Source organism: Malania oleifera, chromosome 2, assembly GCF_029873635.1.
Source record: "Malania oleifera isolate guangnan ecotype guangnan chromosome 2, ASM2987363v1, whole genome shotgun sequence".
Lineage (NCBI taxonomy): Eukaryota > Viridiplantae > Streptophyta > Magnoliopsida > Santalales > Ximeniaceae > Malania > Malania oleifera.
Genome location: NC_080418.1, coordinates 21,918,411 through 21,990,499, shown reverse-complemented (window position 1 = coordinate 21,990,499; position 72,089 = coordinate 21,918,411). Strand labels below are relative to the sequence as shown.

At 35.5% G+C, this 72,089-nt stretch overlaps 1 protein-coding gene across 1 annotated transcript; it reads right to left on the bottom strand.

Annotated features, from left to right (window-relative positions):
* Positions 1-42,034: 42,034 nt before the first annotated feature.
* On the bottom strand, positions 42,035-51,975 carry LOC131148127 (mitogen-activated protein kinase 3). The gene is made up of 6 exons (XM_058097868.1): positions 51,534-51,975; positions 51,251-51,380; positions 45,651-45,788; positions 45,198-45,530; positions 44,712-44,895; positions 42,035-42,493 (listed from the first exon to the last, which is right to left on the bottom strand). The coding sequence occupies exons 1-6, from the start codon at positions 51,704-51,706 to the stop codon at positions 42,324-42,326; spliced, it is 1,128 nt and encodes a 375-aa protein (XP_057953851.1). The 5' UTR covers positions 51,707-51,975; the 3' UTR covers positions 42,035-42,323.
* Between the last annotated feature and the right edge of the window lie 20,114 nt (positions 51,976-72,089).

Here is a 72,089-nt window from a genome sequence, read left to right as displayed (position 1 = left end):
AACTATAGTCCTCCTATCTATCTCTAACTTCCTTACTGACTTCCACGACCTTATTTATGATCCAATCCTTACTCCTTGTTTTTGTCCGCGATTAAATTAAATCCCAAAAATTTCACAATTTTGCCACAAATTTCAGTTGTTTGGAAGACTTATTTGTTTGATTGCAGGGTTTCTCATTGGTTTAAGAGGTGATGGAGCATGGTCTTTAGATTGGGAAGAGTTCTTGGTATTTTCTCTAATGTGGGAGGATGTTCTAATTTTGCCTTTATCAATAGTCTTGTTCAGAGAATCTAAGCATCTTATTTGAATTCTCATTTTTTTTAATGATATTACCTTTTTCAAAAAAAAAAAAAAAATAGTATTCTATATAAAAATATAGTAAAATAATTTATAACAATATCCTGTAATATTAAGACACTATAATATTTATAATACCATTGTAAGATATTATAATAAATATTTCTATGTAGAATTATATTATATTTTAGAATAATATATTAAAATATATGATAACATATATCATTATAATTGTACAAATGATTATATGATAACATATTTTTCAACTTACTAGTATATTATTAAATGTATATAATCAATTATTACTATGACCATAATTATAATTTTGAAAATTTTGTTGGTTAAATCACTTTTTATATATATATATATATATATATATATATATATAAATTCTTATATTCTAACATCGCAAATACTTTTTTTTTCCCAAGAAACTTTCATAGATAGTACTGTTTAAGTACCTTTTTCTGATTAAATGCTTTTTAATGAGTGGAAGACTTATTATAGACTACATTAGTTAATTAAGAATTTGACAGATGCAAACAGACAAATCAAAAGTGCAAATAGACTACGTTCTGATTTTGATTGTTTTTATGTTTTTATCTCTTTGTTAATTATGTTTAATTTTGTTTGTTATAATTTGGTTGGTTTGTTTTAACTTATAACTACGGTATTCCTCTGCTAAAAGTGAGAGTATATTAATAAATAAATGCAGGTGTCGTTCTCTTTTAGTTAAAAAAAAAAACCAAAAGTGCACTAATTATTTCAATCCCTTAATCAGCCATCACTTATTTATCACAGGCCTTCACAACCATTTCAATTTTGAACATTCTGGTACTCGTACAATTTGACACATACCAAGTAGTATCCAAAGTTCAGTTCTCCTACCGCGCTCAACATCCAATACACATTGTCTACTCTTCAGTCATTTATGTTTTCCGGCAGCCATTCTGTGACCCTTCTCACCAGATCAGTCACTGCTGTGCTCAGGTAGAAGGCAATCCCGATTAGCATGGCCACCATCACGGTCGATGTGCTTCCAAGAGAGCTCGGAAATTCTTGATAGTGCAGTGCAACTTGTCCTGGAAAATGGAACGCCTCTCCAATTCCAAGTAGGGCCAGTTGGGGCACCAGCCAAAGGGCCGACATGGCCACGGTTGAATTGGGCTGACTCCAGTGGTGGTTTGATTGGGCCGCTGCGAGCCTTTTGGACTCCACCAAGCCCGATGTGGTCATGCTGGCCACATTGAGCATGTGGCCCAAGCCCACTCGTTGTAGGGGCATGGGGAGGTGGCCAACCAGCTTCTGCCACGTGGGACAAAAGAATTGATCGATGAGGGTGAGAGAGATGGAAGTGGAGAGAAGTACAAAGACCAAAATAGAGCATGCAGGGATTTTGAAATGAGGCCCAATGTGACGGTCCATAGTGCCTGTAGGAATTAGGATTGTCAAGCTCCTTGGATCCCCATTGGGGTGCTTAATAATATGCTGGATGACCACTAAGGGAAGATTCTAATTCGGGTTTTGAGATCTTCTACTTGTTGCACTGTGCATACTCTCCTTGATTTTTGGGTCGACTCATCGGATCCCATGTCGCTTTGGGTGTTCAATGCTGCGCGGTTTAGGAACCTGCATTGGAAGAGTGCACATATATATATATATATATATATATATATATATATATATATATATATATGGATTTAATTTATAGATTGATTAGTTGAATTTTGAAAAATAAATAAATAAATAAATATATATATATATATATATATATTTATAGATACACACATTTGTACGTATTACTAATCAAACTAATGTCAGTTCTTCATGTATTAAACGTAGAAAAATAAGCCCATTTCAACAAGAAAAGAATATAAAAATCAAAAGGATTTGAATCCCCCACCACCCAAATTAAAGAAAGGGGATGGGCAAAGATGTATGATGAAGTGAGCATGCAACCACATTTGAGCGTGGCTTCCACAATTCCATGCCACCACAAGGCCCATAGGCCATAGTTTGTGGGTCTGCAAATCTTATCCTAAAGCTTCCTTTCAGGGAGATCGTTCAGGTCAGCCATGCCACAGTGTGCCAATTAATTATTATAGCCCATTGTCTTGCATTTATCCCTTTTTTTTTTTCTTTCTTTTTTCCCTATTAGCTAGTATGATCAAGCTCAAGAATTAGAGAATGGAGGTACCACTCATGGTGGCACTGCCCGACAATCCCTGGCCTCACTAATTCTAGGGCTTAGGAGAGGGGGGGGGGGTGGGGGCAGTTATTCCAATGATGATTTCATGTGACCAAATGATATTTAGCTCGTACACTATCTTTACTGAATCACTATAAATTGATCTTGGTGGAGCCTACGCACCAACCATTCCATATGAAGCTCCAATGATTAAAAGCAACTAAACAGTTCAATCTCACTGGCTAATTTTGTTGAATTGCCTCCCATCCTTGTGTGTGCTCTCTAGTGCAAATGCATATATGTGGTCGCTTTAGTAAAAAAGTTTGATATACATACCTGAAGCTTTTTGTGGGTGTTGCACCCGCCATCATTGCCACCACATCATGCTCAGTAAAGTAATCTTCACTACTAAATGATAACAAGTCCTTCCTCTTTTGAAAGGCTGCAAACACAACTCGGGCTAAACCAGTGAATGGGCTCCCTCGCACCTCAACACGACTATAGAATCGGTTTCCCATAAAGAAAGTGGCTAGGCCTACTGCATTAGCTGCAGCACACAAGCCAAAACTTAGTACCCAACTCACATTATCCTCCACATAGACGATAACCGTGGAGCTTATCACAGAGGAGGTGTACAAGATGAAGAAATACTAATTAAAGAAAATGCCTTGGTCCTCCGGCTTATCGAACTGATTCGCCTCGCCCCCATCGTTGCAAGAGTAAAGCGCGTGCCTCTGAGCCCTAATGATGCCAACGCTATGCCCGAATACAAAACTGCAAAATGGGTTTTTGAAGGGCTTTTGCATTGGTCTAGTGCCAATAAATTTCGATCACATGGTTCGGGCCTCAAAGATGGTAGCGCTACCTTTAGGATTAATAGGACTGTGCCCTATAAGCATAGAATTCCAATATTATATAAAAATATGTACTGTTTTCATGTCACATTTGGTTCACACAATGAAAAAGAGAAAAAACATTATATGAGAAACGAATCAATTATTCTATTGATTGTGAAAAATCTGTGGTGTAAGAGTCAGCAAAGGAGAAAATTAAACAAAAAATAATATAAATGAATAAAGGTAATTAATTAACATGAGAAGGAGGCTAATGATTAATAATTGCTTAGTGTTAAATTTGGAAAAAAAATAATTTTTTCCATTGATTCACACATATTACAAGGATTACAAGGGTATATATTTACATAAAAGAATTGAAAAAAAGGAAAGTGTATATTTCTCTAATACTCCCCCTCAAGTTGGAGCATGGAAATCCGTAATGCCCAACTTGCGTAATAAGTTTTGGAAATGTTCACGACCCAAAACTTTGATGAAGATAGACAAGCTGACTGTAAGTAGGAATATGCTTAGTGAAGAAAAGGTCAAGTCGTAACTTTTCACGAATAATATGACAATCGATTTCGATATGTTTGGTACGTTCGTGGAAAACAGGATTTTGGGCAATGTGAAGAGTCGTTTGGTTGTCACACTATAAGAGCATAGACTAGGAATGCGGAATGCGGTGTGCAGGACGAGCGCCAAGATGAACGCTATCAGTAAGGATGTCAAGAGTATATTCTGTTGATTAAAAAATATGCTTGTGGGAGAACGAGCAACTTCGAGGCCAAGAAAATATTTTAGTTTGTCAAGATCCTTGAGTTTGAATTTTTGAGCAAGCATGACCTTGAAAGTTATAATATCAGAGATATCATTGCCTACCATGAGAATGTCATCAACATAAATAAGTATGAGAGTAAAAGACGGACCCCGAGAGCGGGTGAAGAGAGAGTGATCGGCCTGAGGTTGGGTGAAATCCTCAGTAAGTAAAACAAAAGATAATTTAGAGAACCAATTGCGAGAGACTTGCTTAAAGTCATAAAGTGATTTATGAAGATGACAAACACGAGTCTCCCCCTGTTTGCAATAACCCGATGGAGGGGTCATATAAACCTCCTCATCGAGGTCACCCTAGAGAAAAGCTTTGTTAACGTCTAATTGAAGGAGATGCCAATTCTGAGCTATAGCCATTGTAAGAACATACCTAATAGTAACGAGTTTAGCAATAGGAGTAAAAGTGTCATGATAATCTAAACATTCTACCTAAGTATAACCCTTGGCCACAAAGCGAGCTTTATGTCGCTCCATGGATCCATCAGCCTAAATTTTTGTTTTGAACACCCATTTACAACTTTTTTTTTTTTTTTTTTTTCAGGTGAAAGGTGTTGAAGAACCCATGTATGATTGATTTCTAAAACTTGGATTTTAGAAGCCATAACATCGCACTAATGTGGGTGTAGCACAACTTGAGAATATGAGGTGGATTTTGGATGTTGGGACATAACAGAAAGAAAATCCAAATGTTGATGAGAAAAATGATGATAAAATAAAAAAGATGAGAGACAATGAACCATACTTGATGAAGATCTTGAAACTTATGAAGCCGTGGAGGACTTTGGTAAAATAGGGCAGATATAATCATCCAAGTAAGAGGGATGTGTGACAACTCGTTTGGGCCGCAAAGAGATGGATGGAGGGGGAGGTGGGAAGGGGGTGAGGGTGAGGGTGTTGGTGTGGAAACCAAGGGAGAAGGAGGGAGAGATGAGGGGCTAGGATTAGGTGTGGTTGGTTGGGTAGGTAAAGAGTAGGAAGGGTGTATATCAGGAATAGGAAGAGGAAGGATAGGAGAAGGTGGAGGGGTTGGAGATATGAGATGATAGGGAAAAACATTTTCTTCAAAAGCGACATCACGGGATATGAAATTTTTTTTGTTTTCAAGATCGGATACACAATAAGCTTTATGATGAGCAGGATAACCCAAGAAAATACATCGAAGAGCAAGGGGAGAGAATTTATTATGATGTTGGCAAGCAGTTTGGGCATTGTTAGCTTTACCGTGATCCCAAGAGGGCGGGGAGGGTGAATTGGTATTTTTAAAATCTATCCTCGAGGTATTCCTCCTAACAGCAATATGTTCACAAGCCTATAGTCAATCTAGTGCAAGTAATATAAATGTATTAGAAATTAAGTAAGGCAGTTTAATCAATTACACAAGCACCAGAAAACAGTAAAGAGAAGTGTGACACATAGATATGTTATCAAGGTTCGGCCAACTGCCTACGTCCCCGCCTTGGCTAAGCAGCACAAGGATTATCACAATAACTTGCTCACTTAAATGGGTGGAGCGACACCTATACAAATCAGGTCAAATTAACACAGGGCTGACCTCAAACTTTACACCAATCCTTACCGGGCTGAATTACCGCCCCCTCAGGCCATGCCTAGAATCTCTCAGATATACAATCAAAAGGAACAATATAAGGATGCTTTCACGTAAAGCAAATTTTTACCACAAATGGGCACAATCACAAACACCACAGATGATTTAAAATGTAAGCTCAATGTGGTATAAATAGTTCAACTCTCAAAGATATTTTCTATCAGTGTAGTGCATACGTGAGAGTGTCAACAAGCAATCTTTGTATTTCAATGTGTTCTCAATCAAAATGCTCAAACAATGATATTATGCAAGTTTCAAATATTTCAACTAGTGCATATGCTTTGTTTGCAAAGCTAAGCAATATTTGTGTTCAACAAATAATATAAACTTGAATAGATATTGCCACAAAGATTTGTATATCAAACACAAATATCTTTTCACAACAAAGTCAATATGAATACCACAAGATATTTGAGTAAGTTTGAAAGTGTTTTTGCAAGCCAAAACAAATACAAACTTCCAAAGATATTGCAATGAGAATGCAACACTCGGAAATTCACCCCAAGCCTTCTTAGGGTAGGCTTATTAGAAAAGCCCCCTAGAATGTTTAGGTTATGCTCTCGTGAAAATCGATTCAAGCACTCGAAATGAGAGAGCAAACCTCTAAATAAACACACTCAATACACTTACAAATGATCCAAAGGAATGAAGAAGGTAAGTTTGAGTGAATTTGGAAATAGTATAAGCAGTAGGAAGTATTTGGCTTAAGAGAGAAGTATGATTTTTGTTTTTTCTAATTAATGCTTAATTCTCCCAAATGAAAGAGTATATATAGACATACTAGAATTTTTGACCGTTGGGGACCTATTAGGGATTGTTAGAAAAGTTTAATGACGTTTAAAATATTTTAACCCTGTTTAAAAATTTTAACTACGGTAAAAAATTAGGTGCAACTCGAGAGGTCCGATCGACCAGAACCAGTTCGGTCGACCAGGTCTCATATGGTTCTGTTAACCAGAGGGATTTTGAACTAAGGGCTCGGTCAACTAGAAGAAGACGATTTTTCAAATTTCCGAGGTTCGGTCAATCAGGCCAATTTGAATTGGCTGGTTCGGTCAACCAGACCGTTGGGATTTTTGTCGAGGACCCTCGGTTGACTAGGTAATTGGAGTACAAAAGTGGCTTAGTCGACCAGATGGTCAAACATTTGACCTCAGGGGGTTTTGGTCGACCAGAGCTTTTTGAACTACCTAGTTCGGTTGACCAGGGTCTTGGTCAACTATTGACCCAGACCTGGTTCGGTCGACCAAGGTAGAATGAACCGTCTGGTTCGGTCGACCAGGGTAGAATGAACCGTCTGGTTCAGTCGATCGAAAGTGCACCAAGTGTGCATTTCGATCTCGTTTCGAATCATACAAACCCTATTCAGGTGCCCAACAAATATATGTGCAAATATGTATCCTAGGGTCACTTGGGGTCCAAAATTAAGACACCGAAAAAGTCTGGTGTCGGTCGATCGAAGGGGAACCCTAAGGTCTTTCTAAGGTCATTTCTCATTTACGGTTTGTTTAAGCTTACGTAATAAATCATACATGTGATGTGTGTGAGCTTATTACAAACCAAATGTCCTAATTACTATTACAGACCAAATAGATATGAAATGCATTACAAAAAGAGATTTGGTCTTCAACTTCACTTTCTATTTGTGCCGTCTATGTATCTGCTAATGTAGACTGCATAAGAACTACATATTCATTAAATACACGAGTATTTGTCATTATCAAAACCGAGCGTGACCTATAAGGTCAACAGGCATAGTACAAGCACATATGATGGTGGTTTTTGTAAAAGAATATCATAAGGGGACTTATTATTGAGGCTGGGTGAAGTAGTGCAATTAATTAAATAAGTGGCGGTGAGGATGCATTCACCCCAAAAAGAGATAGGAAGATTAGCTTGAAAACATAAACACCGAGCCACATTAAGAAGATGACAATGTTTACGCTCGGTAACACCATTTTGTTGAGATGTATTTACACATGTGCGCACATGAAAAATGCCATGATCATGGAAAAAAAGGTTTGAAGTGGTGTAAAGAGAAACTCTCTACCATTATCAGTGCACACATGCTTAATAGTGTAATTGAATTGATTTTTAACCATGGCGCAAAAATTCTTAAGGCAAGTGAAAGTATCAGATTTCATGCGCATAAAATAGACCCATGTAGCACGCGAGTAGTCATCCGCGAATATTTTAAAATAATGTGCACCAGAAAGTGAAGTTGTAGGATAACCACCCCATATATCACAATAAATTTGATTAAAACAAAATGTGCTCTTATGTGTATTCAAAGAAAAAGGTAAACGAGTGTGCTTTGCTTTAGCACAAACATCAAAAGGCAAATGAGAAGTAGAAATATTTAAAGTTTTCAGAATACATGAAATAGAAGGGTGACTAAGCCGTTGATGCCAAAGAGTAGTGTCAAAAACACGCTGAGAGTGGAAAATGGAGGCGGAGAGAGGTTTGTAGTGATACAGTCCATCCCGTACTTCACTCGTTCCAATCAGCCTCCTCGTTGATAGGTCCTGAAAAATACAAGAAGTAGGAAAAAAGATAGCAACACAATTGAGATCAATGGTGAGTTTGCGGATGGACAATAAATTAAATTTAAAATAAGGTACATAAAGAACATTAGAAAGAAAGAGATTAGGAGAAAAGCGCATAGTATCGGTATGAGTTATAGGAACAATGTCACAATTAGGAAGCTTAATGGGGCATGGTTGATTAAGAAGCTGAATATTGTCAAGAGAAGACAAATTGGAAGTCATATGATCTGAGGCAGTTGAATCAACAATCCATTTAGCATTAGAAAAAAAAAAAAAAAAAGCAGAATGACAAGATCCAATGTTACCAACAAAGTTGGCAGAGTTGGTGTTCGAGGGCGATAAGAGATCCAAGAGCTAATAGTATTGTTCGCTGGTGAGACCAGAGACAGTAATCTCAGAAGAAGTTAAAGGATCCGTGAGATTATTTGCAACTATTGGAGGAAGAGTTTTTTTGTCGGGTGTTCCACGAGACTGAGACTTGTTGTTGGGAAAATTGTGCAGCTTATAACATTGTGCTTTCCAATGACCATCATGACCATAGTGGTCACATTTTGGACGACTACGCCCTCGCCCCTTGCTATCAAAAGAATGAGAAAAAGTATAAGGAACTGCCATGACAGCAGATTCTATTGGAACACTAGAGATATGAAGAATGTGTTGCTTCTCTTCTTGATGCAAAATTGAATAAACTTTGGTGACGGAAGGTAAAGGATCTATGGCCAAAATGTGGCTGCGGATGGACGCATATGAGTCCTGTAGCCCCATCAAAAGCTGAAAAACTTGCTCAGTGTCTTGCATTTGAATTAATTTGGTTAAGACACCACAAAAGCACTGTGGTGTGGAGGCAAGCATGGCAAGTTCATCCCAATAACCTTTAAGTGTTGTAAAATACACTGAGATGGTCATGGAACCTTGGGTAAGATTAGCAACGTCACACTTCAATTTGAAAATACGAGGATTGTTGCTTTGAGAGAAATGATTTTCAAGATCTAGCCATACATTATGGGGACATTCATGATAGATCAGAATGTGAACAATGGATGGATCAATGGAGCTAAGGATCCATGATAAGACCATATCACTGCAACATTCCCACAATTGAGTTTTTGCTGAGGAGGACGTTGGTTTGAGAAGAGTATCATTAACAAAACCAAATTTATTTTTGGTATTCAAAGCCATTTTCATAGCTCTCTTCCAGGTAGGATAATTGTCATCATTGAGAAGAGTGGACACAAGGTTGGCACCTGAGTGATTAGAAGAATGGAGAAAATATGGAGAAGACACATACAAAATTGATGAGGATGTTGCTTTGGAGGAGGAGGCCTCCGCTGATGTGATGTTAGACATAGTTAAGAGGAACAAAAAAAAAATGTTAAATCTGTTGCGTATGTGCTTGCATGCGAGGCGCCGAAAAAAAATGAAGAGGTTGAGACAGTTGCTGTCGGTAAATCAAGAAGGCCGCCGGGGAACCAACTGTAGATGTATTGGTGGAAAGATGTTGTAAACACAGAGCACGACAGAGAGCAGAGAAAGTAGGGTGCGACGCCGAAACAGAATGAACCAGCGAGCACCGGAGACGAGAAATCGGAGAGGGTGACGGCAGGAAAAAGAGGGCAACGACAAGAGACCAGCAACAACAAGAGACCAGCAACAACAGTGGGGGCGGGGCAGCCTGATACCATGTTGAATTTAGAGAAAAAATAATTTTTCTCTATTGATTCACACATATTACAAGGATTACAAGGGTATATATATACATGAGAAAATGGAAAAAAAGGAAAGTATATATTATTTTAAATGGAAAGTGTATATTTCTCTAATTCTTAGATATATACCAGTAAAGAGAGAAGAGAGTAAATGGAGATGATGGAGAAACAGCCAAAGAAAGAGTCGGGATGATAGCACCGATGACCGGAAAAAATCTGGTGCAGCCATTAACAACATTGGACATCTGAGTGGCGTCAATTCTTTTCACCTTGAATTCTCCAATCAGGTACACTATCAGGTTTGCCATTCATCCTCCAGCTCCCATCGTCAACCCCGTTAATGTCACTGCGTATTGCATGCATGCTTGCTTTCATTGATTTATTATTTAAAATTGTGCAAATTAATTACTAAGAGAGAGAGATGGACCTGCGATGAAGGGGAAGGTGATCCAACCTCCTGGTCTTTTGCTACCGGATACTGACACGTGTGCTTCAGGTTCACCGGAAAGTGAGCCGTCGGCGGAGCCATCCAAGTGACCATCCTGTTGCAACTCGGAACCATTGTCGGCCATTTCGATATGGCTCTAAATTAATTAATGTTGAAGGAGATCGATAGAAGAGGGCCTAATATATATATATATATATAAAAGTAGGTGCGTCATGGGAGCTAGCAGATGAAGGTCCATTTTTTTAGGCAAATCTCTGTCGACATATCTCAAATATTAGATGCGAGGTCACTATAATTTCACTAATGCTCATATAATTATTTAGGATATTGTTTTTTCTACTAAAATCTCTTTATTAGACTCTTATGACTCACTTTATGGCTATCTCATATGTTAAATCAATCTGTCTAATAAAGTCATTATTAGCACTCTCCAAATTCATCTTAAAGTCATCATTTGGAATCTTATTCTACCCACTAAAATCTTTATTTTTATGGCTTAACTTAAGGAACAACATTTTAATAATGGACAACTTACAAAATAGATTGATGATGAATTTTAATCTGAATCTATCCTGCAAGGATAGTAATGAATCAACAAATGATCTCTTTCTCCATTATAGTTTTAGCTATACCATCTAGACCTCCACACTCTAACTTCTCAATTCACATTGAGTTATACCACGATCTTAGAATCTTCTTATCATTTGGGGTTCCTCTAATCTCAATCATTGTTACTTGTAGTAATTGTTTGAGAGATTTTGAAGGAAGTAGAGAATCTTTCATGACAAAGCTTCTTTAGTTTCTCTCATTTTTAGTAGGATTTTGAATAATCTTTTCCAATGGAGACATTTGATTTCTGATTATAATTTGCTAACCTGGGTGGTATTTTAATTTTTTTCTTTTATGCCTCCTTAGGCTCATATTTTGGATTTTTCTTTTTCCACTCACTCGCTCATGACTCATGAGATTGGTTGTTTGCAATTTTTCTTTGCTTCCCTGGCACTCTAAGCCCCTTGTTTGGTTCAACCTTTTTTTAGTATATATTGATTTATTGTTTGGGCAATCTGGTTTGGACTTGGTTTCGGTTCAATGGACTTAGATAAGATTAGGTTAAGGGTTGGCCTAGACCTAAGTCAAGTTGACCCCGGTCCTTGAGTCAAATATGAGGTAATCAGACTTGTGTTATTGATATAGGTATATGGATTTTCAAATTTGGTCAGATTTGGGAAAAAACCTGAGCTTGTTTGGAATATTCTGGAGGAATATTTAGGTTTATTGGGTTAAAATTGAATTATTGATCAAAGGTTCTCTCCAACTTTAAACTTAAATTACAGAATTTAAAATTTATCAATTTTCAAACATGTTAGATATTTAAACAAGAATTAATTAATGCAAAATTTAAAGAACCACCCTCTATTTTCTTGAATACTCCAATCTGCAAGCTTGTTTTTTTTCCTTTGTTGTCTTCCCAAAATATCCCTCTTCTACTCTCACCTTTATTAGAGCCTAGCAAGCTTCCAATATGCCACCTTTCTACTTCTCTCCAAACCTTAAACTCTCAAACTCTCAACTTTCTTTCACTCGCAATATCCAATTTTTTCATGAATTTTTTCCCACAACCTTCTAAAAACCACTATTTATAGGCCCGAAGGAGAACAACTCAATTAATCTTGATTAATCAATCAGAATTTGATTGATCAATCAAATTGACATTGGATTGATTGATTTTTTTTTTCTTTTCTTTAATTCTACTTTGCGATTACCCCATTTCTAATTGAAAATTTTCTTCAACGTGTGCAAGTGCAAACATGAAGATGCTAGCCCACCAGATTTTATTTTCTTGCATTTTTTTTTGTTTTTTTTATTTTCCACATTTTCATTTTTTTATTTCCATGTATTCAATTTTTTTTTTATTTTCCATGTATTTTCCCATTTTCATTGTATTGATGAATATTTACAAAAATATATACAAATTTAAAATTTGAATGAGAAATTATAGCTAGGAAAAGACCCAAGAGGGCACTAAAATTAATATTTAAAAACCAAATTTTGCTACATAAAGCCCTTGGGCAAAATAGGGTGTCTACAGTTACCCCTCTTTATAGGTTTGTTATTTAGGATGATAGGAAAACTTGTTTCTTGTCATCCTACAGTAATAAATCAATAAATACAGGAGACACAAATTTTAGATTGTGTGCTATATAGCAAAAACTTGGCAAAAGATAATATCTGGATTTACAAAAGGTGCTCTAGGTCAATTCAACAAACTAACAGAGTAAGGTGTAAATTTTCCCAGTTTATAAAGATCGAGATTACTACCCTGGATTTGGGAATTATTCCATGTGCCTCCAAGGTAGACAAACCATTAAATTTTGAGAACAACTACCCGGATTTGGGAACTAATGTTACATATCTCCGAGGTAGACAAATGGGATTTGAGAAAATGTCTACTTGGATTTGGAAACTAATGTCACATGCCTCTGAAGCACATGCCTCTGAAGTATACAAATAAGATTTAAGAAAATGATTACTCAGATTTGGGAACAAAAGCCATATGCCTCCAAAGTAGACAAATAAGATTTGGGAAATGACTACCAGATTTGGGTACTAATGTAGATGTCATAACTTGAAAGCGATCACAAGAATTTGAGAACTAATGCCACATGCCTCCAAGGTAGACAAAATATCACAACTTGAAAGCGACTACTCGGATTTGGTAATCAATGCCACATGCTCCCAAGGTAGATAAAATATCACAACTTGAAAGTGATTACTTGGATTTGGGAACTATGCCATGTGCCTCCAAAGTAGACATCACTGCTTGAAAGCAATTACCGGGATTTGGGAACTAATGTCATATGTCTCTAAGGTAGACAAAATATCACAACTTGAAAGTGACTACTCGAGATTAGGAACTATACCACGTGCCTCCGAAGTAATCATTGCAACTTGAAAAGTGACTATCCAAATTTTTAAGGTAGAAAAATAAGATTTGAGAAAATGAATACTTGGATTATCATGAATCGATCCCTAAACCCTAAGTAAAACACGGACCATTCCAATCTACAGAAAATAATGAAAAAATTTGTATGATATGAACATTATGATGCATGACATGAGGACACCTACTAACTCAGCGCATGCAAGCAATGCATGAAGACGCACACATCTCCTCTTCAGGTATGCACATGAACCAACATGAATCCAACCAACAGACAAGATTCTGAGACTAATCCCTTGCCATATCTTAGTTCTGCCTCAATAGTCTTTGAATTTCAATCCATGGAGAGGAAGGTTCATGTTTTTCCAATGATTCCCTTATTAGCAACTTTTAGGGGAACTATGCTCTTGGGTGGAAAATATCACCAGTGTTGTTTGATTCACTATCTTTGTCTCTTAGCCTCTCAAAACTTTGCATGACATCTACCCCAGGCCACTTGGGATCAAATTAATCAAGTTTATAGCTTGATCTACAACATCCCTTTATGGACTATACTCGAAATGTTTAAATTATTTTGATGCTAAATAAATAAGTATGCAATCAAATAACACAATCTTATTAGGGATATGAATGAAATGTTCAAACCCATCTATTTGCATGATTTATGTGCTTGGGTTTCTTTTTGCAGACCTAGGTTTCATTAAATACATAGTTTTAATAGAATCAACTTTTTGAGGGCAATTAGTAGCACCGATTAAGTTTTTGGCCCTCATGGTGTAATGACAAGTTGTCTTGAGAAGCAGCAGCACTAAGAAGCGGGGAATAAAATATAAGTTGATAAAGGATAAGAACAAATGATTCTAGGAGGGATTATTTGTTTTCCTAGTTTTCGACACAAAAAGGGAATTTTCTTCACCTAAGCGTTCAAGTATGAAGGGAACTTGGCTGGAGTTTGCCAAATACCATGACTTGCATGTGGGCGATTTCTTGGTGTTCAAGTATGAAGGAAACTTGGTGTTTCATATTATGATTTTTGACCCAACTGCTTGCGAGAGGAAATACCCACCATTTGATCAGCATTATGTGAAATTAGAAGATGATGATCAAAGCCAATAGAAGGATCAAAGTTTCAAACTAGACCCTGTGAAGGATTTCAAAGGTAAGTAATAATTTGTATAATAGTTTCTTCCTTAAACGGTCAGTGCTTCTTGGTGCTACTGCTTCTCAAGATAGCTTGTCATTATACCATGGTGACGACTTTGGAGTACTCCTTCATGCGTTTGGGTCATAACAACTGCTTTCACCATTTTCGGGTGGAACCATTGGTGCCACTTTGATTTGACATTAGTTTCACTTGCATAACTGAGTTGACCCTACATATCCAGAGGGAAATCTTCCTCCACATTGTTCCATTCACTTACTATCTCTACCTTGATCTTGGAACCTCCTTCACTACAATTGCTAGGATTCCTCGATGTAGAGGAATCACAACCTACCTAGTGCATTCTTGCTTGATCAGATGGTGAAGTCTTTGGATTACTCATCTTCATAACCACATATTTCATTACAATTTACTTGAGTCAACATATGGCTCTTCCACCAGTTGTAGTACCTAATGGAAACCCCAACTTGGAATGATCTTAGAGGGACCGGCAAAAAGTCAACCTTGCCCAGAAGTTATTGATCCATTCCAAATTGCATAGCCAACCGATGTGGTAGATACTTCGTTACACAACCTATTCCAACTAGCTCACAAGCACACAAGCACCTAACGGAAGACCATAGCTCGTCGTCAAAACTTAACCGATCAAACACAAATTGTTCTTTCATTAACATGCATTATTAGAGATGGTTTAAAAACCCGTCACTAATACTTAGGTTGTGTTCAACTTCAGTTGGTCTTCATGTCTGAAGACATATTTTGAGCACATCAATTATTCGTGATACTTGTTGAGGAGGCGTCTCTATCTCCAAGTGGGAGATTATTGTGCTGGAGCTGAAGACGTGAGAAACGCTAAGCTGGAGTCGCGGTTTACTAGCTGTGCCATTTATCTCCATTTATCTTGATGAATGTAACCTTCTATTTTTTATTTATTGTAATAAGCTTTAATTAATTATCAGCCCTATAAATAGAGGAGCTCTGGAGAGTTGAAAGATGCACAGAGAAGAAACAGAGAAGAAAGGAGAGGAAGAAGAGAGTGTGAGGAGAGAGTTGTATTTCTTTCTAGCAATTTTTAGTGAATTGTGGTGTGCACCGTGGACGTAGGTCGATCTTGACCGAACCACGTAAATTTCTGGTGTTCTAAATTTTTCTGGTTGCTCACAAGGTCCCAACATTACTTACTTAGCCCGCATCTCATACATTTAATATATATTTGCACAGAACTTACATTTACTCATGCCACACAATTTAGCTATAAAATTCATATATTTCCTGTAAAATAAGCGAACCAACATTTAACATTTATATACTGAAAATACCTTTCATTTCTTACATACTTATCCTGAAAATGTTTTTCACTTTCATCAGTTCATTTTCACATATACGTATCTAATAAACAACCTTAAACTCATAAAAACATAATTTAAATGGTTGACATTTTAAACCCATACAGAGACATATACATGTATATATAACACAATTAATTTTTCATTAAATTCATACAAATTTTGGTTTAATATATATTTTTCCCTTACCTAGTTTCTTGAACTATGCCAATAAGGACACCGAAAAGATGTCTGCAGCGCTCACCCGGACCCTAAATAAAAAATTCTAGTTCTATTAAATCAACTCTAAATAAAATACTATTTTAACATTTCCTAAGCCCATAAATTCCAAATAAACAATTATACCCTCAAATATAACAAATTTACCTAATTCCCCAAATCTCACTCTCGCTTTGGAGTGGGGCATAGAAAACTCAAATTGAAAATTTACTCATGCCAAATTGACAACGATTGCGACTAGGACCCCATGGTGGTGTCCGATCGTCGATTTAACGGTAGATTTAAGGAGAAATTAAGGATTTAGAAGAAATATACCGTTCCTCAAGAGTGGTGCCTACGCCACTCCCACGATAAATCTGCTCTAATAGAAATGTCAGTGGCGGAGTTAAGAACCCAACAGTACTTTCTATTTTCCGATCGGGTGAATATCCGCCAAGAAATTGAGAAGAGAGAGAGACGGAGACGGAGGAGTGGACGGACACGTAGAGAGAACCAGAGAGATGAATGCCTGGGGGGGTTGCCTTTGAAATTTGATTTCAATCTTCCCGAAGTAGAAGCTTCAGGAAGTAATCTTATATATATATATATATAATCTTATATTATAATATAATATATTATATTATATCATTTAATTAATTATAATAATAATTTAATTAATTTAATTAGTTTTGTATTTTATTTTTTAATTTTTAATTTTATTAAATTAATTAATTTAATAATGTTTAATTAATAAATTAATTACACTTAACTTTTTTTTTTTCATACTATTTGTTTTTACTTGTTTATTTAATACATTAATTAATAATGTTTAACTAATTAATTGATTAATAATTTTAGTTAGTTAATTTTTTTTTTAATTTTTTTCCGGGTTATTACAAAATACATTTCATTCAAGTGGAGTTAGACTTGATAAATAATGATATCATGATTCATGGAAATTATTATGCATGTTGAATGCGAAAATTCTATTTTGAGCCTTCACTAGATCTATACTTTTTGTTTATGGTTGCTCATTGCTTAAGTATTAATACGTTTTTCTTGATATCTTTTTTTGATTGGTATCAAAAGGGGGAGAAATTTTGGGTATAAATTGAGCATGATTTTGCATACTTAAGCATATACATTGGCTAAACTATGAAAGTATTTGATCTTGAATGATGTGATCTTGATCTTGAATGATGTGATCTTGATCTTAAATGATGTAATTTTGATATATGAGCATGACATTGAAATTAATATTGAAATTGATCTTGATATTGCAAATATTGTTAAGTTGATGCTTATTGTAAGGGGGAGTCTTTTTAAGGCTTACTCAATTTTTTGCTCCTTATTTGTCATCATAAAAAAGGAGGAGATTGTTGGCCTTACAAGGCTTAAAATCTTATTTTGATGATAACAAATCAAAGGAACTTAACATATTTGGTTAAGTGATGATATTTGAGGACTCAAGTATGTGAATACAAGGTCAAGTGCTCACAAAAATCATTGAAAGCTTATATTCCAAATAAAGATGATCAAATGAAGCTTAAAGAATATTGAGACATGAATTCAAAGAGATCCGAAGATACTCAAGCAACATCAACATGAGTAAAGTGTGTAGAAATCTGAAGCTGACTCAAGCTCAAGTCAAAAGGAACACAAAGCAAAATTACCTTGGAAGACTTCAAACTTAGAGTTTTAGGCTTTAAGAATAATATTGTAATTACTTCATGTTTAAATATCTCATGAAATATTTTGAAGCTCTTTAGAGGTAATTATGGACTTAGAGACCTTATTTCAAACCCCGGAAAATGTTTTATAAGTAATCAAAGCAAGAGAGCAAATAATTTTTGAAAACTAAAATGAAAAACCAGAAAAGTGACTGCCTAGAAGACTGAACTGATATTCCAGAAGACTGAAGTATTACTTCAGAAGACTAAAGTTTAACTTCAGTCTATTGAAGAATTTCTTCAGAAAACTGAAGAATAAGTTCAGTCTGCTGAAGTTTTTCTTGAAGGAATACAAAAGGGGAAGTACACCCTCATAATACTGAACCCTCAGTTCAGTCGTCTGACCCTGTATCCAAACTAAATTTTTCAGTATTTTAAGGTACTTCAGAAGATTGAACCTGACACTTCAGTCTATTGAACACTGTTAATGAATAATTTTTTAAAATGTTTTAAAATACAAATAAGGTTTCTTGTGCCCCAAAATTTATGAAAACTTGGGAAATACTCCAAGAAATTGAAAAATCTATTTATAAGCTGAAAGTCATCTTGGTCTCTAAAAGTTCTCTCTTGCTCAACTCTTTGCAAATCTGAATTGCTGAGAAAAACTGAAGTGTTGATCATCTTACACTGAGTTCTATTGCTGATTCTCACCAAGAGAAGAAAATTGGTGAATTCATTATTGAGCTTCAATCTATTTCAATTTGATATTTGAATATTGAAGTATATAGTGTTTAAAATTGTACTGATCTGCTCTTATGAGAGTATTATTGTACACAAGGATTGTTTCTTGTTTCCTTGTAGTGAATTGATGGTCCAGGTTATTGGATCGTTGTATTGAGCGTGGGGTATCATTTGGAGAGGTATTGCTCTAACCTAGTGAAGGAGTGACCGAGCGTGGGGTATCACTTGGAAAGGCGTTGTTCTAGCCTATGGAAGAAGTGATTGAACGTGGGGTATCACTTGTAACAATTTGCTCCACCCGGATTGGAGTGTTCTAGTGGAATCCTTAGGTGGCATTAGCCTAAGGCAAGGACGTAGGCTGGGGATTAGCTGAACCTCGTAAAAAACATGGTGTCACTCTCTTTCCTTGGTCTCTTTACTTTTCAGCATATATAAATTGTGTGGTGTATGCAAAGTGCAGGTTGATGAAAGTTGAAAACTAAGATTAAAGAAGACTCTTAAACTGAGATTAAAGAAGACTTTTAGTATAAGAAAGTATGTTTTGATTAAACTTTTATAGAAACCCAAAAGACAGTACGTTGTTTAATCATTTATAGAAATCTTAATTAAGAGAGTGCAAACAAATTTCATTAACTATAGGGCTTGCATATATTCACAGAGCTACATACAACTACGTATCTTGAGTTCTTGCAAAAAGCTAAGAATTGCCATAGAGCTAAATATTACATTTTGATTGGGTGGTTGATTACTTTAGTTGCTTAATTAGTTGTTTGATTGTTTAAGTATTACTTGTGTTGTGTTGAAGTGTTGGTTTGTGGATTGAATAAATAACTAAGCTTTTGTTGTGTGTTTGATAAATCAACAAGTGGTTTAAGAATTTGTTAAAAGAATTAAAAGAAAATTTTAATAACCCAATTCACCCCCCCCCCTCTTGGGACTACACCTTAACTTTCAACACATACACACACACACACACACACACACACACACACAGAGGCACGCACATGCACATAGCCATTTGCAGAAGAAGAAGACGAAGAAGAAGAAATAAGAAGAACCTAGGAGCAGGGAAGCTCGGCGGCAGCAGCAGTGATGGCCAGAGCAACTTATGCAAATGGTGGTGGCAGGAGGAGGAATGAATGGCGGAAGGTGGCCGAAGACGACACGCGCAGGGAGGAGGAAAGGAGTCTTCGGCTCCAGTAGCCAGAGGTGGGGAGGAAGGAATGTTGGCATGTAGGGAGGAGGAGAGAAGGAGAGAATGGGGGAAAATGGGGGAAATCTGCGCGGGTTCGGGTTTTAACATTTTAGAGTATTAGTGACAGTTTTCATAACTGTCACTAATAATGGACTATCAGTGACGGTTTTGACAATAATGGACTATTGGTGACAGTTTGTCCAAATTGTCACTAATAATGGATTATTAGTGACGGTTGTGAAAACCATCACTAATAGTTAAATAAATTGTTCATGTGTTTTTTTTTTTATAAAGAAAATACTATTAGCCATGGTAAAACACCATCAAACTTCTAAAAAAATATCAACAAACTTGCCACAAGTAAATTCACTTATAGAATATTAATATTCTGATAGGTTTGTGCTCAGTTGATCTCGTAAATGCTATCAATAATTCCCTGGAAAAAAAAATTGAAGTACAATGGAGGCAAAGAATCGAGGGATATGAACAATACTAAGCAATTGAATTGATAATGTAATGACCCAAAAAATTTTAAATATTTAAATAATAAGAAAGATGATAAAAGGAAAAGGGGAAAAAGACGAAAGCGAAAAGAAATTTTTAAAGGGGAATAAGTAGGCGCTCGTTGACGAATTTGATTTTCTCGTCGAAGAGCGATCTTCTGAGCCTCGTCGCCGAGTATGCATGTCTCGTCGACAAGGAGTTAGTGAGAGGGTTTGAGGTATTTTGAAACTCATCGACGAACTCACGGTCCTGTCGACGAGTGTTCTTCATGGGATCGTCGAAAAATCCACTTGTCTCGTCGACGAGTCCCTACCCATAAATAGCAACTCCTTTCATTTTCAGCGAGAAAATTATGCATGTTGTCTCTCTCTCTCTCTCTTTAGAAAAGCGGCCCTCTCACCTTTTTTCTAGGTTTTTGGTCTTATTTCTCCTCGGTTCAACAATCAGATTCTTCCACAAGTCTTCTGAGAAGATTCTTTGCAACATAGGCAAAGCAGATTTTTAATTTGGTAAGTTTGGGAAACATCCCAAAACTAGGGTAAGTGAGATATTTTAAGGTTTTATTATCATTTTGAGATATACGGAACCTAGGAAGTATTAAATGAGCGTTTTTCTAAGATTTGAGAAAGTTGAGATTTTTGGAATACAAGGTCTTGTGTTTGTGCGATTTTAGGCTGAATCCCAAGGAGCAGGTAAGGGGAAATAATTTATAACAAAATTTTTATTAATTTTAAACCGGCTAATTTTGGATATAAATTCTAGTATATTCAAGTATAATTTTCTAAACAATGCAACTATTGAAAATACTATTTTTGTTTATATATTATATTGGAAAAAACCGTGTGGCATGGATACAACCTTGAAAATTAAATGGTTGCGAGTATTGTGGAATGATGATTTATTGTGATTATGAATACTGTTTGGGCTGTGAACTCTATTTGGTTGAAAATACTAGTTGGTTGTGGATATTGTCTAATTGTGTGTATTGTGGTAGATGCGTGCTGTGCTTGAGTGGTTGGTGTTGTTATTGATTTGTGTTGTGGTTCATGTAAATTACGATATAGCGTTGGCAGTGGTATGAGGAGGTCATTATATCGTACCTGATATAACCGTCATATAACGTTGGTAGTGGTATGAGGAGGTCATTATATGGGCATTTATATTGGGGGGTGTAAGACATTGGCGGTGGTATGACGAGTTTGTTTTACCTATTTACTATGAACAAGGTGGTTTGCGTTTTAATCTGTGTGATGATTAGTCTTGCGTGGACCATGTAATCTGTGTGGTTGATAGTCCTGTGTGGACCGAGTAACTTGTGTGTGTGTGATAGTCCTGTGTGGACCAGTCCTGTGTGGACGTTGCATTCTGTGTGAATATGAACCTTGTGTAGGTATAATTGAAGACTATGTGAATTATCATGTGTGGATTTATTGTGATATGTGTGTACGTGTGGAACTTTGTGAAATGGTTATTATTAGTTTCGCGTGACTTTAATTACTTAAGTATTTATGGTAAAGTAGAATACTCCACTCGAGGGCTTGCTGAGGAAGGCAAGTACTCTGGTAATTATTTTTGGATACAAGAGTTAGGGGGAAGCCACTTATATGGGCGGGTGACATTTCCTATTCTCAGAGACTTTACCTGGATACATAACCCGAGGGTTCACTGAGAAAGGTGAGTGCCCTGGTGTTAGCACTAGAGCAGAGGGAATCTACTTGTATGGGCGGGTAGACTTCCCTATTCTCAGGAATTATCAGTAAAAATAATGATGTATGTGTGCATGTGATTGGGTGACAGAGAAATCGACAATGATATGATTTAAGGGTGCATTTTCTCTCAGCTGCTATTGATAGTGAAATATGATTATTTGTGTATTTTGTAATTATATTAAACACTTCAGCCATACACTGTTGTAACTTATTTCTTCCTTACTAAGAGGTGTCTCACCCCATCGATTATTTAATCTTTTCAGGTATTCTAGGTGATCGAGCTTAGATAGCTCCAAGGTGGGGTTAGTTTTTGTGAGTGGTTACCGGAATGGTTATGTGTATAGTATTATATTTAATATATATATTTTGTCTTGGTTATATAATATGGTATATGGATGTACCTTTTATGGATTTGCGTATGTATATATATAGAATTTTGGTATTTTGTATGAGGTTATTTAATTTAATTACGCTGCGTGAATGGTATCAAAGACGCATGTTTGGTCTCATAACACTCTGGGCCCTATGTGGCGGGTCTGGGGCATTACAGTTGGAATTAGAGCAGAACGGTCTTGCGGACTTTAGGAGGATTAATACCAGAGTATGAGTTTGAGTTGGACAAGGGTAGGAATGGGTAGGTTAAGGTACTAACAGGAGTTTGAGTTTGTTTCATAGTATGGAGGCAGAAATCCCTTGTCAGACTTCTGTGATTTTCTAAATCAGTACGGTTTCAGAAAACCACGGTAAATCCAACAATGGTGATGTTTCTAAGCAGAGACGCTGAATTTTGGAATTTGAATTTGAAGGTTAAGATGATTGCGGATAATTGGATGTTGGATATTTAATTAAGGATTTGGATATTAAATTGGTTTTATGTTTTATGATTATGTCCGAGAAATATTAAGATGTGGAAATTCTAAATTGCCTCTGTTGTATATTTGTTGACCTTATAGGTCACGCTCGGTTTTGATAATGATAAATATTCATGTATTTAATGAATATTTAGTTCATGTGTAGGTTTATATTAGCAGATACATTGATGGCACGTGAAAGCTCAAGGCTTGAAGACCAGTTCGTGTTTTTCAGTTGTAATATACATTTAGTGGTGAAAATTGGTCTGTAATAGTAATTAGGATATGTGGTTTGTAATAAGCACACACACATCACATGCATGATTTATTTTGTAAGCTTAAACCAGATACGAACTAAAAAGTGACCGTAGAAAGACCTTAGGGTTCGGTCGACCGACATCGGACTTTTTCGGTGTCTTAATTTTGGACATAAATGACCTTAGGACACATACATTTGCACATATGTTTGTTAGGAACTTGAATAGTATTTGTATGTTTAAAAAAGGGACCAAAATGCACACTTGGTGCACTTTCAGTCAACCGGCCAACATAGTTTATTTTGGCCTGGTCGACCGAATCGGACCTGGGTCAACAGTTAACCAAGGTCTTGGTCGACTGAACTAAGTAGTTCAAAAAGCCTCGATTGATTGAAACCTCCCTAGGTCAACATTTTGACCATCTGGTCGACCGAACCAGTTTTGTACTCCAATTACCTGGTCTACTGAGGGTCCTCAGGAGAAGTCCCAATGGTCTGGTCGACCGAACCAGTCAGTTCAAAATGGTCCGGTCGTCCGAACCTTGTAGATTTGAAAAATCGCCTTCTCCTAGTCGACCGAGCCTTTAGTTCAAAATCCCCCTAGTCGGTCGAACCATATGAGACCTGGTTGACCGAAACATTTCTGGTCGACCGGACCTCTCGGGTTGCCCTGATTTTTATCGTGGTTAAATATTTTTAAAAACAGGGTTAAAATGTCTTAAACATCATTAAAATTTTCTAACAATCCCTAATAGGTCCCCAACGGTCAAAAATTCTGGTATGTCTATATATACCCTTTCATTTGGGAAAATTAGGCATCAATCAACAAAACTGGGTAGCAGGAATCGTAGATCCGACATTACCAAGAGGATCAGGGAAGGATTTTCTACAAGTTCTACGGATTGAATTTTTGTTTAGGGCATTCTCAGGTTTTGGCCCAAAATAGAGGTAAGGCTCGATTTTCAATTCTGATTCAAAATACTTGTAGGTAACAGAGTTGTGAGCGAGTTTTGTACTGTGTGTTGTAGGTTTTGGAACTCGGTTTGCGGGTTAGGGGCCTTGGAGTTCGAAATTTGTCATTTGGGAAAAGGTATGGGGATTTAGTTTATGTCGGTTATTTTTGAAAATCAGACTCGGTAGAACTGTGGTTCGCGGTCCTGTGTGTGTTTTGGTTACTCATTTGGGGAAGTATAATGGGTTAAATTGTGGGTTTTTCATGTAATGGTTTTTGGGAAAAAGGAGGTACTGGGCTGCATTCCTTGGTTTTGTTAGAAAACCTTTGGTATATTATGTTATGTATTGTGTTAAGGATGACCGTGCCTTGACTTTATTAAAATATGTACGTTTGAAAAATCATGATTTATGGATTACCAAATGGGTGTGGTTTGTTTGGTTATATGAGCATGCATTGCTGTGTTTTAAAATAAAATGCAATAGGAACTGGGTTCCAAGTTATTCCAAGTACTAAATAGTATCCGACTCTATATCCGAGGGGGTGTGTTTATCGCCTGCCATGTTTGGCAAGAGTGACTGACTCTATATCCGAGGGCGTGAGCCCTACCTGTTGATCACCGAAGGGTGTGGTTCCACCAGTTTGTACCGGTACGATGCCATGGGAGCCTGGGATTGGCCATGTGCTGGGGACGCTGTGTATCGAGGGCCGATGCCAGGTATTGTGGGCCGGCTTCGGGCCGAAGGGTGTGATGACACCAGGTTACTTAATCATGTGTGTGTGTATGCATATGCACTATTTTGAAACTGTTTGTGGAAGTACTGGAAATTGCATTTAACTGTGTATGTTTTTCTATCATGAAAACTTTCAAATGCCACACACCGATATAACCTATATCTGCCCTTACTAGGTGTCTTACCCCTGCTGTACGTACATATTTTTCAGGTCCTTCAAGTAACCGAAACTAGCGTCCTGGTGTTGGGAGCATAGTGGTCGGTGTACTGCAAAAGGTACTTAGGTAAGTACTAGGACTGTATCGGGTTAACTTTTGTAGTTATGGTTGTCACCCGGGTTGTGTTGTATTTTTTTGAAGTTTGACTCCTTTGTATAGACTCTGATATGGTACAGATTATGTATAAAAAGACTTATCTTCCGCTGTGTTTCTATTGTGTATATGAATGTGTATAGGGTGCTTAGGAATCCCACAGGGTCGGACCCTCATTCATTGTACTGTTTCTTGATTTTGTTGATATAGGGACAAGTTAGGTTACTTTTTCACCCCGGGTCCAATTATTGGGTTAAGAGCATGATAGTTTTTTTTTTTTTTAGTATTCAGTAATTTGTTAAATTTTAATTTTGTTTGATCTCCATTAAATATAGTATGTTTTAGTATGGTTTGTTTACTTCTTTATATTGGTCTTGGGTCTGGTAGTTATTTAGTTATTTTTATGCGTGTTTAATCTTTGCTTTGTTTAAAATTCTCTTACAAAATCTCAAAAATCCAAAGAACCCGAACCTAAACTGTGTTCAGTAAACCTTTCGTTGTTATTTTCTTTTGGATTTACACAAAATTTGAAATTAATTTGCATTTCTTGAGGAGACGATCTAGCCCTTGGCTGCACATGCCCCACATACACTTCAAGATTTTCTGCAGCCTACACACACTTCTACACCTTCTTGCATTGCTTTATCACAAGATGCACCAAACTTCACAATTAAGCATGGTATGTTGTTTGTGATACCCTAGTTTCATGGGGTGGATTCTGAGAGTCCATATCAGCATTTGACATTTTTTGAGTTGGTCTGTACCGCTTTCATTAATAGGACTGGAACTAATGAGTATGTCAAGCTTGACTTATTTCCTTTTTCTTTGAAGGATAAGGTGAAAATCTGGTTTAACTCTCTGAGACCTAATTCTATTACTAGTTGGGTTGAAATGCAGCATGAGTTCTTACACAAATTCTTTCCTTTTTAGAGAACTCAGTACCTGCAGGAGTTGATAAGTCAATTCATGTAGAAAAGTGATGAGACCTTCCAGGCTTGTTAGGAGAGGTTCAAGGATTTGATGAATATTTATCCACATCACGGGTTCAAATCTTGGAGGTTAGTAAACTATTTCTATACTACTCTTACCCTAAATTTAAATAATATGTCCTGATTATATGCAACAGGGAGTTCCTCAGCAAGGAACTGGATCAAGCTTTATCATTCTTTGATTACTTAGTTGAAAGTGTCCAACAATGGAACACACGATATAATCGGGCACCAATAGCAATACAACCTCTCAAAGCAATCGGTGGTGGAGGTAAATACGATGTCAAAGAGGAGACTAATTTCTAGGATCTTGTTGCTACTTTGTATAAGAAAATAGAGGTTATGGAGTTAGAGAAAGTGAAAGTTGTGAAATCGGTGGAGGATTGTCCGCTTCTACCAGTAATGCAAGAGAGTAGATCTGATCAGATGCAATCAGAAAATTAGGTCAACAAATCTCAAAATTAGCCATTCTAGAACACTTATAATCTGGGATGGAGGAATCACCCAAACGTCTCATGGAGGAATGATTAGTTTGGTCCATCTTCCTCACAGTTTTAGCAACTTCCTCAGTCTTATGTACCACCTCCGCAGTCGCTATATCATCCAGTTGCAGCTCCTTAACGGTAGTATCAGCTACAACGGATCTCTCAGAGCTATGCACCTCCAAGATTTCAACCTAATTTAGCTCCTATTCCATCAAATAAATTTTTTTATGATTGCATAATGCAGATGGCGAATATGTTTCAGCAATTCATGTAGATTCACGTCACAACCAATAGTCAGAATACTCAAGCCTTCAATGAATTGAGAGACACTATTAATAAGATAAGTACACAACTGAATACCTTGGAAAAAGGAAAATTTCTAGCACAACCTCAGTCTAATCCTCAGATATACCGACAACAACAACAACCAGTGCATACTGTTTCAGGGGATTCTATATAAACGGCAAAGGCTGTTATTACCTTGGGGAGTGGAAAAGAAGTTTCCCATCTTGAGATACCTATTGATCAACAAATAATTGCCCCAACAACTGACGTTGCAACTGAGACAGATGAAGCAAAAGAAAAATCAGATGAAGCAAGCTCATATTCAAGGAAGTCAGTTAATGTGGAGGGTGAGACTAGTAAGGAGTACCGACCTATGGTACCCTATCCTCAAAGGTTGGCAACTGGTCAGAAGAACAAATATCACAATGAAATTCTAGAAATCTTCAAGCAAGAGAAGATCAACATTCCATTTTTGGAAGTCATACAACAAGTTCCTGCGTATGCAAAATTCCTGAAGGATCTGTGCATAGTGGAAAGGAAATTGAACGTAAAGAAGAAAGTTTTCTTGACCAAGCAAGTTAGTGCGTTGATATTGAGTCAGACTCCTCAGAAGCTTAGAGATCCTGGTTCTCCCACTATTTCTAATGTGATTGGCAAATCTTGTATTGGGAGAGCTTTACCCTATCCTTAGTGATTGTCTTAAGATTTGTTTGGGGAATTACTCAACTTAAATTGCATCTCTCATATTTAAATTTTTTTTCAAGGCTCAATTAATTTTCTTAGTGCTTCATTAGAAAAGATAGTTTTTTTTTTTTTTTAGTATTTAGTAATTTGTCAAATTTTAATTTTGTCTTATCTGCATTAAATATGGTATGTTTTAGTTGGATTTTCATTATTGTTTAGCATAACTGGTTTTATGTAGTTGAATGTTTGCAGGGTTTATTTACTTCTTTATATTGGTCTTGGGTTTGGTAGTTATTTTGTTATTTTTATGCGTATTTAATCTTTGTTTTGTTTAAAATTCTATTACAAAATCTCAAAAATCTTAAAAACCCGAATCTGAACTGTGTTCAGTAACTCTTCGTTCTTATTTTCTTTTGGATTTATGCAAAATTTGGAATTAAACTGCATTCCCTGATGAGACAATTTGGTCATTGGGCTAATTATTACACTACTAAACTCCTATACTTGGGATAGCTTCCAAGCTGCTCATTTTTAGAGCGAATCATCAGTTTCCGAGTATTTTACCAAAGCAAGGTCATTTTTATGTTTGCATTCGCTAATTGCACTTGATGGCCATTTTCCTTGCTCCACTAGTTAATATAAGACTATTAGTGACGATCTTTCTCTTTGAGCATTCTATGAAAGGACATGCTTTTCTAATCATTGCATTTTATCTTCAACTCATCCAGATTCTCATTTGTGGTGTCAAGTTGCCTACTGGACAATATAAGTAACTGCTTTTATCTGTCCATTGCTACGAAGCCAGTCTCCGATTTGTAATCATCTTCATGAGCAACCCGCCCATAGATATCGATATTTGAACCAAGCGCACTATTTTTTTCGTGCAAATGTATTAGTGTCTTTCATCACACATAGGCAAAGTATATTAGAACTTTGATGGAAACTATCATATTTATGCTATATATATAGATATCATTTTTATGCATGGCGACAAACAGAAAACAAAAAATTCATTCAAGCCAACAATGAAAAATTCAAATCAAGCTTAGAAAAAATAATCAGAATTAATACTTCACAATGTATGGCATTCAAAGAAGGCAAGAGGCAACTACGGCAAGCGGCAAAAAAGGCAAGTGGCAGCAAAGGCAAGCAGTAGTAAGGGCTCACGGCTACAATAGCAAGCAGGAGAGACAGCAAGCGGCAATGAGCAGCACGGAGAGGAAGCAGCAGTGCAAAATGAAAAGGATTTGGGGTGCAGAATTTTTGGGCGAGGGGAAGATGGGGATTGTTGGCCTTACAAGACTTGAAATCTTGTTTTGATGACAACAAATCAGACGAACTTAACATATTTGGTTAGGTAATGATATTTCAGGACTCAAGTATGTGAATACAAGGTCAAGTGCACACAAGGATTATTCAAAGCTTATACTCCAAAGAAAGAAGATCTCATAAAGCTTATACTATTAAAGCATGGATTCAAAGATGATTTGATGAAACTTAAAGTGAATTGAATTTGGAAATCAAGATAGACTCAAGAGATGGAAAAGCATGAAGACTTAAGTGCTTAGAATGTCAAAGTCTTAAGAAGTCTTTATGTAAGTACTTCAAAAAATTTCAATATGGATACATGAAACTCTTAGGTTAATTACTTGGACTTAGACACCTTTTAAAATACTTGGAAAATATTTTTATAAGGTCAAAATTTATTTCAAAATGGTTAAAATTATTTTTGGAATGAAAAGCACCAAAACAAGATTTTCCAAATTTTGTTATTTTTTCTATATCCGCATTGATGTATATTTTTCTCTATCAAAAACTCCTTATCTTAAAAAGTGCTCCATGTGAAATTTGTGAGATTTTCTCTTAGATTTATATTGATACCAAGAATTTCTAATTTTGAGTTGTATAGAGAAAGTTATGACCAAAATAATGAAAGTTGATTGAAGCTGTCAGGCAACTGACCTTATCTGTTCAAGCAACTAAACAATAGACAAAACCACTTCAAGTGACTGACCCTGTGAGTTCAGTTGCCTGACCCTATACTGACTTCCAAATTTTGTTGAAATTTAAAGTCTAGGTGGTTGACCCCTTGAGTTTAGACGCTTGACCCTTCAAAATTCAGAATTTTAAAACCAACGAGAAGTTTCAAAAAATGAGTTTTCGAATTCCAAACTTTGAGAAAACTTCGGGAATACTCCAAGCAACTTGGGCAATACGAAAAACACTATTTAAACTCTATAAATACATTATTAAACCCAAGGATCAAATACACCAACAACCTACAAGCAGCAAATCAATCAAATTCTTTCTACTCTTCAAAGCTACCTTGTCTATACTCTTGTTGAATTACTTGTTGCAATTTTGTTAAGAAAAGCTCATGGGTCTTTGCACTTTTTATTGAGTTATTCAACCTAGGAAAGAACCCTAGTGATATATATACTTGAGCTTCATCTTTCTATATTGTGATTTTGATTGAAGTATATAGATTTCAATTGTACTAATATACTCTTTTAAGAGTGTCATTGTACACCAAATTGTTTGTTATTTCTCTTGTAGTTTTTGACTGTTCAAGGTTGGTTGAATTGTTGTACCAAGCATGGGGTATCGCTTGGAGAGGGGGCTCCACCCTAAATGAGGGATTGTAACAGTTTGTTCCACCCGTAAAGGAACACTATAGTGCAATCCTTATGTGGTCTTGCCTAAGGCAAGGACATAGGCTGGGTATAAATCGAACCTCGTAAAAAACTCGGTCTCACTCTCTTTCCCAAAACTCTCTTTAATTTTCTGCACATATATAACTGCATGGTTGTTAATTTCAAATCTATAAATTGTGTGGATTGGATATTAAATAAACCAAAAATTAATTTGACTTTGGGATTGTGGAAACCAAATGGGAGTAAGTTGGTTGATCAGTACTTTTTGCAGAAACGATAAGGGAGTACGTTGATTGATTAACACCCAAGACTCATTAATTGAAAGTTTATTTAAAATCTGAGTTTTGGAAGAGTGTTGGAATTTTTAATTGTGCTTCATTAAAATAGGGCTTTTATCAAACTTTACTTTAAGTTACTCAATCGTCGAATCTTGGAAGCTTTGCTGAATTCATTCTTTAGTGTGAATCTTGTTTTGGTTATCTTGTTGAGAGGATTGAATTATTGAAAAATAGAAAGCATTACATTGTGAATCATTGGTTTGTTTTGATTGAATCAATTTATTGGTTGGGTGTTAATTGACATTACTGCTAGATCAAGCTGATTTACTCATTCTTAAAGTTTTAAAAGTGAACATTGATTTCTAGTTGATATTGTAATTCAATTTATCCTTGTTTGAGTACTAAACTTACAATAAGTTGAGAATCTATAAAAGGAGTTAAAAGAAACTTTTAAAGCCCAATTCACCCCTCCTCCTCTTGGGACAACACCTTACTTTTCAATTGGTATCAGAGCGAGGTTGTAGCAAATCTTAACCTAAAAGCTACACAAAGATCTTTATAGTACACCTAGGCGTAGCTCCCTTTGCTGAGGGTCAATCCTCATATAGACCTCCTCGCTTTTGTGGAGTCAACTATACTTTTTGGAAACAACGAATGAGGATATACCTACAAACCATGGATTGGAAAGTTTGGAAAGTTGTCACACGTGGTGACCTTGTCCCTACCAAAAATATAGATAACAAAGAAATACCTAAAGAGGAAAAAGAGATAACCGACAATGACCATAAGATGTTGCCAGTAAATTCAAGTGCTATGAATGCTTTATATTGTGCTCTTGATGTAAATGAATTCAATAGGGTCATGACACGTAAATCAACTAAAGAAATATGGGATAAACTAAAGGTAACCTATGAAGGAATGATTGATGTTAAAGATAATATAATCAACATGCTCACAAGAAAGTATGAGGCTTTTAAGATGAACCTGAATGAAACCATCACTAGTATGTACACTAGGTTCACCCAGATAATAAACTCCCTCAATGCCTTAGGAAAGAATTACTTAACTTATGAAATGATCCAAAAAATTCTTAGAGGACTTCCACCGATTTGGAAACCTAAGGCCACTATAATAACTGAAGGAAGAAATTTGAAAAACACCTCCTTAGATAAATTAATAGGTTCTCTACTCACTTATGAGATGGAAATAAACGAAATAAGTGGAAAATCTAAAAACAAGGAATCCATTGCATTCAAAGCCTCAAGTGAAAGCTCCAGTGATGAAGATGAAGAAGAGATGGATGTAAATGAAATAGATTTCATAACCAAGAAACTTGCAAAAATCCTTAGAAAGAAGAATAAATTTACAAGAAAAATTCGAAACTCAAAATCAGATGAAGACGAAAAAAAGGAAATCAGTAAGAAGAAAACAAAGGCTGAACTTCCAACATGTTATTATTGTAAGAAAGTTAGATACATAAAACCAGATTGTCCACAACTTAAGAAAGATTCCAAAAAGAAAAAGAAAAGGGCAATGAAAGCCACTACATGGGATAATATTAGATAAGTAGTTCAGATAGTGAATCAAGTGACCAAGAGGTTGCTTGGTTTATGGCATGGGACGATGATGAAGAACAAAGCTCCTCATCCAAATCATTTAATGATTATAGTGATGATTCATCTAATGAATACAATGATGAAAGTATGCCATCTCATGAAGGACTACATTTCAAAGCTCATAAGATTTTAGTTAAAGTAACAAAACGATATACTTCATTGAAAAATAAGAATGAAGTTATGATAAAAGAATTAGAATCTAAAAATCTTGCTGAAAAAGAAAAGGATCTAAAAATCAAGAGATTAGAAAGTAAGAATGAAAATGTTGACCTTATAGGTCGCGCTTGGTTTTGATTATGACAAATACTCATTGTATCTAATGAGTGTTTGAGGCTTTGTGTAGGAACTTAAATTGTCAAGATCATGATGCACATGCACATGGAGCAAATGAAGCTTGAAGACCAATTCATGTTTATAATTGTAATATATATATATATATATATATATATATATATATATATATATATATTCAGTTGTATAATTGGCCTGTAATAGTAATTAGGGTTGTTTGTATGTAATAATCACACACATCACATGCATGGTTAAATACGTAAGCTCATGATGCAAATGACCTTAAAAAGACCTTAGGGGTTACCCTTCGGTTGACCAACACCAGATTTTTTCGGTGTCTTCAAAAGGACCTAGAAATGACCCTAGGACACTCACTCATGCTCATATATGTTAGGCACAATGAATAGGATGTTTGTGAATCAAAACATGACCGAAATACACACTTTGTGCACTTTCGGTGGACCGACCTTCGCAGTTCATTCTGCCCTGATTAATTGAATCCGGCCTGCGTCAACAATTTGACCTCAGCACGGTTGACCGAACCATATAGTTCATTTGTACCCCAGTCGACCAAACCTAGGTCCAGGTCAACGGTTGACCATGTCCCGGTTGACCGAACCATTATAGTTCAAATCCTCCGATCGACCGAAACCTCCTGTAGTCAACATTTTGACCACCTGGTCGACCTAGCCCAAATTACATTACAATTTTTTAGTCGACCAAGGGTCCTCAGGAGAAATCCCAACAACCTGGTCGACTGAATCACCCAGTTCAAAATAGCCTAGTCAACCAAACCTCGGTAAAATGGAAAAATCGCCTCGGACATGTACGTCCGGTCGACCGAGTCCCCAATTCAAAAATGTCCCGGTCGACCGAGCCATATTAACTTTAGTCGATAGAAAGGATTCTGGTCGACTGGGCCTCTCGGGTTGCCCTGCATTTTTACCATGGTTAACTTATTTTTATCAGGGTTAAAATACTTAAAACATCATTAATCTTTTCTAATAATCCTGTCTATGTCCCCAACGGTTATATTTCATGGGGTGTCTATATATACCCCCTCATTGATTATTTAAAGGATATTAGCATATTTGATTAGGAAAAATTCTTTGAAAATCCAAAAACCTATAATACTCATTTTCATACTAAAACCACTCATACTTACCTTCTCCTATTGTCAAAAGTCTTTTGTAAGTTGATTGAGTGATTATTCTCAAAGGTTTGCTCTCCTTGTCTATTTGATTGAAACGATTTTCTTGAAAGCTAAACCTAAGTGTTCTTAGGGGACTTTGTTCATAAGTCTATGCTAAGAAGACTTGCTTAAGCTTCTGAGTATTGCATTTGTGTTGCAATATCTTAGGAAGCTTATATTTGTCTTTGGGTTGCAAAATCATTTTCGAAACATACTCAAATATCTTGTGTGATTTATATCTGATCTCAAATATCTTGTGTAATTTATATTTGATATACTTGTGAGGAGATATTTGTGTTTGTGATATTAATCTTTGTGCAATAGTTATTCACTCACATATTACTTGATGAATACAAAGATTACACATCTTTTTCAAACCAAGCATATACATTATCTAATATTCACATGATTGAGATATCCTGCTAATTGATATCCCTGAGGCTTGCTTGACCTCTTTGTGTGAACACGATTTATTGAATATCTTAAGAAACAAAGGTTGCTTGTTGACACTCTCACGCACTCATTACATTGATAGCAATTATTTTGAGAGTTGAAATATTTGACCATACTGAGCTTACATATTAAATCATATTGTGGTGTATGTGACTGAGCGTATCTGAGTACATATCTGCTTTATACGAAAGTATAATCACTGTACCATTAGATTGTATTTCAATACTGTTGTATTTCCAAGCACGAGCCTGAAGAGGGAGACTAGCCCTTTGAAATAGTCTCGGATTGGCTTAGACCCAGTTAGGAAAGTTAGGTGCGTTATCTTATTAAGGCGTGTAGGTTGAGGTCAGCCCCGCTAATTGACCTGGTTGTTAAGGTTAAGGTCAACCCTGTGCTAATTGACCTAGTTGTAATCGGTGTCATTCCACCCTTAAGTGAGCCTTTAGTGGAATCCTTGGGCTTGCGAGCTAGAGGCGGGGATGTAGGTTCAGTTGGCCGAACTCCGATAACATATCGTGTGTCTGTTTACATTTTCGCTCTTTATATTTACCGCACGTATATGTTATGGTATGAATGATGTGCATGATTTAAATTCTGCTTATTTTATCGGCACATTTGGAATTGTGAAGAAAGACCCTAGGTTACCAAATCATATTGACTTCTGACTTAACCTAGGAGAAAAGTTTAAATTTCTAATTCACCCCCCCTCCCCTCCTCCTCTTGGGAATACACCAATTCTAACAGAAAAGATGATGAAAGAGCTAGAAGATTTAAGATCTCAAGCTTTGATAGAAAAAGAAAAAGACCTAGTCATTGATGAACTTGAAAGAAAAATAAATCAGATGACTAAAGAATTAGTAAGGTTGCAAGCAAACTACAAAGGAGTTAAAAATTCAAAATTACTTTGCCTTGAAAAGAAAATTAAGGATCAAAATAAAATAATTTACAACTTCACTAGAGGAAAAGAAAATCTTGATAAAATGATTGGCGCACAAAGAATGTCCTTGAATAAAGAAGGTATGGGATTCAATGGAATTGAGAATATAAGAAAAAAGAACCTCTACATGGGATACTTTGTAAAAGCCTCCAAAGACTATGCTAGCACTTCCTCAAATGCTTACACTAACACCACATGTTTTCGATGTAAGGGGAAAGGATACATTAAGTTTGAATGTCCATTAAAAGGAAAGGGTGTAAAAATTAGACAAGTTTGGAGAATAAAAGAATCAACTCTTGTTAAACCATCCGGACCCAAGAAAGTATGGGTGCCTAGATAAAAAGCCTAGTTCACAAACTAAGGACTCCAAAGATATTAGGATTGGTCATTCCCTTTTTAGAAATTAAAAAAGTTAAATCTATACTAAAGTGAAAAGGGATGCCTCCATAGCCTATAAGATTCAAGATAGCCAATTCAAATATAAGAAGAAAATATCTCCTTGTTCAATATAATGAAAGCTACTTAATCCAATTTAGTACAAGGATTTTTGTTGATTCTATGAGTCTGATCCCGTTTTGATTATGATAAAACCAATGTTTCTCACCTGTACACTGAGCTTCTTGAACAGGTTAATCCTTAGTGTGCACTATTGGTAGGAACTTAAGAAAGCCATATGGATTATGAAGATCAAGCTTTATTTATAGCGTTTGAAGAATCGAAAGAATGAAGACCTATTTTTCTATTGTATTTGCATTGATTTTTAATTGGGCTGTAATAGTAAATATAGGAAAAGGTTGTAATAATCTCTGTATGTCATGCATGTAGGTAATTGTAAGCTCAATATATTGGTTGGGTGTTAATTGAAATTACTGCAAGATCAAGTTGATTTACTCATTCTTAAAGTTTTAAAAGTGAATATTGATTTCTAACTGATATTGTAATTCAAACTATCCTTGTTTGAGTACTAAACTTACAATAAGTTGAGAATCTATAAAAAAGAGTTAGAAGAAACTTTTAAAACCCAATTCACCCCCGCTCTTGGGACTACACCTTACTTTTTAGGGATATTTGGGAAGCTTTTTTACTAACGGTTTAGAAACCATCACTAATGCGTTTTTTTTATAAATTTTTTATTTTAAAAAAATGTTAAATAATCATGATGGAACAGATCCGTCACTACAAATAAACCGTAGTGACGAAACTAATCTATCACTACTATATAATAACTAAAACTTTTAGTGACGGTCTTAAACTATCACTAAAAGTAGACTATTAGTGACTAATTATTTTCATCACTAATAACTGAAAAATCATGACTAATATATTGGCACCATGGTTAAGGCAGGAAAACGAAAGAACTTATTAGTGACACACCAAAAACCCTCACTAATAGTGCATTATTAGTGAAAGATGTAAAATTCATCACTAATAGCTTGTGTATTAGTGACAAACTTTTGTTTCGTCACTAGTTATGCACTATTAGTGATGATTTTTGGTGTGCCACAAATAAGTTCGTCACTAAAAAGAATATTTTTTGTAGTGTGTAAGGCTTTAGGGCTAAGGTAATGGGCTTAAATGGGATTAGGTTGAAGTTTATATGGGCTTGTTAGGACTTGGGCAATCTGGACTAGGCTTGGTTTAGTTTTAGTGGACTTAGATGGGATTGGGGTCAAGGGTTGACTTAGGTCTAAAGTATTCGGGTCAATTGACCTAGACCCAAGTCAAGTTGACCCAGGTCCCCAAGTCGGATTTGAGGTAATCAAACTCGGGTTATTGGATATGGGTATTTAGGTTTTCGAATCTAGTTGGATCTAAGTCAAAAACCTAAGATTGTTTGGGCACTTGTGTTAATATTCTACATAGGGAAGTAATTACATTTTGGATGTTTGATTTAGTATTTGAACTTTTTTTTCTTTTTTTATGTTGATTGCATATTTAAATGGAATATTGAATGCATTTTTGGCCTTTTGAATAGGAGGTGTTGAATGTTTGAGATATTTTATTATTGAAATTGTATGGAAACTACATTTGATTTGAAAACAAAAGAAAATAAAAAGGGGGCGGGGGGGGGGGGGGACTAATTTTGGCGATGAGAGATTATTGTCACTAAAAGTAGCATGATTATTCCCACCAAATTTTAGAGATAACTTTTTATTGTCCCTAAAGAACTTTGGGGACGAAAATATTTTGTCACTAATTGATGCATAGTGATAATTGTCACTAATTAATGCACAATGATAACCTTATTTTAGAGACTAAATTTTTTTGTTATAAAAAATAGAGAAAATAGTTGTCAAAAGCTTTATTAATGACATTATTTCATTGCTAAAAACTAATTTTATGAGACAAGTTCTAATATTCATCTTGAAAAATATTGAGCGACACCCTTTTAGGGATGAAGGTGAAATGAAATTTTTTTTGTCCCTAAAAGTTTTTAGCAACAAATTTATTGCTTTTAGGGACAGATTGAGTCCTCCCCAAAAGCCATTTTTCTTTGAATGAAAGTAGATTGTTCTGGATATTTTTCGCTTGAGTGTCAACTAGGTCCAAGGGGTGGTTAGTTGGTTTTGGCAACGTGCCTAGATGGTTGATTGGCCCCAAGAGGCGGTCAACTGCGGGCTTAGGTAAAATGTGTGTAACAACTCTATAATGACTAGTTGCCAAGTCGAATCCTTTAAGTGCCAAATCAGCCAAATGCGGCGCTGACACATTCTAATAAGCAAAAACATACACATTTGACCTAAACTCTATATACATATGCACTCATATTCCCTAATCATCTTACTCTCAATTTATCTCAAATATCTTCTTCCTTCAAAAATTAAAAAATATATATACCAAAAACTTTTGTGTCATTGCTTTGAGAGTTTTGTTTTCTTAGTTAATCTTTTAATTGTAAATCAATCCTCATAAGGATTATCTTTAATTATATTCAAAGTATTCAGTATATTCTTACCTTCACAAAAGAAAGGGGTTTAATTGGTATCCTTTCCTTCCTGAAAGCAAGAGGTGTAAGTTTCACTTGGTGATGGTGGAACCTTAAGATGGTTGAGACCTTAGGAGAGTGTTTGTAAGCTTGTTATAGTCGAACTACTATAAAAGAGTTTGCATCCATCTCCTCTCATTTTTCATTACTTTTATTTGTTTGATTTTATTTGAGTGTTTCGCGTTTATTTTAAATTCCTAATTAAATATCATATTTTTAACTATACCCAATTCACCAATTGTTGCAAATTGCCACTAAATGATTAGGTTATATTCAATTATCATGAAACGAATATTTAAAAGGAGAAAAAGGCTATGATAAACCACCCTTGATATGTATACCAGAAAAATCATTTGTATGAATAAGGGCTCAATTAGACTTTCGTGTGCATGGATTCAATCTGATTTGCCCTTATGGGAGTGGCTAAGGAGAAGAAGGGACTACTACCCTTTGTAATTGGGATTGTGTTCTCCATCCTTACCTACATTGTCTTAGGGCCACTTTTCTCAAGTAACTTCTCTTTTATTTTTTAGGCATCATGGGTCTAAGCTACTACAACTTAATGGACTGCCTCTTGGTTAGAGGCTAGCTCTTTCTCTTATTCCGTAGCCTCCTCCTTTGCACGATAAGGACTTTAAACGTCAAGGAGAGCACAAAATAGAGACTCTGAGTTAGGGTCCAAGGTTATAATGGTAACCAACCTTCTATCCTGGTCAAATAATGACCAACTAATGCCAACCTCCACTTTGCTAATAGTAAGGGAAAAGGACTATGTGCCCTCTACTTTTGTCCTTTACTCTTTTTTTTTTTTTGGATATCGCCTGGTGTCCACATCCGTTTTACGGTTTGTGACTAATCCCACGCCCCGTAATTCTGGCCCCACATCACCACAAGGATATAAATTCAAGAGTCCAGTGGAAGACTCGAACCTGGGAGGCGCAAAGGCTAACCTCGTGAGAGGCACTCCCAATGAACGAGCTTATCATCTGAACCACGCCCTGGGGGCTACTTTTGCCCTTTACTCTTGCTGATATTACAATGGGTTCAATAATGACTTTAGAAGAGAGGGGAAGGGCCTTTGTGCCTCCTTGAATACCTCTCGTTGTTCCTCCTGCTCTAGGAAACTCCCCAAGTAGCAATCCTTACACCTATATCCCACCATGAGTAAAAGGAGCCTCAAGATTTAAGAAAATGTGGAAGAAAAAATTCTTCGACCATGGTCAAGAAAATCAAGATAAGAAAAATTAAACTAACTCTTGGCTAAAGGCTTGAATACCTAATGGACAAAGAATGCCCTTGATGCAATTGTTGTAGAAGAAACAAAGGAAGGGGATTAAGAAAGGCTACCACAATGGAAACTATTCAGAAACAAGTAAAAAAAAAAAAAACAATGATAGACTATATTCGTCGAGGAAAAGAAAATTTCTAGAAAGACAGATAAAATGTGAACCTTTTAAATCAAATCTTTAAATACCCATTTCCAGTGGAATGGAATGGCCAAAGAAGGAATATCTCAACACACTCCACTAATTTGAACCCCTCACTGCACAACTAATTTAGAGTAATCAACCCTAATCTCAACACCCAACTCCACTTAAAAACTAGTCTCACTACAAGGGGATAAAACCTAATATCCACACTACCTCCTTACTTTCTTCATTCTTTTCCCATTAAATATTATGGTACCAATGTTTCTTTCAAGTACCACAATCATTTAATTGTCGTGTTTTCTTCTTATAAGATAGTCCCTACATTGACATTCTACTTGAATCAAGCATGTCATCAACAAACTGTAATTTGCAATTTTTCCTTTGATTTACACTACCCTGTGCTTGTCAACTTGACTTCATATTCAAATTTTGTGGATTAAATTAAAAGGAATATAATAGTTTACTAAATTTTATTTAAATTTACATAAAATTTTAATTTGGAGGGTTAAAACCGATGCTTCCAAATACAACCTACTTATTAAAAATCAATGACTACGGTTCCAATTTTGCACCCCCTGTTCATTATATCCTCATATTGGTTCTGCAAGAGACAAGGCTGCACAGGACTCTAGGAACCTACATCCACACAGTCATATTGTTATTGCAAAGGCTTTTACTTAATCAAAATTTCATTTTCGCAAAGAAAACAAATCAAATCAAAAGGGTTGTTCACATAATTAAGATTGCCTGTGAAAGAAGCACTTGGGTCTGAACTTACTCATATTGTTCACCAACATTCATAATTCTCAAGACCATTCTGTAAGTAATGCATGCAGTGGGAAACCACCCCATGTCCTGCAAGTGGATTCAGACGTTGCTGGTTGTCTCCCATTAAAAGAGAAAGATAAAGAGATCGAGTGCATTTCAATGGCTGATCAGATGCCTCAGCACTCACCTATACATGCACGTTTACGGGTGGAAAATTAAAGTGCCAACAGCAAAAAATGTCTACCACTTTTGAACCCTGCTTGGGTCATTGAGGAGGTTGCTTATGTTGAACCAATGTCCACCCAAATTTGCATGCCCCTGCTTCAGCAGTACTGCTGGACATTGTGATATTCTGACAAGCGTGGGTAGATCTTCTGCCACAAATGCATTCGGCATGCTTCACTTTTTTCAGTTCATGCCTGTGTAGGGCCAAAATCAGCATGGCCCAGGCCCAGGCCCAAGAAAATCATTTGCTGTATTGGACCTACCATGGGAAAGCTCCCTATAGGCAGTAAGTGCAGTAGTGACAACCTTTGCCTTTTGTGATCATAGAACCAAATGGGTTAGACGATATTTCATGGGAATTAATAATCAGAGCACTGCAGCCTGCAGCTACATCTAGTTTCAAAAAATCAACTTAGGCTGGCTGCCTTTGACTGTATAAGTTTAGATCTTTGAGCGTATTTGAATAAAATTTAATATAATTATATATTATATCTTATTCAAATCTATATAAATTTAAATTTAAGATTCCTTCCAAACATAAAATTAGTTGAGTTAACTCATATTCTAAAGGTTATTTACTCCACGGTTGTTACAAATAGGAGAGTGCGTGAGACCTCCCCTATCTACTTAAACTAAGTTAAGTGGGGATGTTGGGAGGGGAGGGGGGAGTATTTCAATATAATAGGTCTAAATCAGGGCACACTATATTATCTTATGAAAGTATTTTAGGATTTTTGTATGAAGCTATATATAGATATTGTTGCTGAGAATTGAAACCTGTTTCATTTGATAATGAAAATTGCGCATGGATTGGCCAAGTAAGTTTTAATCTCACCAGCAGTCTTTTAGGAGACCCAATAAGTTAAAATAGACAATATGCTCTCTTAGGTGGCCACTGCCTATTGAACAACATCTAGGAATAATAAATAGAGAAATACTGCATATTAGAAAATGCTTGAAGGTACGTTATAATATTATTTTCCTTAAAACGTTATTTACTCCTACCAAATCGATATATATTGAGTCAATAAATACATTTCCAGGATACAATGAAGTTCAGAATATAATATGAAATCAGTTTGCGTTATACACAAACGAAAACTGATCACAAATACCCTTAGAATAATCTGAATAAATTTTCTGGAATTCTATTCTTGTAAAATAATGGAATTTAGATTTGAAAAAGAAATAATTTGTGAAAGCTTTATGTAAGAAAGAAAAGGAGAGAATGATAAATTGTTTTTTGTATATTTCGTGGATTTAATTATGTTTATTTATAGACAGAAGTATGCCTTTTATGAAAGGTTGCATCTGATCAAATCGCGTAGCAGATTCAACCTACTCACACCTGGCGTCAACATGGTCGAGCTCCTGGTCAAGACTCAGGAATTTATGTTCAATCGATGATACCATCGACTAGGTTGCCTGATTTGATAACCAATAGCAAACTAATTATCCATTTGCTCAGATGGTAATCACCTATAGTCGAACAATCTGTCACATAAAAAATGAACAGAGAGGAAGCCAATCCATCTAATAAACAGCAAAAATAAGACTTCTAGGCTCAGGAATTGTGTGTGTAACATGGGTATTATACGTTCTTCACTATTCTACTAGAAGAATGTCCGACTCTATAGCTACTCCAGATTTTAAGAACAAAGCAATATGTGATTCTAACTAATGTAAAATTTTTAATTATCATACAAGCCAAACCAACCTATTTTACATCAGTGTACACAACGTATATTGTATTAAAAAAAAATCAAAGCAAATTACAGATTTGGGAAAGGGGCAGGGGAGGAGGAGCACAATCAACAGGGAACTTGAGATTGCACGTTATAATTAACAGCACAGGAATCACAAATCACTGATATGCAAATTATACGATGTTTTAAACATTTATGTGCTCCTTGGTTGCAATATTTCGATCACGATCACCTATTAATCAAACAATGCTACTCAAAACTTCATAGATTATCGAATAATTATATGGAGGACTGGGCATGGACGTTGATTTTTGTATTATGCATATGCAGGATTGAACGACAATGCCTCCTGGTAAATCATATCCTTCATCTGTTCTTCTCCCAAGACTGGTTGCTCAAAGTCAAAACAGAATGGCTTTGGGCAGACCGGCTCATCTGCTACGTCATGTAATCTTGAAAGATAAGGATGGGACAATGCTTCTTCAACTGCGCAAACACAAATTAATACTTAGCGGAAATGCAATTAAGGAAATACTCAAGACTTAAATATTAAGACAGCATTTTAACTATTATGTTTTTTCACTTCAGGGGAAGCAATTTGTGAGTCCATATTCAGGACTCTTTGTCACCTCTAAGCTGTCTATGTTAAGGCTTCAGAACAACTGCATCTATCATGATTAGTCCATTACGCCCAGAAAAATGATAAACTCCACAAATGCTTCTTTTTAATTATAGAGTCCACATTTAAGCATCGTTTTTTTTTGTATTTTAACCTTGCTAGGTTAACCACCATTTCCATCACCATATTCGAAAACTTAATTCTCAAGTACCATGGCAAAGAAGATATTTTCTTCACCTACCTCAAATCCAGCACCTTCTGTGTCTGATCAAACAGACTTCACATAACCCAAACTCATAAATAAAGCAATTTGTAATCTAATTTTCAAAATTCCCAGGCATCCCATTCCAACATCATCATTTAACCCTCTTAAGAAAAACTAAATAACCTTTCTTCTATAGTTTGGCAATCAAAGATGCTATCGGTTACTGTCATCAAGCATTTAGTTTTAAGCAAAAAACTAATATTTTCCTGGATCCAGATAAATAAAAATGAGAACATGAACAAAGTTTACCCTTTCACTCGGTTGAAATACAACATAACACTGAGTGTGTGATTGCCATTTAAAATGTTTGAATCCAATCATTGGCTAGATTAGTATAAATAATTCACACTTATCCGTGTCTTGGCTTCAATATCCTAATATAGGTTATCTTGTAAGACTCTAAATAGGTCAGATTCAAATGACTTATTCAAATTTTATCCAATTGATTTTCCAACAATAGGACCCAAATTCAAGTTCAAATTTCTATAGACATCCAATTATTAATCTAATTCTACTGTATAGTAAATTAACTTAGAATTTCTGAAAAAAAAATCTAAACTATTTACAATCTACAAAGTGAAAGCAGTGTGTGTGTGTGTGTGTGTGTGTGTGAGAGAGAGAGAGAGAGGAGAGAATTTTAAAAACATAACTATGCTATAAGTTTTTTTTTGTTTGTTGGGACTAAGGAGAGTATTGGATGGGTCCAGTCATGGAGGATTTCCCCGATTGATATATTGGCTTCATGAGGTCAAAGAAGGCAAAGGTTTTATGGTGGTGTGCAGTTTTTTGCAGTTATTTTGAGTAATTTGGTTGGGAAAGAATGCTCAAAATTTTCCAGGATTGCACTTCATCTATGGATTTGATTTGGGACAGAATTATTCTTTTGCTTCATCTATAGATTTGTTTTGGGACAGGATTATTTTTTTGCTTCATCTATAGATTTGATTTTGGGACAGGGTTATTTTTTCCCAATCTTTATGGGTTTTCCCTTCTGGGTGCTTTCAGAATATAGCCTTCTCTCTCGTATTCGTATTCAACATGTGTGGCCCTTTCAGCTTAGTTTCTTGTTTTTTTCTTTTTTTTTTTATTCATTTTATTTTTTTTATTTTTTATCTTTTTGGCATTTGTTTAGCTTCTTTTTTGTTTTTCCCTCATTTGAGGATGCTCATCCTGTCCATAATCCCTTCTTTCTTAATTTCTTCTTTTTCTATAAAAATGTACGCATCTTAAAAGACAACAATGCATTTATACAATTATAGAGAAGAAAAAATGCATCAGTCAAAAAAGCTTTAAATGAAAAGTGTAGCATTAAAATGTCTTGATTGATTACAATCCCTAAAAAAATAGAAAAAGAAACCAAAAAAAAAACCAGGGTGCAAAATAAACACAATTAAAATTTCAATCATAAATGATAAAACCACATTGTTGTGTCAATTTTCATTTCCATGGAGCTAACTAGAAGTTAATTCGCATCAATATATGAGGATGCATTTGGAAAAGTTTTTATTTTGGATTGTTACAAAATTTTTATTTTTGGGTATAACAATAGAGAAATACACAATCGATAAACTGTTTTTTGCTTCATTTATTTGGAATGAGTAAGTCAAAAAGGAAGCAAGAATAAAAAATGTTCTCACTGTTTTCAGCAACAGCCACACAATGGCAGTTCCAACTTCTTTATAGTACAAACAAGACGAGTATATTTTCATGAAAAATGCAAACGCGGTTGTGCACACACATTTCCAAACACATCCTAATGATCAGAATGTTATTCCACACATAACTGCATAAAAATAGATGGCTTGGGATGAGAAAATTACCAGTAATTCTTCTAGTTGGATCAAATGTCAACATTCTATCAACAAGATCAATGGCTAATGGATGAACATGTGGGAAAACCCTTGCCAATGACTGACGAGGATATGCAGAGAGTTGCCGAATGAATCTTTTTGCATCCTCATTCCGAACAAACCCAAGATCAGATTCAGTGGGTGTACCAAGAAGCTGAAAGTATAAAGCATGTATAAGCATTGATCCACTAATCAAAAGAAAATCCATGATTTGATCTTCTTGTCTCTCAGAAAATAATAAAACCATCACAATGGATATTTGAACAATTTTACTCATTCACTGTCATCAGTCAGGTAATCCTTATAGGCAACCAGACTGTAAAATGGTTATAGTGTAGCAACAAGGAAAATTAATGGACAGAATCTAACCCAATTTTTTGAAAATTTTGGTCTTCATGGGGGCTCCATATTTAAAAAATAAATAAGCTAGTGCTTTCTGCATGCATTTCATCTCACCTCTGTCAATAAGCGCATCTGATTCACATGATCTTTTCCTGGAAACAGAGGCTTTCTGTTCATAAGCTCCATAAAGATGCAACCCACAGACCACACATCTATTGCAGCAGTATAATCTGAAGAATTCAACAATAGCTCAGGTGCTCTGTACCATCTGGTGACCACATATTCTGTCATGAAGTCGCTCTCTGAAGTTGGTCTAGCAAGACCAAAGTCGCAAATTTTCAGATCACAATTTGCATTCACCAAAAGGTTGCTGGGTTTCAAGTCTCTATGAATAACATTTGCAGAATGTATATACTTCAGTCCACGTAGGAGTTGATATAGAAAGTACTGCAAGTGTGCCATTATGGAACAGTTGTTAGCTTGTAGCAAGAAGAATGGAGCACAATCATTAATTAGACTCTTGAATTTTTATGGGATCCAAAAACTCCAAAAAGCAAAGACCATTACCTGACAGTGCTCCTCAGACAAACTTTGGTTGGAGCGGATTATTTGGTAAAGATCAGTATCCATGAGTTCCGTGGCAATGTAGACATCAGAAAATTCCCTTCTTACAGGTGGAGGAATCACATCTAATATTCCTATAACCTGTTTTAATGCATATATAAGATAAGCATTTACTGTCACATTATAAAAACAAGTAAAAGACCCAAATTAATATATTAAATTGAGCTCAACAAGTATTTGCAAAGTTGTTTAGGAGGGTCGCAGCTAACAAAATTGACCAATCATAACCATCTATGTATTTCAATTGAACACACACGAATGCAGACATGAAATGAACATACAGCCAACATTAGTCAGTCATATTAGTTGCTGGACTGTCTAATTGTGGAATACCACCACATCTAGCAAATGTCGAAGACTCTGTATTGTCATGCAAAGGAAGAGACTAACAATGTGCCAAAAGGAAAATTTTGTTGCTCACTTTAGGCTACCAAGGACAAGTGCGGGCCACCCCAACAGCATGGAGCCAAGGTCAAGCCTAAACTACTAAGCCACATCTGGCAGTAAGGAGTTTGGTACGTGGATTTCATATCATGTGAAATTCAACAAAACTCAATGCAATTTTATATTATACTGTCCAAATCAACACAATTGCAAATCCAATTTAACTCCATGGTCCCAAACATGCTATTACAGCCTTCAAGACCTTCACTGCTATTGTAGAAAATCAAAATGGATGGACATGATATTAGGAATCTAGTAAGTAGCCTTTGGCTTGAAAGTAGTGTACCCGCTAGCCTTAATGGACCTCCCATGACACTGTCCCGGTCCACAAAAACTTCTAGCATTCATGGGAACCTAAGGAATGAGGAAGCCTCTCAAAGATGATCCTAAGCACATCCTATGTTGCACCAAAGGTAGGCTCATTTAGTGCTGCATGCTCTAGGGAATGATCAAGCTCACCATTTGCTTCCTCAGAATTATTTTTGTGCCATTTCAGCGCTCTCGTGATCAACTCGCTTGAGGAGTTACAAATGATGTATTTACACGAACATCATCACAATTTTATGCTAACAGTGCAAGGGTGACCTAAATGCTTTACCTATGTGCCTATGACACCCAACCTAGAGGCATTGAGGCATTGACACTAAAATAACTTCAGAGGTGAGAGGACAGAATTTGGATATGGGTTTGAACAGGAAGTGTGTGTGTGTGTGTGTGTCTAAAGAAAACTAAAAGAACGGAAAAACTGCGTTTCTCTTTTCAAAATTTAGCAAGCAGCAGTTGTTCAAATTTCTTTCTTAAAATAGATAATAAATTATTTAGGGCATAGAAATTATTCAATGTTCTTGGCTTATGCTCTTCCACAAGCATGAAAAGAAAATACCACATGTAAATTTGCAACAAAATTCACATTATTTGGAAAAGGGGAGGAAGCATACACCAAACAAACAACTTTAATTTAATAAACTGCACCATACAACTCAAGCCAACAAAGCCTTTAATCTTCCCAAAAGTGGATACCAGCATGATACCAAGTCATCCATACGACACCCAACCATAAGTCATGACTTGTTAGCATTCAAACACATCGCAAGCACTCAATTTTCAGAATAACTGAATTTCTACCCATAAGTGTTGGAAAAATTTCATTAGTCATGACTTGTTAGCACTCAAACACATCACAAGCACTCAATTTTCAGAATAAATGTATTTAACCCATAAGTGTTGGAAAATTTTCTATCCTACTCCCATAAGAGACTATTGCTAAGCCAATATGCCGCTCTATTGTCCTTTTGAGCCACTTTGACCAGTGTTTGGCTGAAATTAAGCTAAATTTGAACCTTTGGATGAGGCTTCTCTAGGATAGACAATTTGAAAAAGATCAAATTTCCACAATGATAAAGAGTGTAATAATGCAGGCATAATTGTAGTGTTAAATTTAATAACAGATAAGTGTATGATATGTTACTCAAAGAACAGTGAGGTTGGAATCTAAAATTAATAAGCTTAGTAATATAGAATCTATAGACCTACCAAAAAACAATTTTTAAAAAAAAATAATAATAGAGAATTACCAATAAAGAAAGACTTTAGTGGATCTACGAAGCCAATTTTTCAAATGAACTCAACTGGACACATAAAAATCCCTACATTATACAATGGTGGGAAAAGAGAATTTGATCATGTCCTAAGTTCCAAACTATGGACTCTAAGAAAGATGAAGAATTGATGACTTCAAAGCCAAACAAAAACCATAGACTATTGGAGGTCAAGGTATAAGGAATATGATGTCCAAGAAAGAGACAAGTATCTAAATATGATACATATTACTATATGGAGAAAAAAGAAAAAGGAAAATAAAAACTCTTAAACATCAGTGTGATAAAAAATGAACATAATGAGAAATTCTGCACAACAAGAGTGGTTGTTTCCTTAAAATTAGAAGAAAATGAGTATCTGAACAGCTAGATACTAAGAAGTTGGAAAATCTAGTAAAAAAGTTAGATAAAGGGAAAAGAAAAGCTAAATAACAATAGTCTTTGGATCCATGAACTAAGCCTTACTTCAAAGGGGATCTAGAAGAAAGATAAACTTTGAAGAAGATACCAATGTGAAGGAAAAAGACTAAATGAGCCCTCTACACCAGAAACTAGGAGAGATGATTTAAATAAATTTAATCTCCTACTTGTACTAACATACTTTGACTTAAACAACATCCATCCCAAAGACTATTAAAGGACCAAAGACAACTGGACACAATCCTTGTCCACATTAAAAACCAATAGGTCCGCATAGACAAAAGAAGTTTTCTTACATTATATTGTAAGAACATTACAAAGAGATGTCTTTAACTGGCAAAACTAAAAAAGCTAAGGAACTGTTAGGTATCATTGTTAAAAATTATGAAAATGAAAAGTAGAAACAATAACTAAAAACCAAAAACTAAAACTAAAACTAAAAATTGGAAATCAACAACTAGTTTCGTTAATATTTCTAAAACAAATGCACAATATTGTCCTTGAAGCAAATCATAATTTAAAAAATATGATTAAACTAATAAAATTAATACAGATTAATAATACTATAATAAAAATAAATTACTATAACTATTTTACTTAATTATATATTTCAAAATTCACTTTACGATAGCAATCATATTGTACATGACAATGGAAAAATAGCAAAAATATTTTGTAAATGAATTTTATTATTATTTTTTCTTGAAATTTTATGGACACGTTTATTTAGCTATATTTTAAATTCGTATAATCATTAAATTTAAATTTTTAATTAAAAAGTATATATAAAATGAATGATTTAATCCCAAAAAAAAAAAGAGTTAATTTGGATATTAAAATATTTTGGCAATAGGTTCCCAAACAAAATCTAGTTTTCAATTTTTTCAAAAAAAAATTGAAAGCTGAAAACAGAAACAGATAACTGTCAATATAAAGAACACATTTTCATAATCTATTTTTTCATTATACACAAATGAAATAGGAAACAGAAAATAAAAACAATATTAAACAGACCCTAAGTAATTAAACAATTTCAATGGTTATCACAAATATTAAATAAGTTTGTAGCAATTATAGGAGAGGCATTTACTAGGAATAGTCTCCAATGACCAGTAACAAAAAATATGTAAAACATGCCCTAAGAAGACTGGAATTGTGTGTATCTGAGCTTAATGAAATCCTCACTGGTTGGGACAACTTCTTCAAAAACTTCCTAGTCCATGGGATGAAATATGACACATGGAATATCCTGAATTCTTGCTAAAATCAAGAATTGGGACACCTTAGGAAAGAGAATATCCTTTGAAAAAATCAAAAAACCATAACCGAAAACTTTTGCTAAGAAAAGCATAAAAAAAATATAATAACTCAGCTACCAAAAAGTTAGTGAAGAAAAGCCTTTTGTGACAAAATCTTGAAAGACAATTGGGAGATAGGGTGTTAAATAAAGTACTTTATAAGAGGAGGGGGGGGGGGGGGGGGGGGGGGGAAATGCACACTCACACACACAAAATTCAAAGTCAAGTGCTGAAATTAAAAACAAAAAACTTTGTTTATATTATGTGAGAAAGAACAAAAGTAGACTGCTAAAAAAGCAGTTCACAAAAATTGCTAGAATTTAGCACTGAGATTTTGGAAGCCAATGAGAGCCCATTGTTCTGCTGCTTTTATATATATATATATTTATTGGTTGTGGCATGGTTAAAGACGGTCAATGGAATTTTTTAAAATTTATTATTTACTAAGAATTATAATTATCTACCAAAAAAAAGAGTTAAAATAGAATTGCAATTTTGATTTTTGACTGAGGATAAGAATCTTCAATGTATTGATTGAGAATAAAAATCATCATTGTATTGATTGGAAGAATTAGAATTCGAACCAAAACTGATTCCACTCTCATTTATGCAAACCAAACATGGAAATTAGAATTGGTTGTTAATTTCGTTACACCCTAATTCCACAAAGAAAATGGGATGAGAGTCCAAGTGTCAAAGAAACTTTTTCTTAATTCTTTTAAACTATATTAAAAAAAAAAATAAAGTGTTTCTATGTTCTTGTTTCATGTTCTATCATTGTGATATTAGTCAGTGTCACAAAACTGAAAACATTAAAACAAAATTATTAGGTCCATTGATTGTGGAAAACTGTCTTCAATTTTCATTCTAGTTTTTTTAAAAATTAGTTAATTTTTTTTAATTTTACAATATTTGTATAAAATAAATAAACAATAATAAAAAGTTTAAAGGCATTATTTGCTGGTAGAAATAGTTTCATTTTTTTTTTCAAATAATTACAGAAATAACACCTTGTTTTCTAATTTTCTAAGTTATAAAGAAAAATTGAAAAACATCCTCTATTATTTGCTATATTTCTAACTTTTACTTATGGGAGCATGAAATTTAAAATTTGGATATTAATTTGTGTAGATTATCTATTGAATTTCTTCTAAATCCAAAAAAATAAAATCAAAACTCCAAAATCCATAATCCCCAATATTAGCTCATATAATTTTTGAAAATTTGAAAAATAATTTTTTTGTAATTATTTTAATTTCTAAAAATAAAAATGAATAAAATCTGGAATAACTAAACAAACTCTTTATCTTCTAGCACAATTATTTACAAATTAAAAAAATAAGCTGAATTTTTGTAATTCTTAAAAAAAATAAAAAATATTTTCCACAACCTAAAGGGCCTATATTTTCTCCAACTTAAACCAGCAGGTACATCTAGTTGGGCCCTTTTAAGAAAAGTTCTTACGCTTACTAGGGGTTTTTTAAAAAATACGAATAAATTGTTGCCTATTCCAAAAATCCAAAATTGCTTAGATACCCCAATACACGTGTCATATACTTTAAGGTACCTACATATGTACCCTTGACTTTATAACTCGTCTGTTATATAATTAATATTAAATATTCAGTGCTAATATCCCCAAATAATCAGACGATGATCAATTGTTCAAAACTTCATAAAGCAAAAATAAATAAATGAACAAGAGAGAAAAAAAAAACAAAGGATCGTCGATCGATCGGAAGATTCGGGACAATCAAAATTCAAAAAAAAAAAAATGACTTACATTTTCGTGATCCAAATGCCGAAGAAGCTTGATTTCACGGAGCGTACGCTTCGCATCCATGTGATTATCAAACGCGTTAGGTATCTTCTTGATCGCTACCAGCTCGTTCGTCTCCGAGTTCAGCACCGAACTGATTCAATTCCAAATTACAATCAACACCAAATCAATCTCACCAAAATTAAAAAAATTCTTCCACTACATGTTCGCATATTAACCAAATTCAAACAATCACCTTCAAAAAGAACAACAGAAAAGGATTAACCAAAATTAACCTAATACATACCACACGATTCCGTAAGCACCTCGGCCTATAGGTATGATCGGAGGCCGGTACTTCGCCGTAACCTCAAAGAAATTATCAAATATGTTGTACCGGACGTACTGGCCGCCGTACGTCTGCACCGCCGGGAAATCGGAGAATTGGCCTGCTCCGACTGTCTGCGACACGTCAGCCATTGCCTCAATTACCTCCACCACCACCTCTCTCTCTCTCTCTCTCTCTCTCTCTCTCTCTCTCTCTCTACGGTTACACTTTCTCTCTCTATGAGACTTTGAAGGGAGCAGAAGAGGAGGTGAAAGCAGTGTGAATTTATGCGAGGGGGAGAGAGAAGACTGTCTCACTCTCCTGCGAGTTTTTTTCTCTTTTTCGCGTTCGGAGAAGACGCGAGGAAAGGGGTGGGAAAACGCGCGAGGACGCGCTTGGGAAAAATCGGAGGGCTGAGATTGCAGCCGCCCCGGATCAACGGTGGATGTGGATTCAACGATGTCAACGGCCGCATGCTTGAACCGAATTCAGATAAGTTAAATTAAAATAAAAAGTTAATATATACATATATATATTTAATACTTCGTAAATTAATGCGTTACATATGTAAGGTGGGGTTGGTTAGTGCCCCCAACGCTGGGGCTAAGCGCTTCTGTTGACGCTGGAAAATCAAAGGAGGTGAGGGACCACAAGAAGGACACGTGGCCGCATTTTGGACAGAAACTTGGCATGATGACGTGTTGGGTAAAATGCGTGGTCTTTTTGCCTTTTGATTATGTGATGTGTCTGGAATTAATAATTATCAATTACTAGTGTAATGACCCCGTAATTAGGTATGATACATATATTTATATTTTCTTAATGTCAATCTCTCTTAATTATTTGTTTTACCAAATACATTTGATAAATTAATAACTAAAATTTGAAATAGAAATAAACAAATCAACAAATGATCTCGTTAGCATATAAGTAGTAGAATTATATTTATTTTTTTCTATTTGTTGTTTAAATTATCAGTACCATGGTATTGAAGATTTTTTTTTTTTTTTTTACTATGAAAGACATTTAAAATTTTTTATAACAATCAATTATACCATCTAATGAATGCACATAAGCTTTGCATTAAGATGGTGTTTAGAAGTATAAAATTTAAATCTTGTATTTGTATTTGTATTGATTTAAAATATTTTTAATATAATTTTACATTGTAAAAATTCATATAAATTCAAATTTAAAGTCTGAAATCTATAATGCAGAATAAGTATGCTTTGAAAGACATGAATAGGCTCTTTGTTTGCGTAAAATGACATCTTATAATGGATTTGTTCACTAAATAGCTTTTAAAGTTAAGAGACCATTGTTATTTGATAAAACAAAACAAAACAAAAAAGCAAAAAACTACTATTGCATTTGGGTGCATAGATTTCAGACCTTAAATTTGAACTTGGGTGGATTTAAATAAATTTTAATACAATTTTATATTATATCTTATCAATATCCAAGACAAATTTAAATTTAAAGGCTATCCAAACATAGGGTAAATACCTTTTAATTCCCTTTTATTCAGTTTATATTAAAAAAAATTGTTGCGGAATTCATGACGATCATGCAATGCAGCAATCACGATGAATAATATGTAAACACACACAGATAATGAAAGCAATAAAGATACAAAGGATTTAACGTGGCTTGGCAGAATGCCTATGTCCACGAGAGCAAGTGGCAGCTGAAATTCACTATCAATTGAAAATAGGGTTACAATATTATATTTATACTAACCCCTAAACATAGGTATTATAGAATCCCTCAAATACCTTTGTATCAATTGGCGGAGGGTTTGCCTCTTTATCCCCAACCTATTCATATTTCCAATTCAAACTTCAAAAACAGCGCGAACAAAATCGTCGACGATTTAATCAAATTATTAATGGTTTTCCTTCACTAGAACAAATCGTTGATCTACTCTGCAAACCGTCAATGGTTTTTCTTCAATCCAGCTTCCTTGTTTTCCTCAGTATGCTTTCTCGGTACATGTATTCCACTCAATATGAGACACGTACTTCAACAATCCCCACCTTGACGAATATTCACCCCTTAGGACAAAAGAAAATAAAACTCGGAGCTCCACCTGAGACAATAGGATAGGACACCTCCCATCTAGCATCTAGAGACGTTAATCAAATTCAAGCAATGCTTGAACTTATCTGTGGTAATAGGTTTTGTCAACATGTCTACTGCATTCTCAGAAGTGTGAACTTTCTTAAGTAGTAATTCACCATAAAAAGCTAGCTCCCTAATCCTGTGGAATCTCACATCTATGTGCTTGGTCCTTTCATGATAGACCTAGTTCTTTCCCAAATAAATGACACTCTAACTATCATAATGCAACTAAACTCCACCTTATAGAATACTCAGTTCCTTAACCAATCCTATAAGGCCCACAGCTTCCTTGTTAGCCTCAGCCACTGTTATATACTCTGGCTTAGTAGTAGATAATGCAACTAGGGGTTGAACCATGAACCTCCAACAAATATCCCCCCCCCCCCCCCCCACAAGAGTGAATACGTACCCTATGGTATACCTCCTGTCATCCAAGTCCCCAGCATAGTCTGCATCCACATATCCCACAACTAACGGATCACCTTGTTGTCAGTCAAACATGATGTCATGATGTGTAATACCCCTCAAGTATTTGAAAATCTACTTGACTGCATCCCAATGTTGTCATCTTGGATTTAATAGAAACTTTCTCACCATACTGATAACTTGTTCCAGATCCACTCTTGTACAAACCATAGCATATATCAAGCACCCCACTAGACTAGCATATGGAACCTTTGACATGAGTTGAACTTCATCATCTGTCTTCAGGCATTAGGTGGTAAACAATCTAAAATGATTCGCCAAAGGTGTACTAACTGGTTTTGCATTATCCATGTTAAACTTCTCCAACACCCTCACAACATAGCTACACTAAGATAACCACAATCTCTTGGAAGCTTTGTCCCTATGAATCTCCATCCCAAGAATCTTCTTGGCTGCATCTAAATTCTTTGTCAAATTCTTTGCTTAACAAAGTTTTCAACTTGTTGACGTCACTTATACTCTTCACAACAATCAACATGTCATCCACATAAAGCAATAGAAAAATAAATGAACCATCATCATGGCTTTTCACATAAACACAACAATCATACTCACATCTCCTATAGCTAATCCAGATCATGTAGGAGTCAAATCGCTTGTACCACTACCTCGGAGACTACGTCAGCCCATAAAGTAATTTCCTCAATTTAAAGACCGAATGTTCCTATCCAGGCTGATTGAGCCCTTCTAATTGTACCATGAAAATCAGCTCCTTTAAATCACCACGGAGAAACACTGTCTTTACATCCATTTGCTCCAAATATATATCAAAATGCATTACCAGACCTAGCACTGCTCTGCTGAAAGTGTGTTTGACCACAAGGGAGAAGATCTCTTCATAGTCAAACCCTTTCCTCTGTGAGTAACCCTTTGCTACTAGACGAACCTTGAATTTTTCTCCTTCTTTTTTCTAATACCGCTTCTTTCTTCTTATACACTCATTTGTATCCTATCACTCTCTTCCCCTCTGGAAGCTCCACCAACTCTCCTATCTGGTTCTTATGTAGAGACTTCATCTCCTCCACCATATGGCATATCCATATACTCTTCTCTTGGCTTTGCACCATCTCTCGAAAGGTAGTAAGATCCCCATTACTAGTACTAAGTGCATAAGAAACCAGATCATCAAAACCATACTAGAGGGTCGTCTGATAGGGCATCTGGGTCTATTAATAGCTATTTTGTGATGTTGTTGATCACCTAAGATAGAACTCCCTACATTATGAACATTGTCATTTCTACCTTGAGTCTTTAGCTTCACCTACACCACATACTCATTGCTGCTGCAATTTTCTAGCACATATTTCTCTTCTTTTTTAGTACGCTACAACATGACTTTCTTATCAGAAACCACATCTTTACTGATCACCACCTTATTTTCCTTCGGATTCCAGAGCTTAAAACCTTTCACCACTTTCTGATATCCCAGAAAGATACACTGTCTAGACTTTGCATCAAGTTTCGATCTCTCCTTACTAGAAACATGCTCGTAGGCTAGAGATCCAAATACTCTCAAACCAGAGTAGTTTACTGTGCTGTCTGTCCACACCTCCTCTACTACTTTCCCATCTAGTGTTGCCTTTGGTGACCTGTTAATCAAGAAACATGTCATACTCACTGCTTCTACCCAAAAGTTCTTTGCAAGCTCTACATTCAATTTGAGACACTTCTTTTAGTTATTGTTTCGTTCATCCTTTTCGCCACACCATTTTGTTGTGGTGTTTTGTGTGCTATGAAATGTTTCCTAATACCATGTTGCTTGCACAACTCTAAGAACTTTGAATTGGTGTACTCAATACCATTGTCAGTACTGAAGCATTTAATTTTCCTTCCCGTCTGGTTTTCCACTTTAACTTTCCACAACTTGAACTAGGAAAACGTTTTTGACTTGTGCCGCATGAAGTACACCCAAACCTTTTGTGAGTAATCATCGATAAAAGTCACGAAATACATATATACGTCCTCCCTGTGATGCTACCCTTACCGGCTCCAAAACATCCGTATAAACATATGTTGGCCTAACTAGGCTTTTCAATATTGTTTTGATGATAACAAATGAAGGATATATTAACATGTGTTGTTAAGTGATAATGTTTTAGGATTGAACAAAGTTATCATGGAAGGAAGCTTAGCAATTAAAGCCAATCAAATGAGAGCTTACCAGAGTATAAAAGCAATACATGTCAAACTTAAAGGTTAAAGGCAATTGGACTTGAAGTCAAGCAAAATCTCAAGAGATTGACAAAATGCTAGAAGACTTAGTGCTTAAAGAGCTCATGTTTAGAAAGTCGTTATCTAAGTACTTCAGTTCAAATATAATTTAGAATTATGATGCTCATTAAAATGCATTATTGACTTAGAGATCAATTTTTAAGAACCCTAGAAAATGATTTTTAAAAATTACATTTGAGTCTTTCAAATAACAAGGGTTTAAAAATTTTTTTAAAAATGAAAGTTTTTTAGAAAATTGACTAGTCAGTCGACTGGCCAGAATACATTGATTTTTCCCAACCGACTAACAAACATACCTGTTGAATATTTGCCCAGCCGACTGACCATTTTGAACTGAGATCAGTCAGCCGACTGACTCTTTTTGAACTGTGTTCAGTCAGCCGACTGACAATTTCCTGGATTTATTTCTGGAAGAAAGAAAAGTCCCAGCCACCTGTCTAGCCAACTGAACCCATAAAATTACCTACACAGTTGTCTGTCCAGCCGACCGACTCTACGGGACTTTTAAATTTTGAACTTTAACAAGAAAATTCTAAAAATTAGTTTTTCAAATATGAACGTTATGAAAACTTGGTGGACACTCCAAGTAACTTGGGAAACAAGGAAACTCATCCTAAAAAGTCTATAAATACTTCTTTGAACCCAATAAATCAAATCACCAAGCAATCACATAGCATTCAAGTATTCAACTCTCAATCTCTCACAAAGCTCTTTTTGGCTCACGCTCCATGTGGGAGAATTCATCTGAATTGCTGCTGATTCATAAGCCTACGGTTCTAATACTAAGTATTCTCAATCATTAAAGAACCTTTGGTGATCTTTAATCTTGAGCTTCATACTTTCTATCTTTATATTTCATTGAAGTATATTTAAGTGCTCTAACTTGTACAAATTTGCTCTGTTTTGAGAGTTATCTTGTAGACAGATTCTTGTACCTTTCTTGTTGTACTTTGACGATTCAAGGCTAATTTGGATCGTTGAACCAAACATGGGTTGATCACTTGGAGAGTTTTCTCTTCCTGAAAAAGAGGGATTTTTGTAAAAGGTTTGCTTCACCCGAAAAGGAGCATGCGTAGGCTAGGGATAAGTCGAACCTCATAAAAATGTGGTGTTCTTCTTTCCCTATTCTTTTAAATTTCACTACTTCATATATTGTGTGTGTATGTGCTAAGTGCGGGTTGCAGGGCTCAAACGCTGAATTAAAAAGAAGACTCTTGATTTAACAAAAGTACATTTCAATTATCCATTTGCGGAAACCCATAAGGGAGTACGTTGGTTAATTTGAAATCTTAATTAGGAGAATGCAATAAAATCAATTCAAAAATAGGGCTTGCAATTTACTTATAGGGCTGATTACAAAAGCAAAAGCTGAAATTTCACAAAGGTCTTCAAATTGTGATTGGTTTGGTATTTGTGGTTGGTTACTCTTAAATTGATTGGTTGTTTAAGTTTTCAATTAATTTGTGGATTGTTTGAGTTTTAATTGTGAATTGATTGGTTTACTTAAGTTTGTTGTGTGTATTAAACAAGTAAGTAAAAATTTGTAAAAGGAACTTAAAGATTTTAATAACCCAATTCACCCCCACTCTTGGGATCACTATTCCACTTTCAATTGGTATCAGAGACTAGTTGTAACAAATCCTAAATAGTAGTTACACAAATATCGACATGGCAAATATAGGAGTAGCTCCCTTCGAAGAGGGTCAATCCTCAACATGACCACCTATCTTTTGTGGACTGAATTATACCTTTTGGAAACAACGTATAAGAATTTGCCTTCAAACTATGAATTGGAAGGCTTGGAAGGTTGTCATGGATGGTGACTTAATTCCTACCAAGTTGGTAAATGGAAAACATGTCCCAAAAGAAGAAAAAGGCATAACTAAACTTGACCATAAAATTATTCAAGTAAATGCAAGTCCAATTAATGCCCTATATTGGGCACTAGATATCAATGAATTTAATAGAGTCATGACTTGCAAGACAGTTAAGAAAATATAGGACAAACTTAAAGTAACCTATGAAGGAACCGAAGATGTAAGAGATAATCGAATAGATATGCTAACTAGTGAATATGAGGCCTTTAAGATGAATCCCGATGAATCCATCACTAGTATGTATACTAGATTATACTAGATTCGCACACATAATAAACTCCCTAAATGTTTTAGGAAAAACTTATTCCACCTATGAGATGATCTGAAAAATACTTAGGGGTCTTCCATCCATATGGGAACCAAAGGCTACGACCATTACCGAAAGAAGAAACCTTAAATTCACATCTTTAGACGAACTCATAGAATCACTACTCACTTATGAAATGGCTATAAAAGAAAGAAATCCTAAAAAAAAAAAATAAGAAATCCATAACTCTTAAAGCATCAAAAGAAAGCCCAAATGATGAAGATAGTGAACCAAGTAACTTAGATCAAGATGAACTGGCCTTTATTACTAAAAAATTGGAAAATTCTATAAAATAAACAAGAAGTTCTCTAGAAAATTCAGAGGATCAAAAATTGAAAAAGGTGAAACGAGTAAGAAGGAGAACAAAAACAAGAATGATCCACCGACTTGTTATCACTACAAAAAGGTAGGACACATCAAGTCGGACTGTCCTCGGCTCAAGAAGGAAAAGAAGAAGAAAACTGCGATGAAAGCCACATGGGATGACACAAGCTCGAGTGATACAGAAAACGAGTCAAGTGATCAAGAAGTAGCCAACATATGCTTCATGGCGTGGGAAGATGAGGTAAACTCCTACTATTCATCTAATGAATCTAGTGATAGTTCATGTAGTGACACTAGTGATAGCATGCCATCATACAAAGAACTTCAAGCTGAGTTATTTGCTCTTCACAATAGATTTATAAAAGTTACTAAAAGGAATATATCCTTGAAGGAACGATTTGAAAATCTTAAAAGCCAACTAGAATCCTCTAAATCCATTGAAAAAGAAAAAGAATCACATATTGATAATCTAATGGAGAAAATAAATGATATGTCACAAGAATTAGTCAAGTTACAAGTAAATGATCAAAGCAAGAAAGATTTAGAAATAATTGATCTTAAAAAGACAATTGAAGATAGAGAGAAGATTATTTACAACTTCGCTTAAGGTAAAGAAAATTTTGAGAAGATAGTTGGACAACAAAGAATGAATAGTAATAAAAAAGGAATCGGTTTTAATGGAATCACAAATAAAAGAAAGAAGAAATTATTCATGGGGTTTTTTACAAAAGAGGCAAAACACTATGCTAGTACATCCTTAACTAACATACATGAACATACCACATGCTACTTATGCAAAAACAAGGGACATATCATGTTTAATTGTCCTCTTAAAAAGAAGTATGTCAAAGTTAAAAATGAATGGAAAGTAAACAATATGATTTAAAGAAAATTAAGAAAGTTTGGATTCCAAAAGTAACATCATGAATCCTTCATTGTAGGTATGCTCTAGGAAAACACCATCAAAGGAAAAGTGGTCCTTGGACAGCGGATATTCAAGACATATGACCTGAGATAGATCCAAGTTCACTACATTAGCACAAAAAATGGGGGGATATGTAACCTTCGAGATAGATCCAAGTTCACTACATTAGCACAAAAAATGGGGGATATGTAACCTTCAGCGACAATGCTAAAGGTAAAATTATTGGAATTGATAAAATAGGCAAAGAACCCTCACTCACTATTGATGATATGTTGTTAGTAGATGGACTCAAACATAATATTTTAAGTATAAGTCAACTTAGTGACAAAGGTTTTGACATAATCTTTAAGCAAGATAATTTTTTAGTTCAAAATCCTAATAAACAAGAAATCTTATTCACAGCTTATAGGGTTAATAATGTATATTGCATAAACCTTGACAATCTAGTTGATCAAAGTGTAACATGTTTGGCTGCCATAAATGAAGCCATTTGGCTTTAGCATAGAAGACTAGGTCATGCAAGTATGGACTTACTATCAAAATTATCTAAAAAGAATATGGTCAAGGGAGTACCTAATTCAAAATTTATAAAGGATAAAATTTGTGATGTGTGTCAACTAGGAAAATAAATTAAAACAAGCTTTAAACAAAAGAAACATATCTCTTCTAGTAAACCCATATAACTCATTCTTCTAGACTTGTTTGGTCCCACTAGAACCCAAAGCTTAGGAGGTAAGCAATATGCCTTTATAATAGTAGATGACTATTCTAGGTTCACTTGGGTATTATTTTTAGCTTCCAAAGATGAAGCTTGTAACTTACTAAAAAATTTATGTAAGAAACTCCAAAATGAAAAAGGATATAATGTGTCAAACATAAGGAGTGATTAAGGTAGAGAATTCAACAATAAGGATGTTGAAAAATTTTGTAATGAATATGGTATTAATCATAATTTTTCAGCACTTAGAACTCCACAACAAAATGAAGTTGTAGAAAGAAAGAACTGAACACTGCAAGAAATGGCTAGAACTATGTTAAACGAACATAATCTACCAAAATATTTTTGGGCTGAAGTAGTAAATACCGCATGCTATGTAATCAATAACCATATGAACTTTGGAAAGATAGAAGGCCAAATATTTCATACTTTAATGTGTTCGGATGTAAATGCTTCGTATTAAACGATAAAGATGAGTTAGGAAAATTCGACGCAAAAGTTGATGAAGAAATATTTTTTTTGTATTCATTGAAAAGTAAAACTTTTAGGATATACAATAAAAGGACTCTTACTATTGTTGAATCAATGCATGTAAATTTCGATGAAGAAAATCTTTTCAACAAAACATCAAAAGCAGAAGAAGGACAACCCACTCAAAAATCAGAAGTCTTAGATATAGTTGAAGCAAAAGAAAAAGAAAAAGAATTAACTCTAGAAAATGACACTAAAAGAACTAGTGAATTACCAAAAGAATGGAGATACGTTAGAAATCACCTAAAAGATCAAATAATTGGAGAACCGTCAAGAGGTATAACCACTAGGTCATCCTTGAAAAATCTATGTAATGACTATGCATTTTTATCTCAAGAGGAACCTAAAAATATTAAAGAAGCTTTAAAAGATGACTCATGGATAATTGCTATGCAAGAGGTATTAAATCAATTTAAGAGAAGTAAAGTATGGAAATTAGTACCTAAACCTAAAAAGCATTCAATCATAGGAACTAAATGGGTATTTAGAAATAAAAAGGATGAAAATGGTATAATTGTTAGAAACAAAGTTAGACTAGTAGTTAAAGGGTACAACCAAGAAGAAGGAATAGACTATGACGAAACTTTTGCCCTCATAGCTAGAATGGAAGCAATTAGAATGCTCTTAGCTCATGCATCCCACAAAGAATTTAAATTATACCAAATGGATGTTAAAAGTGTTTTCTTGAATGGATATATAAATGAAGAAGTTTACGTAGAGCAACCTCCAGGTTTTGAAGACACAAAAAATCTCGATCATGTATTTAGATTAACTAAAGCTTTATATGATTTAAAACAAGCTCCTAGAGCTTGGTATGAAAGGTTGAGTAAATTCTTACTAGATAATGGTTTCTTAAGAGGAAAGGTAGATAGTACCTTATTCATAAAATCCAAAAACAAAGATATGCTTATAATTCAAATCTATGTTGATGATATAATATTTGGCTCTACAAATGAAGAATTATGTAAAGAATTTGCAAAATGCATGCAAAATGAGTTTGAAATGAGTATGATGGGAGAATTGAATTACTTCCTAGGTTTACAAATAAAGCAAACTAAGAATGGAATATTCATTAATCAATCAAAATACATAAAAGATATGCTCAAAAAATTCGATATGGAAGGATGTAAACCAATAGGAACCCCAATGAGTACCTCAACAAGTCTTGACAAAGATGAAAAGGGAAAACCCGTAGATATAAAATACTATCGAGGTATGATAGGAAGTTTATTATACTTACCAGCTAGTAAACCGGATATAATGTTTAGCGTATACTTATGTGTTCGATTTCAATTAGCTCCTAAAGAATCCCATCAAATAGCTGTAAAAAGAATTCTAAGATACTTATTAGGAACCATCGATCAAGGATTATGGTATCCAAAAGACACTGAATTTGAAATAACTAGTTATTCGGATGCTGGCTATACCGGATGCAAGATTGATAAAAAAAAAAAGGCACAAGTGGCACATGTCACTTCCTAGGATGTTCCTTAGTATTATGGTTTTCAAAGAAATAAAACTCAGTAGCTTTATCAACTATTGAAGCTAAGTATATTGCAGCTAGGAGCTGCTGTGCACAAAGTCTATATATGAAACAACAGTTAAAAGATTTTAATCTAGAATATCAGACAATACCAATCAAGTGTGATAATACCAGTGCAATAAACATATCTAAAAATCCTATATCACACTCTAGAACAAAACATATTGATATCAGACATCGCTTTTTGAGATATCATGTTCAGAAAGAAAATATAATTCTTGAATTTATCAATACAAATGATCTATGGGCTGATATCTTTACTAAATCTCTCTCAGAAGACAGATTCATAACCATTAGAAGAGAATTTAGTCTAACATAGTAGAGAAATTGTGTAAAGAATAAAAATTTAGAAAAGGTCAACAGTCAACCGACTGACCAAAGGCCTGGCCGTCTGACTGAAAAAATGTGTGTTAATAGGATTATAGCCAGTTGACTGTCTGAACCATTTCTTTTGAAACAGCAAGCAGTCCACCAACTGACCATGGAGTTCGCCGATTGACTAACAGAAATCTCCAAAACTCGTTTATAAAACCTTAGTCCTTTGAGTGGTCAGTCAACTGACCTAGGGTTTGTACTCCACTCGTGCTCTCATTATCTCCTATTCCTCAGTCCTTCCTCCTCCAAATCTACTAAAACCTAATCATCCATCTTCCATTCCACATGTAATCCTTAGGTTTTTCACCTTCAGGTTTCCAAAGGAAATTCAAAAATGCCGAGAACAAAGTTAGTTGGAAGTAAGAAACTCTCCACCTCCTCTCAAAATATTGAGGATTCTTCTATTGAGTAATGGCTAGTAGCTCTGCACGCCAAGAGTTTTTACCAGAATCACCTAAGCACTGCGGATCCAATACTTGGTAAAATTATTGACACTTCATTTTTCACATCCGATTTTCCTCACATCCTTTCATTATTTGAGGCCCTAGGATGAAAAAATTTTGTTTTGCATCAAGCCAAGGGACACTTCCCAAAACTTGTAAGAATTTTCTATGCAAATTTGGTTAAGGAAGAAACCGGGCTTACTACCGAGGTTATGGGAAAATCTATTTCTCTCACTCCCGATTCGCTAGCCAAAATTTTCAAAATCACCAAAGGAGATTTCGAATGTCCTCCTTTTAGTACCTCATGGATCTTAGAACAAGGCTTTACTTCAGAAGAATTCCTTCCTTTAATCTTGGAAACTAAGCCTGCTTCATTTGACAATCCACCATTATACAAACATATGAATCTTTAAGCTCAAATTCTTCAGAAAATTATTACTTATAATATTCTTCCTCAAGCCGGTTCACACGCATATATCTCCTATTTAGACAGCTTCATACTTTGGTGCTTGCTCAAGGGCAAGAAACTTGACTTACATAGTCTAATGCTCAAATGGATAATTTCTCGTGTGCAAGCACAGCGAGTTACTCTTCCCTATGGAGAAATCGTAAATCAGCTCTTTGCTAAGATGCAAGTATCCTCTCCTTCTGATTTCTTAGTAAAAAGAACTCATTATGACATTTTCAATTCCACAACTCTAAAACTAATGGGGTATGAAAAATATGAGGATGGATGGATACTAAAGGGAAGTGGAGAACAATTGCATCAACCTCCTATTACAACTCCTACATGCTTTAATCCATCTTATCAACAGTTTACCACCTTTAGTACCACCATGCAAATAGGGTTCCAATCCCTTCAAACCAATTTTTCTTCCCTTCAAGAAAATTACTCTTCACTTGATGACCGCTTAAGTCAGATTAAGAAACACCTAGCTAGCTCCTCACGTTCTACCGATCCCATGGACATCAGTTCAGCTCCCACAAGTAATGATGGGAGTGATGATGAGGTCTCTAAGGAAAAGAGTGAAGCAACATGGAAGAAGAGGATGGTTTGGAAGAAGAAGGAGAAGAAGAAATGAAGGAGATATTAACATGTGTTGTTAAGTGATAATGTTTCAGGATTGAACAAAGTTATCATGGAAGGAAGCTTAGCAATTAAAGCCAATCATATGAGAGCTTACCAGAGTACAGAAGCAATACATGTCAAACTTAAGGCTTAAAGGCAATTGAACTTGAAGTCAAGCAGAATCTCAAGAGATGGAAAAAATGCAAGAAGACTTAGTGCTTAAAGAGCTTATGTTTAGAAATTTGTTATGTAAGTACTTCAGTTCAAATATAATTTAGAATTATAAGATCATTAGGATGCATCATTGACTTAGAGACCAATTTTTAAAAACCCTGGAAAATGATTTTGAAAAATTACATTTGATTCTTTCAAATAACAAGGGTTTAAAAAAAAATGAAAGTTTTTCAAAAAATTGACTCGTCAGTCGACTGACTAGAATGCATTGATTTTTCCCAGCCGACTGACAAACATACCTGTTCAATATCTACCCATCCGACTGACCATTTTGAACTGAGATCAGTCAGCCAACTGACAAGCTGTGATGACCTGCTTAATTTCCATGTTTTTTTTATAATAAAATCAATATCACCCAGCTCAGCAGATAATAATACCCCTGGACCCGTGGGTACCAGGGATACATCAGAACACAAAACAGAAGCCTAAGCAGCAAGAAACATACAATTACAATATTATAAATACGAAAACATCCATCACATTACCACAAATACCAGAGTCACTATATCAACTATATTTCAGTATATACATCCCAAAAACAAAATCTAGGGACATTTCTCACAAAATCCAACTATCCCTATTAAAATTACGCTTCGAAAAGGACAGACAAACAGCTCTAGATCAGCGAGGCTTTTCTCGCTCTCCTATCTAGGGCTCCTGAAAAGTTTCTAAAATTTTGGGGCGAGACACCTCTCAGTAAGGGAAATAAACTAATACCAGTGTGTCGCAACATGAGTATTTCGTGTTATACATATACCATACAGAACATGTTTTGCAACTGTTTTTTCAAATCTGGGAAAACATATATATCATCAAAACATGGCAGAACATAATGTTTTATCATAAACATATTTCATCTCATATAATATAATACAAACACATTCCTAGTAGGTTAGCTGGTTGTTGTCATGTATTACCCCCACATCACTGGGTTGTGTGGCCCGAAGGCGGGACCTGACAATGGTTGGCCGATTACTGCCAAGTCAAAAGTATAGTCTGTAAGTCTGATGGGTCTGCCTGACCTAGTCCGTACAGTAAGGGCTTTAACACACTTCTTAAAACCACATCGACCATCCAATCTCACACCACTCCGTACAGCGGCGTTGACACAAATATCATGATCATGAAGACTATAGACACATAGCAACGATACCGTGCAAGTGCTAGCCTAGACCAAGCCAACTAAGTTCTGATATCATATAACATATACTGAAACTGTGATACATGGATATCTCATGTCATTAATAATCAGATCACTCATATCATTTTGCATATATACGTATATCATGAAAAATCATCGGCCCGTACGCCGGTATTTCACATTGTACCATAGCTCGGCCCCTACGCTGGCAAATCATAGCACAACCTGTACGCTGGCAAATCATTTCCATACCACAGCCCGTATGCCGATAAACATATCATAGCACAACCCATACGCTGGCAAATCACATCCATAGCACGACCCGTACGCCGGCAAAACATATAAAAATCTTGGCCCGTACGCCGGTTTTTCATTATAAAAATCAGTATCATTAACACATTTCCAGAAAACAGTATTCCATAAAAATTTCTACTCATGCCTTACTAACAGGTTTTTTGCATATTCAACATACCATCAATTTCAACAACATTTTCCCAAATATATAAATCATATATAAATATATTTATTTTCCTGAAATCAAATGCTATAACAATATACACATTTTTTCGTAAAATACTATCTTAGTTTATCCCCTTACCTGATTCCTGAGAAGCCCCTAAGAAAATTTGTCCCACACCCGTAGGGTTCCTCGTTCAACACCCTGGAAATGAAAACTCCCAATACTAAATTTTAGTATTTCTACGCGTATATCACTTCCTACAACTGTCACTTAACCAAATACTAAGTAGAAAGTCTTACCCTGGATTTAGGATGGTTTCCAACTCAGCCTCACCGACGATCCGCTCTGGCAGACTTGTAGAGAACTTTCCCAGGAGCGTCGTGGTTGCTTCAGATCATCGAACCGATGAAAATCCGGCCCAAAATCGAAGAGAGAAGGAGGAGAAACCGTATGGGGAGAGAGAGGGAAGTTCTGCGCAGGAAAAATAACTGAAAATCACGTTTAATCCCTATTTATACTGTTGGATTCGTTAATGAGCCACGTCATCTCATCGACGAGTCCTTTAATTATTTTGTCGACGAAACCCACTCTTTGTCGACGAAATTCAAACTGCTCAAAACCTCTTTCGGTATCTTCTCGTCGACGAATCCCAGCCTCATCAATGAGCTCCTATTGTACCCTCGTCGACGAGGAGCTGAAAAATTCTCGAGATTATCCTTTCCAAAATGCAACGTCGTCGACGAAATCGAATGCCTCCTTCTGTTTTAGTTTCGATTTCCCTTTCTTTTATTATTTAAATAAAATTATTCTTCGGGTCATTACATTCTCCCCTCCTTATAAAATTTCATCCTCGAAATTTACTATTCACGTAACTCGTCATCCCTTAACAAGAAAATGGTTTACTTATTTTATTACTTATCCTCACTTATGGCAGAGGAATACCGTGGTTACATTCCGAGTCCTGGAAGATTACATATACAAAAGAAAACTTCTCCCAAAATAAAAATGCTACACTAATTAAACCATTACATGTACCTGTAGAAGAAATACTACTTAACTACTTACATTTTACCCAATCAAACTTCTTGGAATAGATGTGGATACTTCTATTTTATCTGTTCCTCAGACTCCCAAGAAGCCTCTTCAACGGTATGATTCCTCCACAACACTTTTACCTGAGGAATCTTCTTGTTACATAGCTCCTGTACTTTCCTATCCAGAATCTATACTGGTACCTCCTCATACACCAATAAATCACTAAGCTCTAATTCATCATAACTGATGATATGAGAAGGATCTAGGATGTATTTCCTCAACATAGCAATATGGAATATGTCGTGGATCCTAGACAACACAGGTGGTAAAGCTAGCCTGTAGGCTACCGGCCCCACTTTATCTAGAATCTCAAATAGACCGATAAACCTATGACTAAGTTTACCTTTCTTCCCAAATCGCATAACCCCTTTCAACGGAGTTATCTTCAAAAACACATGATTACCCACATCAAATTATAGATTCCTGCGGCAATTATCAGCATAACTTTTCTTTCGGCTCTGAACTGCACTGATCCTATCTCTGATGAGCCGAACCTTATCATACGCCTGCTGTACCCGCTCTGGTCCCACAACTTGCTGCTCACCTATCTCGTCCCAATACAAAGGAGATCGACATATCTTACCATATAAGGCTTCAAATGATGTCATGCCAATACTGGACTGATAACTGTTATTATACGCGAACTCCACCAGCGGCATGAACTGAGTCCAGCTACCCCCAAAATCTAATACACATGCTCGGAGCATATCCTTTAATGTATGTATCATCGTCCCAGTCTGCCCATCTAACTGAGGATGGAATGTCATGCTAAATGACAATTGAGACCCCAATACTTCCTGCAAACTCTTCCAAAAACATGACGTAAAACGTGGGTCTCGATCTGACACAATCGATACTGGCACCCTATTGAATCAGGTGTAATCCCAAGAGGTGGGTGAATTGGGTATTTAAAAAAATCTTTGACACTTATTTACTGCTTAAACCCTTCATATATATTTACCAATAAATTCTTGTTACTCAATTACTTAAGTGTAAGACTATCCAACCTATGCATGCAATATACACAATTTAAATATATTACTGAAAATAAAGAGTAAAGGGAAGAGCGAAGACAAACACAATTTTTACGAGATTCAGCCGACTTGGCCTACATCCTCACCTTGAGCAACCACTCAAGGATTCACTAAATCCCTGCTCCTTAAATTGGGATGGAGCTTCCCTTATAATCCGCTACTTACAAGAGGCACAAATCCCTTCTACTCCACTACTTACAAAAGATACAACTCTCTCCTCACGCACTGGTTCACACACCGAACCATGTATACAATAGAATCTGAAAAATAACACTCAAAAATGCTTCTAACAAAAGCTTGTGAGAACAAATCAAATTCCTCATACATTAACATATGATATAACTTGAAGCTCATGAATGTATGAAAACGATACAATCGTTTTAATGTATGATATGCTTCAACACACAAATCCCTATTTAACCAAAACTCCCCAGTAAAGATATATTTAAAATGTTTTGGAGTATACTAGGGTTCTTGGTTCACTTTACAAAAATGCACAAATATATTTGAAGTGAACTTGTTAACAAAAACTTTGTCTTGAATATTAAATCAATCAAAATCACAAAGTTTTTCTTTCAAGTATTCAATCACAAACTAAGTATATTGTTTTTCAGAAATTATCCCTCAATAGAATATATAGTTATAAGTACCAAGGATATTTAATCAAGCGTTAATATATCTAGAATATAGTTCCTTTAGAAAACGCACACTTGAATTAAACCTTTCAATCAATCACATAACTTAAATCAAGTAATAATCTTGTTTAGAATAACTATGTATGTGTATAGGCACTTTCAAGATCAACCTTTTAATCAAAATAGGTTTTTCAATAATAAGCTCTATGAACGATATATATGTATATTTATATACTCTTGAATCAAAATTAATCAACCAAGCTAAACAAGCTTTCTCAAGTAATGATCTTTTCAAAAATCAATTTTTATACAAATATGCACACTCAAGATCAAAACTTTTCTAATGATAATCAAGAGCACGTAATGAGATGAGATGAGAAACTCTTAAGAATAATAACTTAAAATATCAAACCTCAATACTAGATTGAGGTACAGTTGAATGAATGAGTGTCCTTTGATTTTCGGAATAGATTTGCCCAAAGAAGATGAAAGTAGAATGTAGTGCAAACAATTAGCTCAAGTTTCTCTACAATCTTGCAATACAATGTGTTCTTCTCTTGTTGTGTGTCTTAGCTTCATTCTAGGGTTTAGATATTCAATATATATAGTGTATTGCCCTTAGAATTGATCTTATCCATTGGATCAATGGAATAGCTCACGAGTTCTTTTAATAAAAAACAAGTTTTTAAGTTTCCCACAAGTTCAGGCGCCTAAGGTTGAAAGCCCAGGCGATCGAAGTTCCTTAAGCCTTTGAAAAATCAAGTTGGAATACAGGGTCAAGCGCCTAAAGAGGGAAGTTCAGACTCCTGAAGTGGGTTCAGGCGCCTGAGGTTCCAAGGTCTGGCGACCGAAGAGCCTCTGCCAACTTGCTGTGTTTCTCATTAATTCTTCAGGCTACCGAACTTAATCTTCAGGCGATTGAGGTGAAGTTCAGGCTACCGAAGTCCCTTTTTTCTTAATTTTTCTTCTCTAGTTTTAAATTCTGCTTTGCTTCTTTTCTTGGGTCTTTTATAAAACATATTTTTCATGATTTAAAAAATATTTCTAAGTCCAAGAAAATTCCCTAATGATGTACATGAAATGCATGAATCCTAAAATCATTCTAAGTTATGTTCAGCCTCAAATTAAATCATATGACAATGTAAGTACATGAGTTCTAAATACCCATTCCCAAGATGTTCTTGAACTTTGCCACTTACATCTTGATTTTAGTGCTCTTTGAATTCCATGGATCTTGCTAAGATTTGTTAGCTTTACTTTGTGACTTCCATGACTCATTATCCTTCTGTGCATGCTTAATATAGTTCGTGTTCACAAACTTAATGCACAGATCAAATACCAAGTGATTTGTCATTATCAAAAATAGATTGGACTCGTAGAGTCAACACACCCTATAAGAACGAACTATCTCCTGAATGTAGATCTCTGCTAAACGGTTGGGGGAGTAGCTGATCTTGATAGGTATAAAGTGGGCGGTCTTAGTCAAACGGTCAACAATCACCCAGATGGCATTCTGGCCATGTAATGTCGTTGGCAATCCTGACATGAAGCCCATAGATATATGATCCCACTTCCACTCTAGGATAAATAGCGGCTGCAACTGCCCCGCCGGCCTCTGGTGCTCAGCCTTTACTTGCTGGCACGTCAAACACTAGCTTACATACTTAGCGATCTCTCTCTTCATACCACTCCACCAATATGACTCTTGCAGATCTCTGTACATCTTCGTACTCCCAGGATGAACTGTATACAAAGATCTGTGAGCTTCCTCTAAAATAGTCTTTCTGATCTCAGTATTGGTAGGAACATATAATCTAGAACGAAACTGCAAAGCTCCATCATCTGTAATACTGAATTCTTCCCCCTGACCATTCTGCACTTTGTCTATCACCTCTGCTAATTTTGGATCCTCTTTCTGGGTGGCTTTAATTCTCTTCTGTAGAATAGGCTGCACCACTAAACTGGCAATGTGAGCCTGAGAACCACTTTCAACTAATTCAATGCCAAATCTCTCCAAATCTATTATAATCGGATACTAGATCTCCATAGTCACCAACGTTGATTCCCTGGACTTCCTGCTCAACGCATCAGTTACCACGTTTACTTTCCCCAAGTGATAACTGATGGTACAATCAAAATCCTTAATTAGCTCTAACCACCTTCTCTGCCTTATATTCAGTTCTTTCTGCATGAAGAAATACTTTAAGCTCTTGTGGGCAGAGAAAATCTCACACTGCTCGCCGTACAAGTAATGCCTCCAAATTTTCAATGCGTGTACCACTGCAACCAATTCAAAATCATGTGTAGGGTAGTTCTTTTCATATTCCTTCAACTGCCTAGACGCATACACCATTACCCTGCCATACTGCATCAATACACAACCAAGTCCCTTCAAGGACGTATCACTGTAAATGACATGCCCCTCACCCCCGAATGGAATAACCAATACTGGTGCTGTGACTAATGTTTGCTTCAGTTCTTGAAAACTCTGCTCACAGCGGTCGTCCCACTCAAATCTGACATTCTTCCTCGTCAGTCATGTCAAAGGTCCTGACAAAGTTGAGAATCCCTCAATAAAACGGCGATAATAGCCAGCTAGCCCCAAGAAACTCCTGATCTCCTGGACATTTCTCGGTCTAGCCCAATTCACTACCGCCTCAATCTTGCTAGGATCCACAGAAATACCGTCTCCTGATACAACGTGCCCCAAGAACACGACCTTCTCAAGCCAGAATTCACATTTACTGAACTTGGCATACAACTTATTTTCCCGAAGTGTCTATAAAACTTGCCTTAAATGCGTCTCATGCTCCTCATAGCTGCTCGAATAGACCAGTACATCATCAATAAAAACAAGAAACTTATAATGCCTGTACCTGGTTCTGAATGTCGTCTTCGAGACATCTTTTGCTGTCACTTTTACCTGATTGTAGTCGAATCTGAGGTTAATCTTCGAATACACCCGTGTACCCTGGAGCTGGTCAA

Coding starts and splice junctions, on each gene's coding strand:
- LOC131148127 (XM_058097868.1), bottom strand. CDS start 51,706: ATGGCTGACGTGTCGCAGACAGTCGGAGCAGGCCAATTCTCCGATTTC. Junction 45,789..51,250: donor GGCATTTGGATCACGAAAAT/GTAAGTCATTTT, acceptor GCATTAAAACAG/GTTATAGGAATATTAGATGT. Junction 44,896..45,197: donor AGATGCGCTTATTGACAGAG/GTGAGATGAAAT, acceptor TTATACTTTCAG/CTTCTTGGTACACCCACTGA.